At 46.6% G+C, this 71,842-nt stretch overlaps 2 protein-coding genes across 2 annotated transcripts; one reads left to right on the top strand and one right to left on the bottom strand.

The window, feature by feature from the left end:
• Positions 1-11,642: 11,642 nt before the first annotated feature.
• Positions 11,643-55,550, bottom strand: LOC115319674 (alpha-tocopherol transfer protein-like). The gene is made up of 5 exons (XM_042293600.1): positions 55,433-55,550; positions 53,451-53,690; positions 18,866-19,059; positions 15,877-15,987; positions 11,643-11,879 (listed from the first exon to the last, which is right to left on the bottom strand). Exons 1-5 carry the CDS (start codon positions 55,548-55,550, stop codon positions 11,676-11,678), a joined length of 867 nt encoding a protein of 288 aa, XP_042149534.1. The 3' UTR covers positions 11,643-11,675.
• A 5,651-nt stretch (positions 55,551-61,201) lies between these two features.
• LOC121837785 lies at positions 61,202-62,909 on the top strand. Its single transcript, XM_042293594.1, has 2 exons — positions 61,202-61,901; positions 62,494-62,909. Exons 1-2 carry the CDS (start codon positions 61,202-61,204, stop codon positions 62,907-62,909), a joined length of 1,116 nt encoding a protein of 371 aa, XP_042149528.1.
• The last annotated feature ends 8,933 nt before the right edge of the window (positions 62,910-71,842 follow it).

The following is a 71,842-nucleotide window of genomic DNA, read 5'->3' as shown; positions in this document are numbered from 1 at the left end:
AAAGGATGACGTATGTCTCACGTGATGCGCGCTCCGCGGAAATAAGGGGCGGATTTCTCCTCCGTGTGGATACCCCGTTAATGACTCCATTGTTTGGCAAACGATGGAGGTTATGGATATTGGTCGGTATGAGTGGATGTCAGGCTTGAGGGGGCACCGTGTCCCTTTTCGAGAGCCGTTACTGATGCAACTTTCCAGGATTTAGGAAGAGAGCTGCGGGTGAGAAAATCTTTGAAGAGGTGAGTGAGGACGGAAGAGATACGGCGAGTACAGGATTTAAGCAATGCGGGGTGGAGGCTGTCTGGTCCAGGGCGTTGAGAGGAGTAGACACGGGCAATTGCTTCGTAGGTTTCACTTCGAAGAATGACTATGGTAGAAAGTGTGGTTGCTGGTGTGGCCTCGACTGGCAGAGTTGTGGGTTGAGTGGGACAAAGGTTAGGCGCCGTAGGGTCGACTAATGCTGCAGTTTGAGAAACGTGGTTAGAGAAAAGCTCTGCTATGCCATTAAGAATGGAGTAGGGACCGCCATGATGTGTGAATGCTGGCGCATGGAACATTTTTCGTTGATAGTAAAAACATGCCCAAGAGTTTTGGCTGGCGGGTTGCTTTTGCTGCTAGTTGCTGTAGGTAATTTTTATGGGAGATGTGGAAGAAATGCTTGACTGCGGTATGTGCTTGGTGGGCTTGGTTAAGATGAGTGGAGAGTTTTTTTGCACTTTTTTGAATAGCCAGTGTTTACGTCTGATTAAGGCTACAATCTCCTTTGTCATCCATGGAAGGCTGCCGCGCCTCCTGTTGATCCTTAAGGTGAGCACATTTGTGCTGAATTGCTGATATGTTGAGCGAGAGGTCGTAGGCCTCGTCAGCCGATGGGTGATCAAACATGATGGACCAGGTAGCGAGGTGGATGAGCTGATTGAGATGAGGGGAATTGTTTTTTAGAACTGCTGGAACTTCTTGACTTGATGACCTCGCTTAGGAACTGAGCAATGAATATTAGTGAGGAGACCATTGTGATCACTGCCTGGTAGTCTGGATTTCACTGTGCAGCGGTAGGATAAGGTGGGATTATTGGTGCGGGCGAGGTCGAGGAATGTAGGATGGAGCGTCACAAAGTTGGGTGAGGCCAGCAGTTTCCAGTACGTCTAACAGCATGCCATCGAGTGGATCATATGAACAGTGCAGAGAACCTGCTGGGGTCGATCCGCTCTAGGCTCTCTTGGAGGAGGGCGTACGATTGTTAACGGAGGGAGGGTGGTCAATAGGTAGACACCAGAAGAATTAAGCTTTCCATGTTTGCAAAAGATCTCGACGAAGATGGCTTCTAGACCCGGAGGGGTGAGGCTGTCGAGTCGTTGGCAAGGCAGGTGTTTGAGCACGGCGAGGACGGACGTCGCCGCCCCCAGTCGAGGGACGGTCTTGTTGGAATACAGAGAATTGTGTGAGATCGATTAATTTCCCATTAATTGCCCACCGAAGACAGGCGTCCAGCCATGTCCCGCACACAGCAAATATAGCATTCGGGAAAGATTACTTGAGGGCTTTAAAGTTAGGTAGCTTGTTCTTTAGGAAACAAACGTTGGAAAACCAAGCGTAATTGGAGTCTGCAGACTCCAATCGCACTTTTTGCACGACAACTACGCCAAACGCGGAGTGGTCGTGCGAACGGTGAACGCTGCCTATGTTGTCGCTCGCCGGAGGCGGGTCGGAGAGCTGCTTGGTAGGGCTGGGGATGATGGTGGGGTACGCAGGGGCTCCGTGCTGCTTAGAGGATAGAAAGAGGTCACCGGCCAGGTGTGGTAGCTGACACGCCGCACAGAGCCACTCAGTTGATAATGAGAGGCGCCTATACAACGCGAGAGATACATCTTAGTATTTCTGGCAGAACCACAAATCACAAACGTCGCATTGGAGAGCGGCGACATTGTCGAACAGAGACCGGGAACAACGGGGGCAGGTGGGACGTGGGCCGAAGTTTGGGGGTACCACCAGTGGTCAGCAATAACAGGATTAGGTGAGGTTTATGGCGAGGGTGACGAGTAAAGAATGCTCAGCCAGGAGGTCGCTTCCACGGACGGCGATGTCCGATGGTGATGCTACAGTCAGAAAGTGGCATTCTAGGTGCTTATGGTTTGTCGATGATAAATGATATTTCTGTCAAAGGGCCAGAAGCCCCATTAGGCAGATCAGGAGACGGAGAGTTGTAAACGCCCGCCGTCATCGAACCTTTAGCCTCTAAACATTGTGCTGAAGAAATTGACTGGCTAGATCCAATATACCTCATAGAAAACTGACCAAGTGTGTTGAACATTCATCTTGGGGGAAAAGGACGGGCCGGTCAATTGCACCTCCAAACACAGCTTTATTCTTAGCCATATTAGCCTGTAATTCCTGTTAAGAGGGAGCGCTCCTCCAAGCCCCATTGAGAATACACGCGAGATTCCGCCTTTTTACAAAAATTATCATTTAATAACCGTTCCTCCGATTTTTTCAGAATCTTTTGCAATAAAAAGATTGCTTCTTCTTCCAACTATTCCTCGGAGCGTATTGTTCATAAAAAATTTTATTATATTTTATATTAAATCGAAAAATTGGTCGAAATTGGCTTTTTTCACATGTTTACGTTAGAACGCGTTTTTAAAAACCTGTAAATTTTGAGCTACAAATGTGTCTCGAGGAATATGTGCAGCATTTAACACGGAATCCAGTTATATTATAAGTATAGCTTAAGTACACACGTTCTGTAACTACATCGAAAAAACTGAACCAAGGATGTTGTGGCTTGTTTTCCTCGCTTGGACGGTCGCGACTGGTTCGACGAGCGCCGCGTGACGGCGCCATGGTTCCTCCACGCACGCTGCTCCGATTTTGTATTACTCCGCGGCGCATGCGCCTTTAGAAACGCGCTGGTGGTTTTGGTTTTCGAAATTGGTGTGAGGCGGATAGCTGTGCGTGTTTTTATAACTAGAAAGGCCGTTCTCGCAGCTATGCGTCCAAAGAGGTATAAATATGGCAGGCGAAGGGTGTCGAAGTCTCAATTAGAGTTTGCACGTAAGCGACCCTTTGCGGAAACTACAGATGGTAAGGTTTTAGGTGAGGTTGAGTCATCGTGTCGTAGCGCTCGTGATTAAATTTGTGGGAGCAATCCAGACAATGCTGGTGCTGCGACTGCCGAAGGCTCGCCGTTCGCTCTTCTTGGCGAACAGGTAGGACCTGCAGGGGAACCAGGCGGTTCTTCAGAACAAATAGGCTTCTTTGTGGATGGAGATGTGATCGAACCTTCAGAACACGTGCAAGCATCCACGTCCATCTTGGAGGGTCGTCGCGTTGTTGACATCTGTCATTTGTTTCGATCGGTACAAGGAGCTTGCGACCATGCTTCATATTCTTGCTCGTTCGCAGACATGGCGTTCGTGTTCGAACAGAGATGCGGACTGCACGGTTCCTTCACGGTCGTTTGAAGATGTGCAACAATTTAAAAAGGCTCTAATTGAGTCTGAGTTGCCTCCTGACACAGCGGAAGCAAAGTCCCGCATGGACGTGAACACTGCCGCGGTCTCGGGAATAATTTCCGTTGGTTGCGGGTTATCGAAATTGGCAGAGCTTTTAAGTAAAATCTCGGTACAGCGAACACCACTTCCACAAACATTTCAGGTTAACAAACTTCTAAAAAATCCCGTGGTGACTGCCTATGGTTGTAATTCAAAATTATTTCACTACAACGTATTTCAGAATAACGAACATTTCAGAATATCGAGCACTATATTTAGCTCCGCGTCATGCTATCAACACCTGAGTACTACGAACTCATATTCTGAAGTGCGGGAATGGGCCTTTTCCGCAAATGTTGGGCGCCATCTATCAGCAGACAGGAGAGACGTTTTTCATGGCCTGTCTTGCTTCCGGTTCTGCCCGCTCCAAGCTATGTTGGCTGTCTGAACGCGGTCGGTAAACGCGCTCATAATTTGTTTTTCCTCTACCCAACGCAATCGACGAGTACATTTGTTTTAAATGAATGCGTTAAAAATGTACAAACGGACGACTTCGTCCGTTTGTACATTTTTTGGAATGAATGGACGACGGATTTCGCCAGACTGCCCGTTATGACTGACGGCACAGTTGAAGCTCTCTTCAACCAATGAGAAAGTACAAACGGTTATATTAAACGAGGAGTTATGTTAGTTGCCAAACTGGCAGTAAATGCAGAAAATATTCGAGACCAAGTTACAGTTCAGGCAAAATTTTTATTTTTTTTAATTGCGACTTGTTTAATTTGGTCGAAAATTTTAATTGGCAAAGAGTATTCTCATAAATATGAAGGCTCACCCTGAGCGTCCGAAAAACTCGGCGCCTGCACGTACCAGTGTCGAATTTTTATCAAAGGCGTATTTTAGTTGTGAATTTCACCTTGTGAAATTTAGAAGTGTTGCTCCCTTCCAGTAAATTCGAGACCAACAAACTTGCCACGGTCAACGGCGGACGCGTTCGGGGACTACTAAGTCGTTTGCGAGCGCCGCTTACACTGGCAATTTTGCTTGTCTCGTTTTTTACTGGAAGGGAGAACCACTTTGAAATTTCAGAAGGTAAATTTCGTTACTAAAATATTTTTCTAACAAGTATCTAAGATGTATACGTGCAGCCGCCGATTTCTGAGCAAGCCTCGGCAATGATGTCACCCCACTTCAGGCTACAGCTGTGTAACTGTAGGTCCAGAAGAAAAAAAACACGAAATCGGCCACACCTGCCTGTCTTGAGTCTTACACCTGTAGAAAATGTTGCAAACTAATTTTTTTACTTGATACATACATGAAGAGAACACAACAAGTCGACTATTTCCTCTTTCTTATTTAACCACGAAACTAGCAGATGCGGTCGTGGTAGTAAAACAGCAGCTCCCATTTCTCTTTCCGGGTATGTATGTACATAGCAACAAACTGTGCAGCATAGACCGTTTACCTCAATGCTTTATAAATATTTGAAAACTGAGGCCGATTTAAATATTTACAACAACCAAAAAGCAGACAGGCAGTTTGTGTAACAACGCGAGGCCGTCACTTCAGCAAGCAAAAACGTTCGCCAGTCAAACGCACCATCACAGAAACGCCAACTCCGAGGCGCTCGCTCTACGTGGCACATAAGCGAGACGACATCATACCTAATCAATATGCGGACTTGTATTTCCACATCAACAACAACAAATAAACATGAACCTTCCTCGAAGTGGCAACTGCGAACACGGGAGGGCTTTAAAGGCAGCCTTTAGGAACCGTTCACATTCTTTCGCCGGATCGCCCGAATCCACAGCTGCCGCTTCGACGGGTGCAGGCTAGTAGAAACAAACCTCGAGAAACATAAACCGCGACAACGTCTCGTTGCTGCAGCCGACAACGGAACAACGTTGCGGCATGTCGGAGCACTTGGAAACGCGCGACCACCGATGCCTCCCGCAGTCCCGAGCCGGACGCACCACGCCACCAAAAATGGCGGACTGCTGTCTGCTGCTGCTGCGCATGCGCCGTAGAAACTCTGGAAAAAGCCCATTTTAAGGTTTCAGTGAATCTGATACGGCAGCCGGAGCTATGCCGGGGCGGCAGGCTAGCAGACGACTGGCTAGCAGACGACGACAGGGGAGGAAGTGGCCGAGTGGGCCAACACGTCTCAGCTCGGAGCGTGGAGTGAAAGCCTGCGCTGGAGACCTCCTGGGTTCGATCCCCGCCGCCCCCGCCCGTTTCGATCTGGATGAGTTTCGTACCGGCACGCGTTCGTGTGATCACTACTGCTTGATGCACGTTAAAAATCCCAGGTTAGCGGTTGTACTGCACTGGCTAAATTTCTCATCCACAGCTAGGAGACCGATTACCCGTTGAGGCGCATCTCCATCAAGGCTATATAAACATAAAGAGTAAACCATTTTTTTTTTGCCAGTGGCATTTGTTGGCGGTGGCCCTGGCTCTACGGAGCTCGGTTTTTTTTTTGTTGGCCTTCTACTTTCCGTGAATCTGTCTAATGCGGCAGCGTGGGAAACCGACCGGGTGGTACTCGCCATTAAGCCAGCGCCCAGATTTTTATGTCTAAGAGCGAAGCGTGTTGGCATTTCAGTCAATAAACACTTCATTATCCGGACCCAAGGAGCCTTCTTTGTGTTTCTAAGTGGTACCCCCCACAAAGGGGAAGCCCACAAACTTCAGGCTCCTGAATACTGGAAACAGCGGCTGGGAGGGCTCTCTTCCTCATCACCATCTGTCTTAGTCAGGGCTGTCTCAGAAACCCCATTCCAGTCATTAGTCAGAAAGGAAGTTTCTGGGCTACCGCTGACACATAGTAATTTCCGGCATCTATGAGACACTTGAGAAGGAACGCCTTATGCAGTTGCAACCTGCGAACCAGGTTGCAAACTGTGAGGACGACTTATATCAAGCAGCTGCTTTGTACGAGTGGTCTCTCAGCATTTGGCATTCAAACTGTGGAGCAGTTATGACAATTGGAACTTCAGGCTACTCTATACTAGAACTGTTTCCATCAGCACGACAACCACAGCTGCTTGTCATGCCAGTAGACCTCGTTCTGAAGTCACCGGAAGAAAACAACAATCACCAGTTGCTGCCATCATGTTGTGTTAGCCAGTGGTCAAGAACAAAGTTTTTTCTCTTGAACTTGGACACAGTGTTTTTCAATTAGTTTTCTCAAAGCCCCTTTGACACGCAATGGCACAGATAACCTAGCTCAGTGAACACCCTACCTGTTAGTAGTGTTTCCAGTTTGTGCTAAATCATGAAAAGAGCCCTTGCAGCAAAAGGTAGTGCTGTGAAAAATTTAATTTTTAATTCCTCATTCCGGAGATTCCCATCTGTTGGAGTTTGGATAGGAGCAAGCTGTGGTCTGCGCTGTTAAAAGCCTTTCTGAAGTCTAACTGGACGATCTCGCACGGAGTTCAGTTGTCGAGGCTGGTGCTGAGTGCATGGGTGAAAGCTGCAAGGGCCGATTCGCAGCTCCTGCCTGGCGGGAAACGTATTGGTGGGGGCTCCATTGTTTGGCAAACGACGGATGTTATGGAGATTGGTCAGTATGAGTGGATGCTAGACTTGAGGGGGCACCGTGTCCCTTTTTGAGAGGCTTTACTGATGCAACTTTCCCGGATTTAGGAACAGAGCTGCGGGAGAGAAAATCGTTGAAGAGGCGAGTGACAATGGGGGAGATACGGCCAGCACAGGATTTAAGCAATGCGGGGTGGAGGCTGTCTGGTCCAGAGCGTTGAGAGGAGTTGACACAGGCAAGGGTTTTGTAGGTTTCACTTTGAGGAATGACTATGAAAGAGAGTGGTTGCTGGTGTGGCCTTGACTGGCAGAGTTGTGGGTTGGGTGGGACAAAGGTTAGGTGCATTAGGGTCAAGTAATGCTGCAGCGTGAGGAAAGTGGTAAGAGAAGAGCTCTGCTATGTCGTCAAGATTAGAATAGGGCCTGCCGTGATGCGTGAAGACCGTCGCATGGAAAAACTTTTTTTTATAGTGAAAACATGCCCAAGAGTTCGGGCTGGCAGGTTGCTTTTGCTCCTAGTTGCTGTAGGTAATCATTATGGGAGATATGGATGAGATGCTTGACTTCGGGACGTGCCTGGTGGGCTTGGTTGAGATGAGTGGGATTTAGAGGAGCTTTCTTGAATAGCCAGTGTTTACGTCTGATTAAGACTACAATCTCCTTTGTCATCCATGGAAGGCTGCCGTGCCTCCTGTTGATCCTTAGGGTGAACACATTTGTGCTGAATTGCTGATATGTTGAGCGAGAGGTCGTCGGCCTCGTCAGCCGATGGGTGATCAAACACGATGAACCAGGGAGAGAGGTGGATGAGCTGATTGAGATGAGGGGAATCGGTTTTATAGAACTGCTGGAACTTCTTGGCTTGATGACCTCGCTTAGGGGCTGAGGAATGGATATTGGTTAGGAGAGCACTGCGATCACTGCCTGGTAGGCTTTATTTCACTGTGCAGCGGTAGGATAAGGTGGGATTATTGGTGCGGACGAGGTCGAGGAATGTAGCGTTGCTGTTTTGAGAAACGTAGAATGAGGAGTCATAGGTTTGGGCGAGGCCAGCAGTTTCCAATAGTCGAACAGCATGTCATCGAGTGGATCAGATGAACAGTGCTGAGAACTTGATGGGGTCGACACGCTGTAGGCTCTCTTGGAGGAGGGCGTATGATTGTTCACGGAGGGAGGGTGGGCAGTAGATAGACACCAGAACAAGTTCTCCGTGTTTGCAAAATACCTCGACGAAGATGGCTTTTAGACCAGGGGGGGTGAGGTGGTCGAGACGTTGGCAGGGCAGGTGTTTTGGCATGGCGAGGACGGACGCCTTTGCCCCAAGGAGGGACGGTCTTGTTGTAATAAAGAGAATTGTGCGAGATTGATTAATTGCCCATTAATTACCCACCGAAGACAGGCGTCCAGCCATGTCTCGCACACAGCGAATATTGTATTCGGAAAAGATTACTTCAGTGCTTTAAAGTCAGGAAGGTTGTTCTTTAGGAAGCAAACGTTGGAAAACCAAACGTGATTGGAGTCTGTAGACTCAGATCACGCACTTTTCGCACGACAACTATGCCAAACGCGGAGTTGTCGTGCGAACGGTGAACGCTGCCGATGTTGTCGCTCGCCGGAGGCGGGTCGGAGAACTACCGGCGATGATGGTGGGGTACGCAGGGGCTCCGTGCTGCTTAGGGGAAGGAAAGAGGTCATCGGCCAGGGGTGGGAACTGGCACGTCGCAGAGAGCCACTCAGTTGATAATGAGGAGAGGCGTCTATACAAAGCGAGAGATACATCTTCACATTTCTGATGGAACCACAAATCACAAACGTCGCATTGGAGGGTGTCGACATTGTCGAAACCAGACCGGGAACAGCAGGGGCAGGTGGGACGTGAGCCGGAGTTTGAAGGTACACCCGTGAGCGATATAAAGGTGAACAGCCGTCTTTTTGTTTTTGACGCTTTTGCAAGTTTTGGAACAAGCTCTGTTCCAGAAGAGGGCTAGAACGCAAAGTTTAGACCCCAAACCACGTACCATTTGAGACGTTGAGAGTTAATATAGCTTTAGGGAGCCGTAAAACAGGCAAGAATCCAGGTAAGGTGTTTACCTTCATATTGCCGGCGGGTGTGCATCACCAGTGATCAGCAATAGCAGGATTAGGTGAGGTTGTTGGCGAGGGCGACGAGTGAAGAATGCTCAGCCAGGAGGTTGCTTCCATGGACGAAAATATTCAAGGTGATGCTGCAGTCCGAAAGTGGCATTCTAGGTGCTTACGGTTTGTCAATGATAGCTGATATTTCTATCGAAGGGCCAGTAGCCCTGTTAGGCAGATCAGTAGACGGAGAGTTGTAAAGGCGCGCTGTCATGAAACCTAACAGCTAAACATTGTTGTCAAATGCACCTCCAAACACAGCTTTATTTTTACCACATTAGCGTGTAGTTACTGTTAAAGCAACTGGTTTGTAATCGCACTCGTTATGTAAAACAGTGTCGCGTCTCTGCAGGTTTTTTTTTTTTTTTTTTTTGCATGGTGTATGAATAGCTGTTTTGAACTACCTTGACCTCTACCTGTTTACAATATGTTTGTTGATCTTAGGTTTATCATTTTTTATGCTTGAAGGCTAACATTCTGTTCAATAATACCCGTCAGCAACCGCATCATTGCATGTGCTGTTTGTAACGTTTTCGTATAAATTGTACTATGTAGAGCGAAAATAAACATTTGCCTGCTTGAAATAACTCTTGTTTGAATAAATTACCTGTGATTGTCGTCCAGTGGTGCGCACGTCACAATAAAGCGAAAACGCAACGCGAGCGGACGCGAGAAGCGGGTAAACAAAATGCCATGGGGGCCGCCATCTTGAAAAGCAAAACAATAAAAACGAAACATAAAATGTAGTTAGTTACCCCATCCGTGGTGAGAGGGCGCTTTCACGAGTCAAAAATAATTGTTTGAGGAACTTTCGCTTTTTTTGAAATAATTGGTTATCAATATAATTTATATTGTGTGAGTAATATGTAATGAGTTTAGTTTTACAATGTACTTTTATTCACACAAGGCCTCCGATCACGTGATTAGCGATTACCACAGGCTTATTCTACATTGGGCAAACTGTGTATGATAAACTGTGGTTTCGCTACTGTTAGGGTGACCACCTTCCTGCTAGCGAAATGCGGGACAGGCAGGGGGGGCGGGGGGTGGTTTAGAGGAAATTTATGAACACGCACACCACAAACAGAGGCCCTGTTAGCACATTTAATATCCTGTGCTGTTTATACACCTGCAAATTGCATTGCAGCAATTAAGCTAAAATAATTTTCGCCCCCAGTGTTATATTTTTTATGCCAAATATGTTATTAAATCTGTCGAAGTTGAAAGCATAAAAATCACCTCCAGCAGCACTCAATGCATCAAATGAAATTAACAAACAGTAAATCTTTTTCGGGTTACTGTTTCTTGTCAGCGCTTACTTTTATGAACATGGTCCTAGACAAATTTTTAACAATATGTTCTTTTTCTTTTTGCCTTGTGTGGCTGTCTTACTAAAAAAAGAAATCCACAGCAACCCTTTCGCGTTAAAACAGCGATATGAAAATAATGGCAATAAACGACCACTTTTCTTTTACAATATTTTGCCACTGAGGGGAGAGGCACAACGGCGCATGCATGTCGTCCTCCTGCAAGAACGACGATTGCTTCCCGCAATGCTAGGATAGAAAATGGTGTACCATTGCGATTCACACGATTACCAGTGACCTCCGCGCTTCCCCGTGCCCCGTTGTTCGGCAGCACCATAAGTTGCAGAGTGAATTTTACTACAGTGTGAAATGCGGGACATTTTGAAGATTTGGGAATTTCTCGCGGGACGCGGGACACGAGCCTTCAATGCGGGACAGTCCCGCGAGTTGCGGGACGGGTGGTCACCCTAGCTACTGTAGTTCCGTCAGTTCCGTGCCGCGTGAGTCCCGCAATCCGGAGACGGCCATCCCCCAGTGTAAGTGGCGCTGCTGGCACTGCTCCGGAACTTCGCTGTTTCTAGCGGCTTCGTTTACTCGTTTGATAAAATTAGTGATAAAACGTTAATGCAACCGAAATGTTCTGCACGTTTAGACTAGAAGACGGGATTATGCAGGCGGCCTTCGCTGCCGCTGTAGCTCAATCAAATCAACAGCTATTTATTAAACAACTGCGCGACCTGCTCGAAAAACGAAACCGAAAGAAGATGAGTCGGGAGGGCGAAAGCTTTCTCCCGTCTGCCTGGAGAAGGAGAAAAACGTTTCGTTCCTCCCCTTTTCTCGTGTCCGATTGGGGGCGCGTCGGTAGAAAGGAGGAAGACGCGCCGTTGCTACTTTTTTCCTCCATTTTTTCTTAGAGTGTAGATGTTGGCACCTTGGTGTCATTTTCTCACCAAGCACGCGACAATGACTGAAAGAAGAGAGACTGGAAAAAATCGATCTGCTCTTGCCCTTGGTTTGATGAGACAATGACATTGTCGTGTGACGACAAAAAATAACCAGTGCGTATATTCTTACGGAAATCATCGTCGGTTTAGACTCGCCTCTTTATTGTCTTCTTAGTGCCTTTTGGCCAGTGTTCCCTTTAGTTATCAGAAAAAGTGGCGGGTGCCCTGCAATATAGTGGACAATTCTATCCCGTTTACTTCGGCGATCTCGTTCCTTTTTTCTTTGTTTTGAGATATCCGTAGCCATTGTTTTGAACGAACGACGGTTCCTGAGCATCCACGAGGCTCCAAAAGGCTTCGAAGTCTATGGCGGGACCGCTGCCTCCGTACTCTTCCGGCAGCGTATCAGCGGGCAGTTCCTTGTGCAGACCTTCAAAGTTCATTCCGTGGAGGTGGATCTGCGTAAGAAAAATAATTGTTTACCGAATAGCACGCTCGCATTGTGTACTGCATGTCAAGATTAGTATTACCGCCGAATCGACGATTTCTCGGAGAAGCGTGAATTTCGTTGCCTCAGTACGTCGACCTTTAGCATGATTCCCAACGCAAAGCATTCTAAAATAACTGTTGACAACCACTAAACCAATGCCAAAGAATCATGGTAGTGAACATAATATTTTAAATACACTGTGTTATGCATTCACCCTATAGGTAAGTGAACAAAGCATTAGTTATTCATGTATTTTGTTTTCTAGTTAATGAAAGCGAAATGCATTTTACGAAGTAGTCTGACACTTGACTAGAATAATTAGATATAGCAAAAAACCATTCAATAATCGTCATTATTCGCGACGCATATGATGCCGCGACGCCTCCGCATCAGCATTCGTGCAACCGCACGTTCATTAAAACGACCCTTTTCTATTAAAACTCGTTCTCTCAAATCTGAAAGTTATTGCAACAAAACTCAATATATTAGGTTGCCTTCAACACGGTGTAATGACATGGCTGCGAGAACATTTGAGAAAAGTGGATATGTTCGTCTCGACCTAGCATCAAGTCACGCACGCTGTTCCGAGTGTATATATACAAGGTGTTTTTTTTTTTTTTTAAGCTTAACAGATTTGTTTAAAGCCGCTTGTGGAGGTTAGTTATACAGCCAGGGGGACATACTATAGGGGGCTAATCGTAACGATCAGTCGGCTAATTAATTTAAGTTCGTTAATTAATTTTTAATTAATGAAAATAGACATATGGTTTCAATTATAAACTTGCTCAGCGTCATCGAAAACCATTGAATCAGTAATTTTCAGAAAGACTTTGAGCGCGTGAGAAGCGTAGTAGTGCATTAAAGTTACCACTTGTGGAGCAGGTACAAAGCTAGGGGTTGCGATAAGGCGCCCGCGCGATTTTTCCGTCCCTACCGCGGGCTAGCATGGAATAGGATGTGTCGAATGTGTGCTTTCCAACGACTACCTCCAGGAGGTTATTTTTAATGTATCGACGTTTATCGAAGCTAGACATGTGCCATGGGACAAAGAAGTATTGCCAATGGCAATGGCACCAACACCAAATCCAGCTGAATAATTATTAATTCATATAAGCACGTTTTATTTTTCTTTATCTAGCATACGTTTACACCCGGATATTATTTATTTATGTTTATGAATAGGAAACGCTCCGAAATTAAGCTCCACATTTCGGAGACTTTGGAATCAAACAAAAATGAAGTCCTATAAACTCCGAATTTTCGGAGGAAAATGAACTCCGAAAAACACCCTCCGAATCTCACGAAAAATAAACTCCGAAAACACAGAATCCTAGTTATAACTAGGGCTCCGTGTTTTCGGAGTTTATTTTTCGTGACGCTCGGAGGGTGTTTTGCGGAGCTTATTTTTTAGCGAAAATTCCGTGTTTATCGCAGTTTATTTTTCGTAAATCCCCAATTCCCTGAAATTCGGAGATTAATTTCGCAGTGTTTCCTATTGGCATGCGTATGAAACGTATCCCAGATAAAAAAAAAATAAAGCGCGCTTGTAGCAATTAAGATTTCTTTAGTTAAATTTGGCGGTGGTGTCATTGGCAATACTAATTTGTCCCACGACAAAAGTCGCACAGAAGTGTGGCTTCGTTAAACGTCGATACATTAAAATCAATAAACTGCCGGAGGTAGCCGCGAGGAAGCTCGTAGTCATCCCATCAATCTATCCCGCGGCCACGCGAGGTGGAGTGGTTAAAGGGATTGTCCGTTCGAATCCGGAAGTACTTAAGTTTTTGCGCTCGTTACGTCAAGGGAGCCTTCATGTAGACAATCATCATTTTTATTTTGATATATGATCTCCCCTTATTAACGAAAACTTTCATGAGCGGATGTACGAAACTGCATCCCGAATTTCGATGATCCGTAGCCGCTGCATGACGTCACAAAACGCAAAGGTTTGTCAGATGGTCGCGATAACAAGCGGTGGTCGATGGATGTCTTGTATTTTGTTTCGAATTATAGTCTTCTAGACTGTACCCTACAGAAATTCGGTTCTTCTAATGCAGTTCCCAAGCCTGTGCAGAAAGATTCACGCCTTTTAGCAGGATATCACTCGAAAACAGCCATAAGCTTTGAACAAAATTATGGCGTTTCGCGCAAACACAACTGCGACGGCCACCGATCGAACTGGGAGCGCTATCAAAGCAAAGGAATCAGATTTTGCCTCTGAAGCGGCATGCGGAGGTACATGAAGCGGCATCTGGGTACACATATCGAATCGGCAGATCCCCTGGGTCGGTGGTGAGGCTGCGGGTCGCTCCCTCGGGAGCGATGTCCGCGGGTCGAAGACAAACGGCGAATCGTTCAAATGCATGTCGTCACTTGGATGAGCTTGGCGAATCGTAGCCACGCTCCATTTTCACCCGCGGGTCAAACAGAATCTGACTGCACGCGTGCTAAATACAACTTTTAACATCGTTTCCAGATGGCCTAGCTGTTGGTTTCGATTTCGCTGCATAATCAAACCGATTGATCCGATTCGGGCGAGGAGTGGGTGAACGTAGTTGAATATCGTTGACAGAGCATCACACCTCAGCTTACGAGCCCTCTGTCCGGTTAGAGCTCAGCTCGTAGCTCTCTTCTGTGAGGTGATTGCTGCATAAGCGGGATCTCGATCTTGACGGGAACTCAGTCCCTACGCACGGCGACGATCCATTTTGCTCGTCTTTGCACATCTCGCGGAGAAGTGTGGAACGTCACGTTTCGTCTGTTTAACTTTGACTTCTATTCCGTCGTATTTTTAAGAGTATTATCTGTGTTTCTAGCGTTATTGTGTATAGCAAGGGTTCCGTGTTTTCGAATAAAGTTACCCCAATAATGGACGTCCGAAAAGGTTCGGGCGTTTACGATCTTTGACACCACTTAGGCTTTGCTGGATTTTCGCGGCTGCTACGCCACTGTGCTTCATGACTAATAATCTTACTATCAATTTCGCTTATTATATTGGAATTGTGAAGCTGTTTGCTCCTTAGCAGTTCCAAACGACGCTATGGTTATTACCGCAGGTGCGCCAAAAATAGATTTCCACATTTTAAAACTATTCTCCACGAGCATTCTCTCTTCAAGCCGGAAAATAGATGTCTTTTCCGCCCGACGTGGTTGGTGAACAGTCGTTCTATTTTTATTCCGTAAGTTCTTGACACGTGTCTGTGGGCACTTCTTTGGTACGCAGAAAACTTTGACAGTAGTGCGAATGGAGTAATTTTGTTACTAGACTCATTTATGGTGTTTTTCAAACGTTATTTTTTAGCAACACCCAGCCTCATTTGCTTTTGCTTCGTACGTTGAGATTATCCTAAACAACAGCAAATATTGGCCAAAAAGGCAGTTCTAGTAGGCAATATTACATGCGTATCCTGGTGTTTATACATATTTTTCGTCGAAAGAAGCAAACCCGAATCATTCAAATTTTATTCACATTTAGATAACGAAACAGTTATCTAAATTGAAGCTTGCGTTGATGAAGTATGGTCTTTATTATGAAGAGCACGTTTCCAAACCAGGAAAAGTGCTGAATTTTGCGTCTTTTAACACGTCATTAAAAACACGTAAAAAATATTATTTTTTTTACCTGAGTTTATATTGCATTAGTCGCAGTACTGTTTCTCTCAGGCACAGCGCAGAGGAGAAGTAATGACACCTCTCGGCCAAGCTTATAACTAATCAAAAACAACGGATAGGAGATAGATGAGGACGCAGTTTTTCCAAACTTACTAATTATAACTTGTGCGTAGCACTGTACATCGGGTTAGATCTGAGCAAGTTGAGCCATGATTAGAAATAGAGCGAGTTAAACGTTCAGTTGGCTCTATTTTTTCCTATTTATAGTTATTCCAGGATTGCTGGTAAATGCACACAATCTACAGGCTATTAAACGTTTCTTATGTTTAGTTTGTAACACTCGAAGGACTCACCCTTTCGGCGTACTTCCTGCTGATAAGATGCCTAATGATTGACATCAAGATTTCGTACACAAATGACTGCCTGATCACATGGATGGCTTTCAGCCGGAATGGCAGACACTTCTGTAATGAGTGAAAAGCAATTTAGAGATTCTGCTTTGGTGACAAAATACATGTACGTAGAATACATACAAGTTTTTTTGTACCTGGAATCAAATAAATTTGCTAGATTTGGCAGGTCAAACATCGGCCGAAATACTTAGCGTATCGTATTCACTTCACTGGTGGTGGAATACGAATGTACATTATGCGCTTACAACCTCGCGCCGGTGAAGGGGAGTGGAAAGTTGAGGAATATATGCTGCTTTACAATATATTATAAAGAGAGCACTGTGTCCAAGTTTATATAAGTACAAAATTTATTCAAATATAACAACCCCGTTTCGTCGCTGATGTGGTCACTTTCTCAGCAACTATTAAAATAAGTAGGAGGCAACAAAGCTCATGAAGTATCCAGTCATAACTCTACTCTTGACGTGAACATCTAGCCATATCATGAAACAAACGAAACACCCAGGTCTGCGGATGAAACTAGGCGTTGTGTGGGATCGGAACATTTTTTTAGATGGGCCAGGAAATACTGCTTCAAGATTCGTCTTTATGTTTGATAGCCTAAAACTAGGAATAAAGTTTCCCAGGGGATTTAATAATCTAAATGGTATGCACTAGAATGGCAAAAAAAAAAAAAAAAAAAAAAACATAAATGTTTCAGCGGCATCTTAATGCTAAAGAGCAACTGACCATGAATTCAGCACTGAATAGTAACTCTGCTGGTCGAGGAATACTAATACCGAAAGCTTGATACGGAGCCCACTCTATAAAAGCCGTGGTAGTTTTATCTTGAACCGGCAAGCCCGATTTTGTTCCTTGGATTCACCTGATAAGGTATGTCCCGTCTAATCATGAGTGCGAGACAAATCAGAATTTTCAAAATCGACCTGCGCTCACGGAGTCCAAACACCTTTCCAGGAAGCAGGTTTACGTTTATGGTTTCGCCCAAGCATAAGGAGCCTTCTTCCGCTCAAGCGTCTATGGCACGATGTCTCCTACCATTACACTCCCCTCTACGCGTAGGACCCAAACCTTGCCTTTCAACTTCCACGTGATCTTCCCCGGAGAACATAAGCAGTCATACATCGCCTCCGGCTCGGTATCCATTATACACAGTCTTTCCTTCACCGCATCGGGCAAGAGAACATCGGAGTGTCCAGCGTGTGAATGTGATGCAACCACTGCTCACATAATGTGCGACTGTCATACGACGCGGAAAGAGGAGAACCCAAGAGTGCATTGTTGCAACTTGACAGCTGACCTTTTTTCTATCACGGAAGTGCTTGGCACCCCGGAAAGTTCTCAGAATGCAGCGAGGACCACAAAAGCTTTTCTGCGTTTCCTAAAAGAAATGTGGCTGAACTTCTGACTCTAAGTGACACACATACTTCACTTGTGATATGTTTTATACCTTATGCTAGCGTGTTACTATTTTTTAGACGTTTTAAATGTTTTTTATTCTCCTATTTTTTTCATTCTCTTTCAATTCCCCAAACCCACTCCCCAGAACAGAGTAGCCTACCAGGACTGTTAACCTAAGTTAACCTCTGCTCTTCCTCTTCTGACCCTATCTCTCTTTCTCAGGCGTATTGAGAAATGGGGTGCATACTGTTAACAGTTGAAATATTATTTAGACAATATTTTGGGGCAAATTAGCTTGCTCTCATTAACATATATTTACGCACTCGAAAGAAATATTATGTATGGTCGTAACAATTTTGTTTTTATTTGGAATTACATGTATACCCGATTTTTCAAGACCCCATCGCCATCACTATACCATGGACATCTATCAAACGGCGGGCAAAGAACTTCATTGACAGTAATGCTGCTCATTTACCCACAGAAATACTTTTTTTTTTATTCTAGTAATTCACTCTGTGTTATTCGTCGTTACTTACTCAGAGCTCCCGGCTGCTTCTTGTCAGAACGCCATGTTTATTTAAAATGCTTCGTCTTTCTTCTCTATACTCTGTAATAATGTCATCAATGCGGCGACAAAAAGAGGAAGAAAATCAGACTACTAACGGAGAGAAAAGAAGAAGAGGGGGAAGGAGGAGATTGAGGGCGGAGATCGGACGCATTCGGAAAAGCTTGGCTCCGGAATACACCGGCGAAGCTGTCGTACATAGGAGTCTGCCGACCTGTCCTCACCGTCAACTCTGAACGGCAAGCCTGGCTCAAGAGCAACCCGGCAGAGCCATCCCAACAACCGGTTGACTGGTCACCATCGGTACACCGGCAGCTGGAGCCAAACGAGACCGGCCTCTACCACCAGCGTAAACCAGTGCCAACCTCGGCGAGTCGAACTTTGGATGTACGCCCTTTTCTTTTATTTATTTGCTAATAAGTTTCCTCTTTTTTTTCTTTGCGGGGATTTGGGAAGTAGAACAGTAACTGGGCGCAAATATATTTCTTTGATATCAAAAATCAGACGGACCTCTCAGTTTCCTTTCTTTTTACCATAAAGAACCTGACATACTCAAAGCCCAACAGCACACACTCATCCTACAAAATCTACTGATTTGTGTTCATTCCGGCTGAAAGTGAAATATCACTCCCGCTACAAATGAAAAAAAGCACAACTAAGTCAGATAACATCAGAATTGCATAATAAATGCGGTCCTATACCAGCCATGGTATCAAATCGCTCAGCGGACTAATAAGGAAAGACATAGCCATGACGAGTAACCTGACCTCTGTTCCTTGTTAGCGGACTATTTGTGCAACGTGAAGGAAGAGTGACCGCGGTAATGAGGGTACTGAACAAGCTTCTGATGTGTTTTTGACGTGTCTCACCATAATCAGGATTCAGTAGTTCAATCACTGTCAACTCAGGATAATGGGCAATAGAAGTTTGATAGTCATAGCATCAAATATTAGAACTCACCAGCATAAATTCTGTACATTGCTTCAACAAACCAATGTTGATCGACAGAAGTTTACTAATGCTGAGCCCTTGATCGTCGACAAGCACAGAAATGCCAATGGTTTGTGACGAAGGGTCCGCTGCCAGGAACTCCAGAGCCAGATGAAACGCCTGATGAGCTTCCCTGACAGTAGCAAGGCTCGGAATCCAGGCACCTGGAATGTTGAAGAAAAATAAGTAGAATCTAACGCTGAGCCGGATCAGTCATGGCAAAGCAAACACTTCTTTTACAGCGGTAGCGGTTATGGGCTTCCAACATTTTGAACATCAGACACTAGAAACAAAACGTTAACACCACAAACACGCAGGTCCCAACAGAAAGCTGTGTATGCGTTGTTAACATTTTGTTCCTAGTTTCGGGAGTTGAAGATCTCAAAAGTTCACAAGCTCGCCGGCGTCTTTCCTGTTACTGTTGTTATGGGCTCTTTCTACCACTGGAAATGGCATCTGTTCTCGTTTCAATAAGGCGCAGGCCGTCCGTCGTCGATATTGTCAAACACTTGATCCTGGGTCCGCGCGTGTGAAGCAGGAGCGTTACCACAGAGCTACGCCAAAATTGTATTGTCCCTTTTGACAAGTACCAATAAATTACAATAATAGAATCGCGTGCACGACAAAATTATGCGCGTGCGTAAAGTTTAAAATTCCTTCACGTCAGCAAGAACGTCTATAGAACTGGCAGCCAATCAGGCAAACAGTACAGTGTGGTGCATACAGCTTTTAGTGCGCGGATAGATTCTATAAAATACAATCGCACGGGGAGCGTGTCCACATCACTATGTCTAATATCTATCCTGTTTTGTCAAATTGAATGTAGGCAGGAGCATGAAGAAATCAATTGGGATTTCATTATCTTTTTTAACAAAGCGAAACCAAATACCAAAGGGTGCTAAGGAGAAGTCCTTTTTAAGGGTTCGCTGAAAAGCATTCCGAAATTAAAAGGCATCTCAGCAGTCTGAAAATACGTGCTATATACTCTCTGGTCTCTGTCAGACACCAGAGAGTAAGATATTAAAGAGGTGACTTTGTTTTCTTTTTCTGATCAAGCCAATGTTTCTCAGGAAGAGTATTCTTGTGAAGCTTAAAATAAGATCTTAATAGAAAATCGGCATTGTCATAGTTTTAACTCTAGACAAAACGTCTTGCCCTGGGCCTGCATGAAACAATGAACAGTACACCGGTACCGAGAAAAAATGTTCAATAATATCACGCGTTAAGCGCTTTCGCGTGACACTCCCCAGATATTACACAGCCAACACGAACACATTGAAAATGAAACTCATCCCTTACTTCACAAAGAAAACTACCGATTCTAATTTTCTCGCGGCAACATAAAGAAACAACAAACGATGGTCTTTCATCCGAAAGCGGTGTGGAATACAGGAGGAAGAAACAAATTCGACTGATCTCTTAAAAACATAAAACGTGAAACAGCTTGTTTAAAAAACTCACGCGATAATGACAGTCCTCCTGTGCTGAAGCGGGGAAACAGATTATCGCGGCATACTCTTTCCAATCCAGGCGTCCAGATGAACACAGCGAAGACAAGATGCAACTTGTGTACATTTACTCTAGCACACGCCAAAACTTGAAAATACATGTAGTTAAAAAAAAAAATACCACGAACAGAGGTCCGCAAAAAAGAAAACATTTTTACCATTTTATTTACTAGCCTTCTCATGCTTTTACTGAACAACTATCGCCCAATATTGATTTAAACTTTTAGAGTGCTGCAGAGGAACCTCAAGATACTTGGTCAGCGTCGACCAAAATACTATATCTTCAAAAACGTCGGTTTTCGTGGCCCAGGTTCCATGTCTAAAGGCCACAGCACTTTTGCTGATTAACGGCCGCACCCGTCGGTTCACATTAGGTTTTGATCTCCCTAACTGGTGCTACAATACTTTTTTTATCCTTAGAAAAGATGGTCATATCGTCTGCATAGGAGAGCAACCTGACTTTTACGCTTTGGCGCGAAAACCCATTAATGATGCTATTTCCAAATGCATTCCTGCAAACGGGTTACAAGTAAATTAAAAAAAAACAATGGTGATAGAGGGCAACAATGTTTGACTGAGGACTTGACAACGATTCGCTTTGATAGTTTTTCGTTAATTATGAGTTGTGCGGTCCGCCCATTCTACGCCATTTAAACGAAACTAAAGATAGTTTCGCCTACATCATGTTCTAGTATTTTCTAATGTGTCTAATGTTGCACACGATCAAATGCCTTCTGTTTGATCTGGAGTATGGAAATCTGGTCGAGGTCCTCATCGCCCAGCTATTCCTTTCATCCAGCAGGTCTGGTGTTCCCCTACAATTTTGCTTATTCCATCTTCCAACCGCCGGGCTAAACCTTTCCTCGGCACCTTATAGTCAACGTTGCCAAGTGTAATGGGCTTATAGTTTATAATATTTCTTAACTTTTATTCATCACCGACGCTAGGAAAAAGCACCGTATACGTATTTAAAGGGGGACCAGCAGAAATATTCTTCCGCCTGGCGGAAAGTCCTCCTCGCCCTCTTTCTTTCCCTTGCTCTCCTGTATTGTAGCACGGCGAGGCGAGGGGAAAGGTCCCCTTTTGCGCCGGCTTCTTTTGAGAGGATAAGCCGAGAAAATCCCCATTCTGAGCGACGGGCGATCGGGGTGGCAGCAGCGACCTCGGGACTTATGGGTATCTTCAGCTCCTATCGCGTAATCTGCCCTATTTTCTGGCGCTCGCCAAGCCTAGCCCCTCGGGTGTAGGTTTTACTCGCTTCTGGTCAAGAGATCCAACGAGTCAAAAGATCCAACGGGTCAAAAGGTCCAACAATGAATCTTTTGACTCGTTGGTTCTTTTGACTAGCCAGACACGAGTCAAAAGATCCATCCAATGTGGGTCAAGAGGTCCAACGAGTCAGGAGATCCACGGCGAGCAGGGATGGGCAGTATTTCAAATACAAGTATTTGAAATACGTATTTAAAATACTTTGTGTATTTTGCATTTGTATTTAATTACAAATTGGGTAATGTATTTGACGTGTGTATTTAAATACTAAAACGTGGGTACTTCAAATACAATTGTAATTAGATACAATTTTGAGGGCGAAAATACATCCCTCAAATTTATTGTAACCACTCATTTTGCTCAACCTAAGACGTGTCCAAAGCTGCTCTTTCTTCATCTCAACGCCAACGGCAACAAAAGGCCAAGAAACTCTTCATCTCTTCATACACCAGTCCTGCGGCAGTTCGCGTCTCGCTCACCGCGGGCGCCCTGGCGCGCCGGGCGCCCGCAGCACTTGCCTGTATTACGTTAAATAAATGTTATCGCCAAAGTTACAATTCATGTTTTTATGCATGTGGTTGTAAGATATAGTGTCCATCTTTTTTCGGCCATGGGGCTTTTTTCTTTTTCTCCTCCGGCTTTATATTAAAGGCACTGTCCAGAGCAGGAAGAAAACTGCGTTCTGCACCGAATGCAGTGTCTCTCAAGCACAAGCGTTTAGTGACTTTGTGATTACGGTGCTAGTCCAGGATAAGAATAGTGACGAAATTGACGTTCACAGGCAGACTGGCTAAATAAGGGCCTGTGACAGTTTGTGTTGCTTTCCAGCCTGATTTCCATTCATATTTTTGCCTGCAACCTTCTAAATGCGCGGGTCGTCAGATTTTCGTAACTGGTCCGAGTTGCAACAATAAAAAATTATCTAGCTAGTGCTGCGCGTCTTGGTCGTCTCGGTTCTTTGTTGGTCTATACCAATATGTAATCGACAAAAAAAGCTGCTTGAAGCTTTGTACTTTTTTTCACCTATTACGTCCAAGCTGATTACATTTTTTTAAAAATTATATTTATGTTGTCACGGGTGGTGACCAATAAACAAGAAATGAACAGGAAGAAATATACGTTAAATGTGGCGAACTTGTGCCAAAATAAAAGGGTACAAAAGATAATTAACAGAGCGTCGCGGGCGTCGTAGTCGGCGTAGCAGCAGAGTCGAACGCTGGGGCGAAACTGACTCCGGCTTGCCACGCGGAGCCGGTTTTGTACACGCGTTGGCTTCTGGAGCTTTCGACGTAGAAGGTTCGACGCGTGGAACATTCTAAACTCCAATCAGCTAGACGGTTCTCGAATTCACCAGAACATCACATTTCAGTGTCAACAAAATGCGTAGCCACGGCCAGGAATCGAACTCTGGTCCTTCGCGTGGGAGGCAAGCGCGATAACCGTTAGGCTACGGCCGCGCTGACTACTTGGCGCGCGCCATTACTCCCCCCTTAAAAAAGTGCATCGCCCCGATGCAACACAAAACAAAACAAAGCACATAAAAAGAACGGCGAACTAAAGAGTTATTTGAAACACATAAGATCCACAGTCCTATCGAGCGTAGTACGGCTTCAGGCGCACGACGTGGACGACTTCAGGTCGTGGTGGGCGGCGTGATGATGCTCTTGTTCCGTCGGGCATCACCTCGTAGTTCAGCTCGCCGAGGCGACGAAGTACCTTGTATGGTCCAAAGTACCGTTTCAGCAGTTTCTCACTGAGGCCGCGGCGACGGATGGGCGTCCACACCCACACCCTGTCTCCGGGCTGGAAGTGAACGTCCCTGCGACGAAGGTTGTAGCGGCCCGCGTCGACGCGTTGCTGGTCTTGAATCATGAGTCGGGCGAGCTGGCGGACTTCTTCGGCGCGTTGAGCAAACACCTGGGCGTCGTCACTCTGATTGTCAGATGGCTCGTGGGGCAGCATTGCGCCCAGCATGGTTGTTACCTTCCGACCATGTACCAGCTGGAAAGGGGTGAATCCAGTGGTCTCAGGAACCGCCGTAATGTCGGCGAACGTGACGTAGGGCAGCACCTCGTCCCACGTCTTGTGCTCAACGTCGACGTACATAGAGATCATGTCGGCGATCGTCTTGTTCAGTCTCTCCGTCAGCCCGTTGGTCTGCGGGTGGTACGCAGTTGTACGACGGTGGCTGGTGTGACTGAGTCGGAGGATTTCTTGGGTCAGCTGTGCCATGAACGATGATCCGCGATCAGTAATCAAAACTTCTGGAGCGCCGTGCCGGAGGACGATGGACTCGATGAAAAACTTGGCGACTTCAACAGCCGTGCCTGCTGGAAGGGCTTTCGTCTCGGCGTACCGTGTGAGATAATCGGTGGCGACGATAATCCAGCGGTTTCCCGACGTTGACGGCGGGAAAGGGCCAAGTAAATCCATTCCGATCTGCTGGAACGGCATAGACGGGGGAGAAATCGGATGCAGAAGTCCTGACGGCTTCGTCGGCGGTTTCTTGCGTCGCTGACACTCGTGGCATGATCGAATATATAGGTGAACAGTCTTCGGTAGCCTCGGCCAGTAGTACTTTTTTCGAATCCTGGAGTGCGTCCTGCTGTAGCCAAGGTGTCCAGCCGTTGGGTTGTCATGGCATCCTTGGAATATTTCATCTCGAAGGCTGGCAGGAACAACCAACAGCTATGCTGTGTTGTTGTTGACGAAGTTCTCCTTGTACAGCACCCCTTGCCGCATGGAGAATGTATGCAGGATTTTTAAGAAAACACGGGGATCCGAACTCGCTTGTCCCTCTAAGTGCTCGATGAGCGCTCGCAGTTCACGGTCGTCTCGTTGGAGTGCTGCCATGTCGCTGACGTCCAAAGCGCCGAGGAAACACTCATCGTCGTCGTCTTCGATACAGGCAGGTCCGGCCTCGACAGGAGTTCTTGACAGGCAGTCGGCGTCATTGTGCTTCCGGTCGGACTTGTACAGAACGGTCATGTCGAACTACTGCAGTCGTAGGCTCCACCGGGCGAGGCGTCCGGAGGGGTCTTTCAGATTCGCCAGCCAGCAGAGTGAGTGGTGGTCCGTGACCACGCGAAAAGGACTTCCATACAGATATGGGCAAAACTTTGCTATTGCCCAGACGACAGCAAGGCACTCCTTTTCAGTTGTTGAGTAGTTCCTCTCCGCCTTAGACAGCATCCGAATCGCGTATGCGATGACTCGCTCTGCCCCGTCCTGCCTTTGAACTAGCACTGCGCCAAGTCCGGTGTTACTGGCGTCCGTGCGGATCTCTGTATCAGCAAACTGGTCGAAATGGCCAAGAATCGGGGGCGTCTGGAGTCTTCGTTTCAGCTCATCGAATGACCGCTGGTGTTCGTCTGTCCATTCGAACTTTACGGCGTCCTTCGTGAGGTGCGTCAGCGGTGCGGACAGCTTGGCGAAGTCCCGAACAAATCGTCTGTAGTAGGCACAAAGTCCGAGGAATCTTCTCACGGCCTTCTTGTCAGACGGCGGCGTAAATGCAGCTACGGCGCGGGTATTCTCGGGGTCCGGGAGAACACCTTTGTTGCTCACGATGTGGCCAAGGAACTTAAGTTCACCATAGGCGAATCGACACTTTGTCGGCTTGAGTGACAGGCCGGCGGTCTTGATGGCTTGAAGCACGGCTCGAAGTCGTTTCAGGTGCTCGTCAAAATCTCGTGAGAATACCACGACGTCGTTGAGGTAGACGAGGCAGCTCTGCCATTTCAGACCTGCCAGCACGGTGTCCATGACAGGCTGGAAGGTGGCTGGCGCTGTACAAAGCCCGAACGGCATCACTTTGAATTCGTACAGTCCGTCGGGAGTGACGAAGGCAGCTTTCTCCCGGTCGCGTTCGTCGACTTCAATCTGCCAGTAGCCACTCTTCAGATCCATGGACGAAAAATATCGGGAGTGGCGCAGTCGGTCTAACGTATCGTCGATGCGGGGGAGCGGATAGACGTCCTTCTTCGTCACAGCGTTCAGTCGACGATAGTCCACGCAGAACCGCAGGGATCCGTCCTTCTTCTTTACAAGGACGACTGGGGACGCCCATGGACTTCTTGAGGGTTGAATGATGTCGTCGTCGAGCATTTCTTGGACTTGATCCTGAATCACCTTCCTTTCCTTTAAGGAGACTCGATACGGCGACTGATGGACAGGGAGCGCGTCGTCGTTTGTAATAACACGATGTTTCACCATTGGTGTTTGGCGAACTTTCGACGACGTGGCAAAACAGTCACTGTATTCGGCGAGGAGATCAACCAGTTGCCGGCGTTTAGGAGCTGGGAGCTCGGGTTTGATGTCGATAGGCGGCGGCGGCGTGCTGTTTTGTTGTGACGACGAGGTTTCTTCGGAGACTGCGGTGACCAGGGCTGGCGCCTGAAACTCCTCATTGTGGCCCACAGTGGTACCCTTCGTTAGGTGCTGCGGCTCCTCTCGGAAGTTTGTCACAAGAACAGTTGCACGTCCTTCTTGGAGATCCGTTACGCCTCGTGCGACGCCAATTCCTTTCTCAAGGAGCAGTTCGACGCTGCCTTCCAGAAGAGCTTCACCGTGCATGGCTGAGTCGGTTATGACGGTGACGAAAACACACGACCGCGGAGGTAAGTTCACATGGTCGGCGATAACTCGGATCGTGGTTGACGTCGTGTCGGTCTCCACCGGCGGTAAAACAGGCTTTCGCAGCGTCAGCTGGTTTGCCCCGAGGTCGATGACGGCGTCATACTCGCAGAGAAAGTCCATTCCGAGGATAACGTCCCTCGAACAGTCTTGCAGAACGGCGAACTTCACAGGGCACGTCTCACCGTCGATCTTGACGCGAGCAGTGCATTTCCCGACTGGTGTGATGAGGTGCCCTCCGGCGGTTCGTATTTGTGGTCCATCCCACGGCGTGATGACTTTTCGAAGGCGGCGGGAGAGTCTCCGACTCAAGACCGAGTAGTCTGCTCCGGTGTCCACGAGTGCTGATGCGTCGTGGCCGTCAATGACGACGTTTAGGTTATTGGACACCGCTGCAGGGGCGTGGTTTCGGTCTCTGGTACCGTTCGAGTGGGGGCCCTCCGACGTTCGTGGAGGGTCTTGGCGTCGGTCGTCTTCGGCAACTCCACCTCCAGCGGTTGCCGCGACTAGTTTCCCCGGCGTGGAGAGAGGGGCGACAGGCTTTCACGTCGGGGTCGGTGCATCGGCGAAGCTGGACGTCGTGGCGAAGGTGACCGGAACTCTCGGCGGTACGCAGGCTCGGGAGACTGAGGTCGTCGCAGGTACTCGTCGATTTCCCGAGGCCGTTCACCATAACGGGGTCGCGGGTCGTTCGGGTGGAACCCGCGCAGCCCGAGTCGACGGTATGGGCATCGGCGGTAGGTGTGGTCTGCTTCCCCGCAGTGGAAGCACAGAGGGCGTCGGTCGGGCGTTCGCCACACATCGGTCTTCCGGGGTGCACGGGGCTTCTGACTGGCGTACTGGAGCTGGTCGTCGCGGCGTCGGTCGTGCTGCGGCGCAGGAGAGTGGCGTCGGAGCGGCGCAACATAGGCTTGAGGAGGAGGCGGTTGCCGACGGGCCACTGCGGCGTAAGTCAACGTGGGCTCCTCGGTGGCTGCCATGGCGACGGGAGCCTCTGGTTGGATGGCTCTCTGAACTTCTTCCCGCACAACCTCGGCGATGGAGAGCGTCGCTGGTCTGTTTGCAGCTGGCAGCAACCGGCGGATTTCCTCCCGGACGACCTCCCGGATGATTTCGCGGATGTCCGTACCAGGAGCGTTTTCGCCGCTAAGCAAAGCGGTTGCAGTGACGCTTGGATGCCGCTGGTAGTGGGAAGCGCGCGCTTGGAGGGCGCGCTCGATGTTTGTTGCCTCGGTGACGAAGGCGTCGACGGTTGCCGGCGGGTTGCGGACGCCTCCGAAAATGTCGTCTCTCACCCCGCGCATGAGAATTCGTAGTTTCTTCTCTTCGGTAGCCCGAGGGTCGGCGCGGGCACTCAGGCGCAAAATGTCTTCTACGAAGCCGGTGACGCTCTCGTTGGGGCCCTGGGTTCTGGTTCGCAGTAGGTCCTCGGCTCTCTCTCGGCGGTGGTGGTTGCTGAACGTAGCCTTGAGATCGGTCTTGAAAATGTCCCACGACGTCAAAGAGGACTCATGATTCTCGTACCAGTGCTTGGCGGTACCCTCAAGCGAAAAATAGACGTTGTGCAGGCGCTGCCCGTCGGTCCATGCAGCAATTGTGGCGGGCAACGCGTTCATACTGGTCAATCCAGTCTTCGACGTCTTCGTAGTCTTCGTATTGCTCGCCGTGGAATGGAGCAGCCGTGCGCGGTGCGACGGGCAGATAAACGACGGCTGGAGCAGCCGGGGTCTCTGACTGGTTGGCCATCCTCGTCCTCCTGGTTTGCCTGGTCCTGGGTGGCAAGGGTCCTGATTCCGGGGGTAGGCCAAGATTCCGGCGACTTAATCGGATCTCGGTCTGGTCTTCGTTGGGTTCTGGGGGGCTTGTGTTCGGACTTGCACTGCGGGAACTCGGAGGGGAGCGCTGCACGGGCATGCGGTTACCCCGCACCTCCACCAAAACGTCATGGGTGGTGACCAATAAACAAGAAATGAACAGGAAGAAATAAACGTTTAATGTGGCGAACTTGTGCCAAAATAAGAGGGTACAAATGATAATAAAAGAGCGTCGCGGGCGTCGAAGTCGGCGTAGCAGCAGAGTCGAACGCTGGGGCGAAACTGACTCCGGCTTGCCACGCGGAGCCGCTTTTGTACACGCGTTGGCTTCTGGAGCATTCGACGTAGAAGGTTCGACGCGTAGAACATTCTAAACTCGAATCAGCTAGACGGTTCTCGAATTCACCAGAACATCACATTACAGTGTCAACAAAATGCGTAGCCGCGGCCAGGAATCGAACTCTGGTCCTTCGCGTGGGAGGCAAGCGCGATAACCGTTAGGCTACGGCCGCGCTGCCTACTTGGCGCGCGGCAATATTACCTTACTAGAGCCTCGCACACTAACTCCAGAGTGTGCGATGCAAAATTAAAATGAGATACCCAGAAACCCGTTGCAGGTGCCCTGAAGTCGCTGACGCAAATTTTGAGGAATGTATTTGGAAAAGTATTTGGAGGAGACCAAATGCATTTGGTTGTATTTGTATCTTGTACTTAAACGCTTTTTTGGAAATGTAATTAGATTTGTAATTAAATACATTTTTGACGAAGTATTTTGTATTTGCATTTTCGATACATATTTGCATGTATTTTGCCCATCCCTGACGGCGAGTAAAGAGATCCAACGAGTCACAAGGTCCAACGAGTCAGAAGGTCCAGTAATGAATCTTTCGACGCGTTGTATCTCTTGACTCGGCAGACGCGAGTCAAAAGATCCAATTCGGGTCAAGAGGGCCAATTACTCGAGAACTGCCGTGTCATATTGCAAGGGGGTCGCGAAAAGCTTCTCACCAGCCCTCCCCTAGTGCAAGGGGAGGCGTTGAACATTAAAAATCAGAAAACAATTTTTACTAAGTGCCGTAGTTTTTGTTGAAAAAAAAATGTGAGACAAACTTAAGTTTGACGCGCCGCTCAAATCCGCACCGTTTTCCGGTTCGCCGCCGGAAAATGGGCCTGAAGGGGTATCCGGAGACCGGTTTTGTGTCGCTGGCTTTGGAAAGTGGGGAGGGAGCGCTTTTCTTTGCTTCGGGTAGATGCGTCACTAAAACTTTGCGTGACACAAGTCAAGAATATGAGTCTTTTGACGCGTCTTATAACGTTTTCACGACAACATTAAAAAAAATTTATCCTCAAATTGAGCAGGTACTTATTGAACTTGCTAACTCTTTCACTCAGTTCACGTCACACGCGTATTTTCTTGGCCGGCACAAGCGGCTGCAGGCAGAAAGGGAAATATTCCCCTTTCTTCTTCGCGATTTCTCCGCGGCTAGGGGAGGGCCGGAGGGGATCATTTTGCTGCGGTGTCGCTGAACCTGACTTTTTTTTCCGTAAAGCAATATTGTCCGCGAAGACGAAGCAGAACGAGCATAGAACCGCGGCGAGAGGACCTGCTTTCAAAAAACCTTTGTCTTTAGGTGACTTCGATTTTCCTGGTGTCACGTATAATTAGCGGGCTAGCAAGCAAGCAATGGACCAATTGCCAACATCTAAACAAAAAATGCAGGCAAAATAACGATCTGAGTTGCGACGTGTGTAAACAAAGTTATCCAGGATCTAAGAGATAGTATAGGGCGAGCTGTTTACAGCGAAGCTTTTTATGGCTAGGGTACTGTGGATTTTTCGTGTGCGTAACCAAAAACTTTACGCTCGCACCGCCGCACGCGCACGCCTTCCCCGTATCAAAGATTCGAAGTAAATAAGTAAAATAAAGTGTTGACGAATGCGCGTGCAAGATACCATTTGTTTTAGGTTTTTGCTTTAGAACAGTTACTGCTGCAGACGACGGCACGTGCGGCGCCTGGAACACCACTCCGTGCATTCTCCTTGATGCTTGGGTAATTTAGCAGTAGGAAGTATTCACTGGGCGGCCATAGTTGTGTGCGCGACTGCTGAGCGCGTGCTGATGGCGAGCTTCTCGGTTCTTTTGCAACGTGCATTCCACACCATCAGGATTGCCGGTCTTAGCAGCCTATTAAAGTGGGCTCGTTCTGAGCGTGCGCTCTAGACAGCACTCACAAATATGGCGCCCAGAGAACACTCCTTATAGGTCTATTCAGTACATGTTATCAATAGATAATAACGGCTTATCAAAGATGTGCCGTTGTGCAACCTGCGGGGCGGCGGAGCAAACCTCACCGGAGAAAAGCTCACCGGAGAAAAGCTCACCGACAAACTATCCGATGCTGAGAAAAGCTCACCTACGTATCTAAGAATCGAGCGTCGACTCAAGTGAAATACGCTCACTTAACTGAAGTACGCAGTGATGGTTTATGCGCATGCGGTCATTCTGCACTTTTTTTTTTCTTTATTTGTTTGGCGGGTTTTTTCCGCCCAGGGGGCAGAGATAAAGGCGTGAAGCCTGACAAAGTCTCTGCCCCCCCAACAGTTCAACAGTAAACAGTACAATGAATATAATCAGCAAAAAGTATACTCAGTAGAAATTAAAAAAAAAAGCACAGTGGAACAGGTATTTTAACATTCAACATTGTGACTTGTAAAAAATTAAAAAAAACGGCACAATCAAACAACCAGCAAAAACGTGTTACACAGCAAGCATGATTCGAGGCGTATAACACATGTAACGTCGTATGACACAGAAGCATCATATCACTAATATAAAAAAAAAGAATAAAACGTTAGAAGAAGGTTACAGCCTAAAATAGGGCTGATGGCAGCAATTTAGTCTAGAAATGAATAATGATCGAATATATGCCAAGAGCCATATTTGTAGTCAAATATAAATACATAATAAAAATAACAGCTTAGCCTACATATCACACAAGTGAGAAGCTCATACCACTCCCCACGAGAAAGCTTCGGCACTGTTTTTTGAAGGCATAAAATGTTTTATTATAATCTATAGTCATGTCTGTTCTGTTTAGCATCTTAGTTATCTGATATGACAAAGCAGTGCGGCCATAATTGGTTCTTATTGAAGGCATCCTTCGTTTTGGGTCTCGTAGTTGGTACGGACCTAAACTCGATTTTGGTGTGGAGTATATTTTATGTTTGTGAATCCATTGTAAGAGTTTAAAATAGTATATTTGGTCTGCCTGAAGCATATTATATTTGATGAATAGAGGTTGGGTTCTTATGTTTCTAATATCTGTTTTATAATTTTCGCACATGCGAAGAATCCTCTTCTGCAAGGTGATAAGTTTGACATAGTTCGAATTGATCGTCGTCCCCCAAACTAAGATACCGTAACTGATTTTAGAGTAGACCAAAGAATAGTACAACGTCTGTTTTAGCCAAGTGGGCAGCAAGTTTCGTATTTTATATATACTTCCCGTAACACGAGATAATTCACCTTTGAGTTTATTCACGTGAGTGTTCCATGAAAGGTCCTCGGTAAATTATACACCAAGGAATTTTTGTTCCGACACTTTCTCAAGCACAGTGTCTTCAAATTTTAAGCTTATGGGGCTGCAGTCGAGTTTATTTATTGGCTTAAAAATAATATACTTAGTTTTGATTGTATTTAGTTTTAAAGAATTTGTTTGTAACCAGTTGGATAGCTTCAATAGATAGACATTTGCAGCATTTTCTAGGCATTTTTTCGTCACTCCAGAAAAGAATACGTTGGTATCGTCTGCATACATTATAAGGTCGGGGGAACCGGATATAGTCGTTATATTATTAACATATATAAGAAAAAGAAGTGGACCTAAAATTGACCCCTGAGGGACACCATGCTGTATTTTAAGTCGATTTGACGATTCGCCGTTTATTAGTACATATTGGTAACGATCCGCAAGATACGTTTAAATTAATTTTAGAGCTACTCCGCGCACACCGTAAATTTCAAGCTTTCTAAGTAAAATATTGTGCTGCACAGTATCAAAAGCTTTACTTAAATCTAAGAAGAGACCAAGAGTAAATAATTTGTTCTCAGTATTTTCTACTATTTTATCCTTTATGTTAAGAAGCGCTAGCTCCGCCAATTTTTGCTTTTGAAAGCCGTATTTGGACTTCGTTATTATATTATGCTTCTCAAAAAAACATGTTAATTTATCAGCAATGACACGCTCAAATACTTTAGAAAAAACTGGAAGAACTGAGATAGGTCTGTAGTTATTAATGTTTGTCTTACCCCCTCCTTTATACACTGGAGTGACCCTGGCTATTTTTAGCTCGTCAAGGAAATCACCGGACTGAAGCATCTTATTTACTATATTCGATAGAACTGGACTAATTATGGTCACAGTGTACTTAATAGGTAGGGTTTTTATTTCATCTACTCCAGCGGCGACGTCATTTTTTAGGTTTCTGATTATTTTATCAATTTCAAATGGTGTCGTTGGAGTGAGCATAATCGACCCAATTTGGTTTCCCGCGTCAATACAGTCATCTATGTTGGAAGCCCTCCCAGTGTACGCACCCATGCTAATAAAATGTCTATTCATTTCATCGCCAAGTTCTTTCCCAGTGACACGTTTATTATCTAATAGTATTTCTTTCAGATTACATCGTGCCTGTTCCCTGTTCGGGAGTTTGTTTACTGTGTCCCACACTTTTCTATGGTCATTGTGTATGCGTAGAAGTTCTTTTTGATAGTATTCGCATTTTGCTTTTTTTAGGTCGGCATTAAGTTTGTTTCTGCATTTCTTGAACTCGATAAGCAGCCGCGGATCACGATGCTGAATGAAGGCATGATACTTGGCATTTTTTTGCCTTATTCTTCCATACAGGTCTCTAGTCATCCAAGGCTTTCTCAATTTTTTACATTTCACTCTACGTTCCTGAAGAGGGAAAGCTGCATTATAGTACTGTCTGACTTTCATCAGGAATATTCTATAGGCATTTCTAGGATTGCACTCAGCATAAACGTCATCCCACGTTTCCTCTTCCATAAGGCAGCCGAAAGTTCTTAGCGTTTCCTCATTAATGGTGCGATGCCAAAACGTCTCTATGTCTTTGTTATTTTCTCTAGCAGAGGAGGACTCTAGGCAAAAGATTGGAAGATGGTCACTAATATCACACATGATTGCACCTGCTGTAATATGACGAGTATCGGTATTTGTTATGCATACGTCAAGGTACGTGGCAGTGTCTGCAGTTATTCTAGTGGGCAATGTTATCAAATTGCTGCAAGCATACTGGTTGACAATATCACGAAAATCTTGAGCGTGAAGGTCATCTGAAATTGTGTCTATATTTATGTCGCCGAGAATAAAGAATGGCACAGATAGCGATCCCAGGAAAGACAGTGCATCATCAAGAAAGGTCATGAATTCAAATATATTACCCGAAGGTGGCCTGTATAAAGCGAGAACAACAGTATTTGATAGTTTAACACACAAGCTTTCAATGTTCGCATCAATTTTGAACAAGTCATCTACAACCTCATGCTGTAGTTTATCTTTAATATAAATAGCGATACCCCCACCCCTTTTCTTAGCTCTGCCCATGATTTCGCACTTATAACCGTCCATGATTGGCGCCATGTCCTCTTTTGTCAGCCAGGTTTCCGTAAGTGCTATTACATTAAAGTGCACATTCAACGAATGCAAAAATATTTCTAGGTTATCAACTTTATTCTTTATGCTTCTTACATTTAAATGAATTGCTGAAATTTGGCGTTTACCTTCTTTGTACTTTTTATTGAACGCATTGTAGTCATAATAATAACAATCGGGTAGGGCAGTTTCCAATATTGAAGTGTCGTGTGCACTCCAAAGTACTAGCTTATAGTTTAATTCACAATTTTCGCCACATCAAACATGCCAGCGATTCGGACTGCGTTGGCATGTTCATCCTTTCGCGCAAACACTTTTCCCCCAGATGACCACACAAATTTCCACCCAACAAATTTCTTTTGGGCGATTGCAGCTCCCAGTAGCTTTTTTTTTTTGCACCCGTTAAATGCTCATTCACATATATGGGGCTGGGGCTTCCGCCATAGTCAAGGTCTTTTGTTGTCAGTCTTTGTTTTTTGCTTTTCTGCAAGACCGCATCGCGTTTGGACCGTCGCACGAAGCGGACGATTATGTTTTTTTCTGTTGTTCTGAATGTGGGTACGCCATGGCACACATCAATCTCAGAACCTGAGATTGGTTCGTTCAGAAGCGTCCCTATTCTTTGAACTATGTCGTATGCATCACCTTCCTCTGGTACGCCCTTTATCTCGAGGTTGTTGGACCGCTGATACTGTTCTAGTTCTTCGATTTTAGCATTTAGCTTACGGTTTTCAGCGATCAATTCTTCATTTTTTTGGGATACGTTCTGGACCTCTTTCCGAAGTTCCTTTATTTCGTTTTTAATCTCGGTGACTCCGTCGCAGGTGTCATTACAGTATTTGACACTCTCTTTTAAAGCTCGAAAGTCCGCTCTCACCTCTCGTCTTAGCTCATCGATAGTTTTCCCAATGTCTTTTACTTCTTTAAGGCCCGTTCACACACATGCGTCCGTAGCGACCGGAACGACCGGAACAACCGAAACGACCGTTCCAAGGGTCTGCAACCGTCAGTTGCCATAGCGACGGAGGGACGCACGCGCGTGTCGTTCGCGACGCAAGGAGTTGGAGCGAGCCCAACTTTCCCCGATGCGTTCGAAACAACCAAAACAACCGACCAATCACGACGTGCCCGCCTCGTCGCATCGTTCTGACAAGATGGCGGCGGAGGCGAGGTACGCGGGTGAGGTCTGCTCCGAGGAGGACCTCATCAATGAAGTAGAAAAGTACCCGTGGCTGTGGAACGCCCGCCGCCTGGACTACAAGGACGCAGTTAAGCGTGCCAACTCCTGGCACGCCATTGGAATCGCTGTCGGTGAGTACTGTCTCAGTACAGAACGCCGGTTTCAAAGCGCCAAAAGGACGGAGAGAGGAAGCAAACAGTTGCGTTTTTCCCCGTGTCCTCGATTTTTCGGCGCTTTAATATTGCCTGTGACATGTTAAAAGGTCATATTTACCCACCGTACTGCTTATCTGTATCCCGATTCACTGTGTTTGTCCGAGCGGCGTATTGTCGAGACTCGGACGAGCTCGCGCGGGGCCGTCGGCCGCGGCCTGTTCGTGCTCGCAGAGTGCTGCTCGCCGTCGGCAGATTCTCATTATGTAATGTGTCCTGGGTTTTTATGACCCTCCACCCCGAAGAAAAGCAATAAATAAATGCGGCGTGCAAGTATACCAATATGCGTTCCGTTTTCACAAACTCGTTAAAAAAGAAGAAATCGCATGCACACACTACCATTCCTTGAAGAAAACGCGGGTAAAAGTACTCGTCGGGTAAACAATGAGAGCACACGCCGAGGAAAAACAAACGCACGAGCGTGCAAATCTCGCGAACACTCAATCATCAGCCGCAAGTTATTTTTCGGCAAGCAACTGATGATGCGGCATTCGCGCTGTCAGTCGCTATTCTGGATGCATCAACTTCTGCTTGGCGTCCAGACGTGACGAGAAAGCATGTAGGCAGATCGAACCACTTCAGACATAATTTTGCTTATTGCAGCGGTGGTAGTTACAAGTAGATTAGGATTCGGAGTACCATTTGTGTTTTAAAATTCGCAGAGTGAAGTAAACGCTTCCAGTAAATCAGATATCAGCATGGTGGACACAGTACGTCGGTACTAAGCTTCACAACGTATGTGAAACCTAGTTTAATTAGGATTGCTATCATACAATGACTATTTCCTGCCAAAAAATGACATTCCTTTTTCTCAGCATTTGCTTTCTCCATTGCAGGCAGAGACTCGGACGCCTGCATTCAGGCATGGCGGGCACTACGTGCCAAGTTCGCCCGCGAACTCAAAAAAAAAACCAGCAGCCGGAGTGGAGCTGGAAGAGATGATGAGAGGGAGCCGACATGGCCCCTCTACAAGCTGCTCAGTTTTTTGCAGGGCCAGATCCAGCACCGACGGTATTATGCTAGATCTTTTACTGTAACCAGTGCTTCTGATTCTTAGTATGAATGCTTCACATTTTCGGTTTCTTTTACCAGACCCAAAGCGCCCGCCAGTACGAGTGGGCCGTCGTCATCAGCTGCTGCTGGCCCTGCGGCTCAGCCAACCGGGGCCAGGGTTACCCCCAGAGGCAAGTTTCCTTACATATTAAAAATGACGAGCTTTTCTTAGCTGAGAAGCTGTGCTTCATAAAACCTCTGCAGTCTAGTGACATGGTGGCTAAATGATGAAACTGTTTCAGGACTTCCATGATGTCATTTGTGAAATTTAAATAGTTCTAAATGAGTTCCTAACTTTTTGTACAACAAATATATTGTTAATAACAGTAACTGCATGCTTGGATATTTAAGACGTAACTTTTCTCTAGCTCCATCATCGTTAAAATTACTACTTTATAAAACACTGGTGCGACCAAAGCTTGAATATGCATGCTCGGTCTGGGATCCCGGTGCAGAAAGCCTCATATTAGCGCTCGAAGCCATCCAAAAGCGGTCAGCATGTTTTATATTATCAAACTACCATCGTACATCAAGCGTCACATCCATGAAAGCTAGTCTCTCACTGCCCCTTCTTTCCACTTGTCGCACTATCTCTCCACTTGTCGCACTATCTCCCGTCTCTGTTTATTTCATAAAATTTACTATGCCAATTCACTCTCGAAAGAGCAACTAATCAGTGCCCCCATATACGTATCATCTCGCCTCGATTACTGCTGCAAAGTTGGTATACCCACTTCCATCTCAAATATTTTTTCAAATCTTTCATCCCAAAAACATCTCGTGAATGGAACGGCCTTCCCTCACCCATTGCGACCTTTGGCGATTTTGTTCTCTTTAAAGAAGCACTAACAAGTTACTATTCATGATCTGTGCCGGACTAACCATTTTTAGCGTTTTTGTACTTCCGTTGCCCACCCCCACTGTAATGCTTCGGCCCTGAGGGTATAATAAATAAATAAAAAGAATAAATAAATCAGTTGTTCTTGGTGCGACTATTGATATTTGCATTATGTACGTGCAGTGATACCCATTATGCACCTAACCCCCTATCCAGTTTATTGCATTGGTTATGAACATAAAGGGGGCAATGCCTGCATTCATAACACATCTTTATGTCAAAAGCACCATATAATTTCAGGTCATTAAAAATACCATCAGGATGGTTTAAAAATGTGCTATGTGTCTGACAGAAAATATATCACATGCGTGCAAAACCTTTTATTTCTTCTGCACTATACAGGTGAGGGGCGGCTTGTCCCCTAATCACTCTGCCGGAGTTATCGGTTACAGCGACACTCATGCTTTGTTTTTTACGTGCGCAGACCTGCTCATGGAGGCCTACTCCACCGAGGTCGAGGACATTGATGAAGCCACGGAGCCAGACAACGGCATGGAGTGCACCAACGTAATGTTTTAGCTGCTCACAATTCTTTCTTGATAATTCCCAACATGTTTCCATGGACATGTGCAATTTGAGACACTTCAGCCTCTGACAATGTGAATGCCGACAGAGCCGCTGATATCTGGCATGGGGCGCTTTATATTCCATTGCAACACAACACCAGGAGACGGAGCCCTTTCTTATTAGTACAGTGAATGGTAGGGAGGAGGAGAGCAGACCCCAGCGTTTGCTGTGGCAATGTGGAAAGAGGGGAGGGTTCCGTCTCCTGCTCTTGAGTTGCAACGGACTATAGTCTGTTACAACTCTCATGGACTAGTCAACTCTTGCACACAGGGGTGAAGCATTAGAAGTAGAAGAAGAATACGTAGTGTTAAATTGACACAACCATTTTTCAGCTGGACGTGACCCAATGTTGCTATGCCACGGCATTTACTGTATTTACTCGAATGAGAGTCGCACTGTTTATGAAGAAAACGTGAGGGTTCGCTTTTCCGCAGAGCACAAAGATTGCCAATCACCGCGAACGACAGCATGATTCCAGCTGTTTACAGGACAGAGATAATGTTTTTGTGCGAAGATACCATCTGTGACGATTGCATTTGTATGGAGAATCGTGTTCTGTATCTGGTTATTCGCTATGTTATTTATGCGCAATGCAATTATTGGCTGTATATGTGTTCTGTGGGAAAGTAAGCGCAAGGTCCTTATTCATAAATAGTGCGGCTATTACTAGAGTAAATACGGTATGCTGCTTTTTGTTCCGTATGCGGTGTTCCTGGCTATTGCTGTGGTGAATTGTTTTTTATTTCTTCTTTGAAAGCACTCAAATAATATTTTCAGCGTTCCAATGGATGCGACAAATGTGGCAGTCAACATTTGGCTTTGATGATGCGTTGCTAAATACAGTACAACTTCACTTGAGTGAACTTCAAGGAAATAGTTCACTTAACTGAAAGAAACTGAATATATTTACGAGAATATGGAACAGCATAGGGTACAGCATACATCGAGTCAAAAGTGTGAGATGCAATTTATGGAGTCACATACATCAATATATACAAAGTGCATAACAGCTACGTTGCTGACTTTCTCATCTTGAAGAAAAAAAAACAACTTAATTTTCATTTGCATTGGCACTCTTAAAGTGCATGAAGTAACAAAGCAGTCCAGATACTCTGTTTTTTTTTGCACTTCCTCTGTCACAGCTTGTTGCTGTGACAATGCCATACCTGCAGGGCATCATCCACTGGCTCGAAATATCTTGTGCAGAGTCGTTTCCTGTTGGGATTGAATGCAGTTTCTCTTTCAAGCTTCAACTTTTGCTTCACTATCGTTTACAATGTTCATGGTGGAATCCTATAGTCCTTCGCAACGTCTACTTCCCTTTGACCGTTGTCCAGACACTGAAGGATTTTGAGCTTGTCTGATAGAGGCAATTGCTTTCACTTCGTTGTACTGATTATGAAAGTGGGCACACGAACTGCCGTCCTGCCGTTGTTACCCAAAGCTAAGATGGCCGAACGGAACCAATGACAAAGAAGAACAGACGCACCACATGGTTCGTTTTCGTCTACCGCACCGCCACTTTGCCTCGGCAGTGTTGTAAACGCCAGCGATGATACAGTGCAGTGCTGATACACCAGCACTGCAGAGCACAAAACTTCGTTGAACTGATTGCAAAAATAATCCTTGGTCCACCGATAAAGTTTGTTGGGCTGAAATATGAGCTTTTCCGAAATTCGTTAATTCCTTTAACTGAAACATTTTTGCATAGAATGCATAGGAAAATGCCCGGGGATTATTTTAAAGTTTGTTATTCTAAAATATTTGTTCAACCGACGTTCGCTTAAGTGAGAGCTTACTGTGCTAAACTCTGCTTCCTTAACCTTGAATTAGGTTGAAGGCTTTTTTACAGTTTTCATTACTCGTACCACATGCAGTGGTGGAACGGTTGCGCCATTTTCGCCAAACTGCGTCAGAACGAAAACCATGCTACATGCTGCTCCAAAGGTTGTATTTGTGCACAATTCGTGCCATGTCTGCGCTGAAAGGGAGCTGTTCTCAAAAAGGAAACTGAAAGTGTCTGGCACGTGGCATTCTTGGCGATGCCACTGAAACTTAAGAAAGCACAGTATTATGTGTGATGAGTAGGGCTGCACAAATGTTCTAATTATCAAGTACTAGTTTCACATCATACGCTATTTGATATTGGCTTCAAAATTTACTGCAATATTCATACTTTTCGAAGTATTGATCATCGACACGGAGTGCGGCAGCCGTGAACGCTCGATGAGCTCACACCCTTCCTCTAGTTCACGGCCACTCAAGCCACGACCTACAATGTCATGAAGGAGGTTATTTTTTGCTTGTTTGTGTAATTCTAATTTGCCTATAACTTTTTAGAATAAAACGGAATTCGAGAAAAGAAAAGTGTCATTAGGCTACTACGATCAGTGTACTCAGGTCCGGTGCAAATGAAAAACCAGTCAAAAAGTTGTTGCGGGGCCCCTTTAACGAAACTGTCCCGACCTGGTCCTTTCTATAGGACACAACGCTGGATGACCTGGCTCCGTCAGCAACATGCGAGGTGCTGCTGCAGCTGGAACGAGACCATCAGCCGCCACGCCCTTCACAGCTGGAACCAGCCTCCGCTGGTACCAGCTGTGAAGGTCTCTCTCCACTGCAGCAGCCAGCTCCAGACCAGCAGCCTCCTCCAGCACAGCAGCCCGCTCCTGCTGAGCCAGCACCCCACCCGCCGGCTCGGAGGCGCGCAAGGAGGACAGGGCCTCCTCAGCCACTAGATAGTTCTGCCCTGCTAAATCTCATCGCAGAATCAACAAGGCAGATGGCGAATGCGCCTCTGCAACAGCAGTTGGACGTGACGGACCCGTTAATGGCATTTACAGTCCACCTGTGCCACGAGCTACGGCGCGTGCACCCTGATGAGCTCAGCGATACCAAATTTAACTTGCTCAAATTAGTCCACGAATCCCAGAAGAGACGCCGTGATCACCTAAACGACGAGTAAAATGTAAAATTCCGTCTACCTCTTATCACATCAGAATAGGATCTATTGTAATTGGCAAGGGCATATGAAAAAGTAAGGTGCACCATCGACTACCGTATAAACCGGAATATAGGTAAATTTTTTTTTGAAAATGGACATGAAAAAGTTGATCCTCGTTTTATATAACGGTCATTAGTGGAAAAATGAAAGCCGTTTACAACTCCCTGTAATGCCGAATTAGAGCGCAGCTCTTGAGGAGGAGGAGGAGGAGGGAAGGGTACTGGGGGTCATGTGTTCTCGGGGGGGGGGGGGGGGGGGGTCATGTGGCCCCCAGAGAAATGATTCCTCTAGATTTTGTGGGAAAATTTTTCCGCTAGATATAGCAGGGAAATTTTTCTGCTAAATTTAGCGGGGAAATTTTTCCGCTACATTTAGCGGCGAAAGTTTTCCACTAGATTTAGCAGAGACAAAAGCGGGCGGCGTGCAGCAAGGTAAAGAAAACTTCATTTTGTGGAAGGAATGCGGTGTACCTCGAATTGAAAACAAAGGTGGCAAATTTTATTCGATGTCTGAGCGCCAGATTGCCACCTGTAACGTCAAAGTGCATTCCTACGAAAGCTGTCAAGGTCGCTCGTGTTTCCGGGCTCTCAAGGTCGCAATTCAAAGGGACGGCATCGTCCCTTTGTATTGCTTCAGTGAACTCGTCGTCGGACGAAGGTTTTGAAGCATCTGAGTTGTAGCGTTCGTACACTTCCTGTTTTATTGCGTGCAAAGCAATTAAATTAATGCCGTGTTTCCTCGTCCTTCCGTATACTTGGCCGGTTTTGTTACCAAGGTAACGTTGCATTTTCTTGCCATAAAAGCTTTTCTTTTTTCACTTTTTGCAACTTGTAAATTAGGGAGTCGACTTATATTCCGGTTCAACCTATATTCCACTTTATACGGTAGGTGCAGAATTGAGGGAATTTTTTATATGCGCATGGACAAGTTAGTTATATTTCAAGATGCATTTACAGTCCTTAGGTGATTATTTAAAATAATGAACATTACTTTTAAATTAGTATACATTATGTGAACATATTTTTATTTTAGTGCTTTAAAAAAATGTATGTTACTTTTTTGTTATGCCCTTGTAGTTTTCATTTAAATGTGATAAATAGGTGATGTCCTGCTTTTTGCTGCAACTTTGTCTTTACAAATTCTTTTCTGGCTATTTTATTGCCATGCATCACCCATTTAAAGTCAGTGTTCTCATTGCCATTCAGCCGCTGATGGTGTGTATATAATCTTTTCGACTCTGACATTTTATTCTAGACATCACTTGTGTTGTATTTGGAGAAATTTATATTTTTTATACTCTTCACTACTTAGCATGTCCTGAAGATTTCATTTATTATTCATGACAACATTTGCTTTTTCTTTCGGACACGGGTGTGTCGTAAAAACTGTGATCCGAAGACTTGTCCTTTTGGAGCACAGTGCAGTGAATTTTTTTTTTTATGGAGTTGTGTGTTGCCGCACAGCGCAATGAAATATTACTGCCGTGATCTGAAAAGCCTTCCTTTTGAGGCGCAATGCAGCTAAGTTCCTGTTTTTTTTAGGGGCCGTCTTGTTGCAGCACAGTGCAATGAACTATTACTACTGTGATCTCAGAAGCCGTCCTTTTGAGGCGCAATGCAGCTAAGTTACTGTTTTTTGAGGAGCCGTCTTGTTGCGGCACAGTGCAATGAACTATTACTACTGTGATCTCAGAAGCCGTCCTTTTGAGGCGCAATGCAGCTAAGTACCTGTTTTTTTTAGGGGCCGTCTTGTTGCGGCACAGTGCAATGAACTATTACTACTGTGATCTCAGAAGTTGTCCTTTTGAGGCGCAATGCAGCTAAGTTACTGTTTTTTGAGGGGCCGTCTCGTTGCGGCACAGTGCAATGAACTTTTACTACTGTGATCTCAGAAGCCGTCCTTTTGAGGCGCAATGCAGCTAAGTACCTGTTTTTTTGAGTGGCCGTCTTGTTGCGGCACAGTGCAATGAACTATTACTACTGTGATCTCAGAAGCTGTCCTTTTGAGGCGCAATGCAGCTAAGTTACTGTTTTTTTGAGGGGCCGTCTCGTTGCGGCACAGTGCAACGAACTTTTACTACTGTGATCTCAGAAGCCGTCCTTTTGAGGCGCAATGCAGCTAAGTACCTGTTTTTTTGAGGGGCCGTCTTGTTGCGGCACAGTGCAATGAACTATTACTACTGTGATCTCAGAAGCCGTCCTTTTGAGGCGCAATGCAGCTAAGTTACTGTTTTTTTGAGGAGCCGTCTTGTTGCGGCACAGTGCAATGAACTATTACTACTGTGATCTCAGAAGCCATCCTTTTGAGGCGCAATGCAGCTAAGTACCTGTTTTTTTGAGGGGCCGTCTTGTTGCGGCACAGTGCAATGAACTATTACTACTGTGATCTCAGAAGCCATTCTTTTGAGGCGCAATGCAGCTAAGTTACTGTTTTTTGAGGGGCCGTCTCGTTGCGGCACAGTGCAATGAACTTTTACTACTGTTATCTCAGAAGCCGTCCTTTTGAGGCGCAATGCAGCTAAGTACCTGTTCTTTTGAGGGGCCGTCTTGTTGCGGCACAGTGCAATGAACTATTACTACTGTGATCTCAGAAGCCATCCTTTTGAGGCGCAATGCAGCTAAGTACCTGTTTTTTTGAGGGGCCGTCTTGTTGCGGCACAGTGCAATGAACTATTACTACTGTGATCTCAGAAGCCGTCCTTTTGAGGCGCAATGCAGCTAAGTACCTGTTTTTTTGAGGGGCCGTCTTGTTGCGGCACAGTGCAATGAACTATTACTACTGTGATCTCAGAAGCCATACTTTTGAGGCGCAATGCAGCTAAGTACCTGTTTTTTCGAGGGGCCGTCTTGTTGCGGCACAGTGCAATGAACTATTACTACTGTGATCTCAGAAGCCGTCCTTTTGAGGTGCAATGCAGCTAAGTACCTGTTTTTTTGAGGGGCCGTCTTGTTGCGGCACAGTGCAATGAACTATTACTACTGTGATCTCAGAAGCCGTACTTTTGAGGCGCAATGCAGCTAAGTACCTGTTTTTTTGAGGGGCCGTCTTGTTGCGGCACAGTGCAATGAACTATTACTACTGTGATCTCAGAAGCCGTCCTTTTGAGGCGCAATGCAGCTAAGTACCTGTTTTTTTGAGGGGCCGTCTTGTTGCGGCACAGTGCAATGAACTATTACTACTGTGATCTCAGAAGCCGTCCTTTTGAGGCACAATGCAGCTAAGTTCCTTTTTTTTTTTTTGAGGGGCCGTCTTGTTGCGGCACAGTGCAATGAACTATTACTGCCGTGATCTGAGAAGCCGTCCTTTTGAGGCGCAATGCAGCTAAGTTACTGTTTTTTGAGGGGTCGTCATGCCATCATGTCGTGGCACAGTGCAATGAACTATTACTGCAGTGATCTGAGAAGCCGTCCTTTTGAGGCGCAATGCAGCTAAGTTCCTGTTTTTGAGGGGTCGTCATGCCGTCATGTCGTGGCACAGTGCAATGAACTATTGCTGCCGTGATCTGAGAAGCCGTCCTTTTGAGGCGCAATGCAGCTAAGTTACTGTTTCTTGAGGGGCCGTCTTGTTGCGGCACAGTGCAATGAACTATTACTACTGTGATCTCAGAAGCCGTCCTTTTGAGGCGCAATGCAGCAAAGTTGCTGTTTTTTTGTTTTTTTTTGAGTCCTGTTGTGGCACAGTGCAATGAAATGCTACTACTGTGATCTGAGAAGCCGCCCTTTTGAAGCACAGAACAGCAAAGTTACTATTTTGTTGTCACAAGTTGTGCCGTCGTATCGCGAAAAAGTGCAAAGCAGCATTACTTTTTTTATGTCGGGAGCAGTCGTTTTAAGGCAGTGCAACGAAGCTATTGTGATTTCGGGAGCCGTCATTTTGAGGCACTATGTAATAAAGTGTTACTATTGTGATGTGAGATGATGAATCAACATTCAAGTCAGTAATTGGATCTGGATACATGGGGGACACCTTTTTTTTGTTTGCATATGCTTTATTCTTTCTAATATTCATAATCTTTGATGGCCAAAACAAACAGAAGACTTTTGCTTTATCATCTGCACAAAAACACACACAAAAAGCTACTCCACATGAAAAGACCCAGCAAATGTTGAGTAGTTTCTCATCAGTTCTTCATGTGCGTAAATGTTTTGCACATGCTTAAATTGAACAACCACAGAACAAGATTCCCAGCCATCAAAAAGCTCAATTGGCTCAACTTCCAGTCAAGCAGACGCTATGGAATGCGGTGGTACCCTGGGTACATTCAGCGGCTTAGTCTTACCAAACCACTGCCATGTCGTCGTAAAAAAAAAAAAAAAAAACTCTAGCAAAGCAAGGAAAAAACAAAAACATTCCATAGTTGAACTGCTCGTTAAATTAGCTAAAACCATGGCAGAACGATAGTTATCCTGCCAAATTTATGCCCAAAAGAAGTACAACATTGAAAAATGCATTCAAGGTGCTTGGCCCCCCTTTCTCTAGCGTCTGTTCAACGAAAATAATTCTAAAAAAGGAACTATGTAGCGGAAACAAAATATTAAAATAACCTCTTTAAAGGAGCTGTGCAACGATTTAAATGTTGAAAGACTTAACATCGGCTTTTGATATTGTTCACCTTGTCACAAATGACAGAAAACACACCTCCTTTCATTGAAATGTTGCGATTCCGCCGCGTAGCAGCGAGGCAAAACTTAGAATATTCCCCGACCTGCAGCCGTGAGCGGTGGCCATGAGAAGCACGCGGTGTGACGTCAATGGGGAATCTTGTAGAAAGATTGCAAGTTGTGTGAATACCTGCTCGATAGAAGGTAACTTTCCTTTAAATCTTGTCGTTCCAACATATATATAAATGCGTCAAAAACCTGGTATCATTGACAAAACTTTTATTATACGGAGTTTTAGTGGCGCCATCTATCCCAGGTCCACAAAACCGTCGGAGCTCTCTGCTACCCCGAACAGAAGCCAAAGGGGGAGGGGGACAGGGCCGGACGGGCTATGGCCAGACCCGGATGAGACTTTCCTCCTTTCACCATGTTGTCTGCGCGGCACCCGCCAGCACGTCGTCACGCTGTCGCGAGCGAATGAGTTCTCGCTGCTCACTGATGGCTCTTAAGAGAGAACTTTCCGGAACTTTCCGGAACCCCGCGCCCTACCCCCTCAACATCACTGCGCACATGACCCGGAAGACAACGTACGAGTTGAGAGGCGGCAAAAACCTGGATCTTTTTCATTTTTGTAAATAAAAGCTAGGGTATCCAGGCAAAATCTGTTTTCTGTAGTTCACTTCAGAAGTGTCAGGCATCAACTTCCGCAATAATTTAAGCAAAGTCCTGAAATTGTTGCACAGCTCCTTTAAGTGGGTTATTGCACCTAGTTCTCAGGCATGCAGCCTCTGAATACCACCTTGTACTGCCAAGGTACTTCGCCATGTGAGGAGCAGAAGTATCTAGTGAACTTCTCCCTCACTGCTTTGTTGCTATCTGATGCATTGTTTGAGCCAAGACGGGTCACATCAGAAAGTGCACTCCCGTCAGCGGCATCAGCCCTCCACTGACCGTTGGTTATGGCTCCCAACGCTTCCTCTCGGTCAGCATAGCCAGCAGGGCAGTAGCGACGTTCCCCCTGCTCGCTTTCATCGCACACCCTTAAGTAGTTGTGCAGGTTGACGCATGCCCAGACAATGGCATCCAGGGTCTCCTCAGACCCCTGGATTGGTTGTCTGAAGATGCGCCAACGTGCAACTAGGATGCCGAAAGCATTTTCAATGACCCTCCTCGACCTGGAAAGTCTGTAGTTGAACACCCTTGGCTTCAACTTCAGATCTTTCCGAGGGTAAGGGCGCATCAGGTTAGTGAGCAGGGGGAAGGCCTCATCTGCTACAAAGACGAAAGGCAGTTTGGTTGATGTCCGGGGCATACGTCCAGCCGGCGGGAGACCAAGTCCTCCAGACAGTATGGACTGCCCCATTTCAGAGTTTCTGAAGATGCATCCATCACTATACCGCCCTGGTTGCCCAACGTCTACCAGCGTAAACTTGTAGGTGGCGTCGCAGCCTGCAAGTAAGACGATGCTGTGGAACCCCTTGTAGTTGAAAGTGTCGGAGCCTGCACCAGGTGGAGCTTGGATGGCCACATGCTTGCCGTCCAAGGCTCCGACACAGTTCGGGAAATTCCACAGCCTTTCGAACTCCCCTGCAAGTCGCTCCCACTGGGCAGTGTTGGGGGCCTGCAGAGCAGTTGATCAAGTACTCTTAGCTAATCTCATTTAAGTTCCAACATACCCCACAACACTAATTAGACCTGCAACTTCTAAAGCCTTGTTTTCGATTCTTGCAGGAGCAAAAACGAAAGAGTACACGTGTCAGAGAATGGAAAGGGCAGTGCTTAACGAAAAATAAATTTAGGAACTGTAAAAAAAGCGTTTATACATGCATGTCTTGTTTGTTGTCCAGACAAAAGAGGCTTTATAATTTATCTGGTGTAGATGCGTTGTCTATGCAGAATAGAAAATAGCAGTGAGAAGAAAATGCATACTCGGAGGGGTTTGTATCGTTGCATCAAAACTGCTTCCGTGGACAACTTTGCGTCGACTCGCATTTCATAAGCACATTTCCTCGACAGTTTTACGTTTCGTGAACACCTTCGCATCGCCTCCTATTTCTTGAACACGTTTCGTCGAAACTGGAAGGATTTTTTTAGCTGCACCGGTGCGGAGAAGTGTATGGTGGTGTACTTGCGGTCCTATGTCAATACACATACCGGATGTTCACCGCCCTGCACTTTTCTGAATCGGTGCAGCTAAAAAGAATGAACGCACTGCGATATTTCGTAAGCAACTTGTTGTTTTGCACTTTGCAGTGCAAAACAACAAGGAAGGAAGGACGAGGTAGACAGGAAGGGTGCTAACTGACAACTGACATTTAATACAGCCCGCCAGCTTATCCTATTGCATTGAATACATTTCGTAGACACTGCAACATTTCGTAGATACTCTCTTTGCGGGCCACATGGGTCCTGCGACGTTTTGTTGACATGATAATTTGCTTCCCAGGTAGCCTCGCTTCACTCGTTGCCATACTTGGGCCCACAATCAGATTCTGGTGGCCGTGGGACATGGCAACATTCACAGCTAGGACCACCCACGGTAGAAGACGGGCTTCCAAACGAAGGGTGCTGCATGTGGGCACCCCTTACTTTGCTTCGGTATGCTCGGGGAATAGAAATATAATGTCAGGCTTGCACCGAGCTTCATTGGAACCACCTGGTGTTCGTCAAGCTAGGTTAGCATACTGGGAAAAGGCTTAAGCAAACATCACCGAAATGATATAAAATGTCATAAGGTCTGGTCACTGAAATGTACATAAACTCGTTAAAATTAAACAATTTGTCGTAAGAGATAGTGGTGTCGGCAGAATTATTGCCACCATACTCACAGGGCGGTATAGTGGTTCCAACACCTTGTGGAGAGCCAGGCACGTCTCCCTGATAATTACAGATGTTGTCGACCGGCCGATTCGGTAGCCCATCGAGCATATGAGCTGCGAGGACCCATGAGCAAGGTATCTAAAAGAAGTTTAATAGAGGGTGGTTTTAATGAAGAAACAATTGGGTTTCAGTATTTCACTCTTTCAAACTTGTAGAGTTGACTGAGCTCATAAATCAAATTCAATGAAGGTCAAGGTCCTCCAAGCCATAAACCTCTAAAAACTTTGGGCGACATAGTAGGTTCTTCAGAAATCATGGTGTCGAGGCTCTCGGTACTTGTCTGTAAATATGTCCATACAAATGTATTTGTTAGCATGACTGTTTCGGTTCCACACCTGGACCGTGACTGCAGTTTCTTGAACCTCCATTTTATGATTTTGCACTTTCAATTCTGAAAAGTCTGGGTACCTACCTCCCAATTTAAAGGTCGGAAAATATAGCGATGTTGCAAGCCCATAAAGTTTGCAACATTACTAGTTTCAATAGTCCTTATTTCCTGCCTGGTCCTGTCAGGGCATTGGTCTTGATGCACTAAGAATATCATATGGGAGATATTCACACAATGTCAAAAAACTCAAGGCACTCGCCTCATCTGCTAACTTTTATTGATTGCCGGTATGCGTGAAATCTGCAACACCAGCGTTTTTATTCGGGCAATGTCATACAAGTGCCTCCTCGTGACGTTTTTGTGCAATGGTGCGTTTTCCCACTGGTGTGATGACAGCAAAACCCATTCACAAAATTTCAAACAAACAAAACTTGACTAGCCAGCATCATGTTCACAGGGAGATGACATTGGTACATTTATACCGCATGTACAAGAATGTGTTGTGAACGTCGACACCTGGCAGCGTACCTACACGTGCGGCATTCTCAATTATCTTGTTTTGCGGACAAGTTTTGTGACTCGAAAAAAGCTTAAGTTGTAGCAGTCCTTTAACGGCCACAATTGTATTATCCGCGGCTGGTTAGGTGAGCCACAAGGAAAGCGAGTTCATTCAGACACTGTCATCATTGCAATGCAGGTAAATATTTGACTACTGATGGCATGGATTCTACAGCTGATTTGCTTCATTTCTTATGCAGATCAGTCGTCCTCAAAGCATAGCAAAGCATGATGTGAAATGAAGTGTTTTCCACACACATTATAATGATTTCTTGAGCCGTTCACATCTTTGCGGTTCACCCGGCGAAACCACTCCATTCGTCTTCGCTTCGGTTGTATTGCATTGTATTATGATAACTTTCAGTATCAAGAAATACCTAACTCAAGCAACATTTTGATCAACGGGCATCCATTTTGTGCGTTTGTTGGATTCAAACACGACGCAGTTGAATATTCTGGCTCGCAATGTGCGTTCCCATATTGAGACACAAAATAAAATGAATGGCCAGAAAAGCATAATTCCCGTACAGACATACGCTGGTTAATAAATTAATAATCTGAGTTTGGTGGCACTGATTGACTCAATATCCGGCCAGTTCAACACAACAATGCACGTCCACCGAGCTGCCTGGCGACCACGAACATGGCGCCAAGACACTACCACCCTGTGGCAGAGCTCGTTCAAATACCTTATTTTCATTACAAGATCTCTACCGACGAAAAGAGATGACTAAAAAAATGTCTGATTTTTGGCTGTGAGTGAAGCAGAAAAGTACCGTAAAATACCGGGCAAGCACCCACTTAAAATATAGAAATAATTGCGAGAGAATGTGGAATGGGCAGATGCACGGTATTCTATGGTATGTACTATGTTGAACTAATAGGACACTTCTTTTAGTAAGTATGTTCACACAAATGAACTGACAGTGGCTGAAGGAATGCAAGACTATTAGCTATTTTCTTTTTTGTTAATCAAGGAAGCTCTCAAAGGTGAAGTTTAATGTTGCGTTCATAGTAGTCATAAAATCACTCAAATTTCCGGATTGTCAACGACAACCTTTCAGCCGGGGGAATCGGCTTTCGCCAAGAGGTCAGCTGCTTCTGTAGAAGAGGCCCAACCAGGGAGAGCAGGTGGTCAAATCTGCAGATGATACAGTTTACAAAATCAACACCTACGCCTTTAAATTTTTACGTTAAAGCAAAACCTCCAAGAGCATATGCGCCGATTTTGCCAGCTCTTTTTACAGTCAACCTCGTTAATTATGCTAATATTTGCATCTTTACGTCCTACTTTACGATGAAATCACTGGTTGGATGCTAGCAAATTAAGTCATCACAACTGTGTTCTCCAAATCTACAAGGTCACTTTGTTAATTCGGAACACGGCTCCGCAGAACTAATATTGATTTAAATTAACATATTTCGGAAGTTGCCGGTTCTAGAGGTCTTGGTGATGCACGTCTGTGCACAACACGAGCGCCGACATGGGCCGCTTCTTTAAAAACCTGCCATGATCGCTCGCGAGTTCGTAGATCGCGAACATATTTTCATGTCGAAGCGCTGAAACCAGGAATACCGAAAATGGTCCATTCCGGCGGCAATCTCGAGTTTGGTAATCGACGGGTCTTTGAAGACATTGCTTATCGCTCAATAATAATAATATAACAATAAAATATTTATTACGGCTGAGGACAGCCGCGACGCCGCAGAGAGGTAATCGGGTAAAAACTGAGGTATGTACGTACCTCTGGCGTGTCATCCGGAAGTATGCGAAGAAATCGCGTCCGTCGTCGAGACGCAGGTCACGGACCAGATGGTGAAACTCACCGAAGGTCTCCCGCGATCGCAACAGGAACCGAACCCATTCCCGAGGAGGACGCGTTGTTTGGCTGAGCAGCAGTTGCGCTGCAGCCGTCGACCGCGCCACCAAAGCCCAATTTGTCCCCCTGCCCGCGCGGGCAATGTACCTGCGCACGCACTCCAAAAACACGCAAAGCAGAAGCTCGTGCAGCGGAAGAGCCGACGGCGGTGAGATACCCGACGAGCGCGCGTCCATGCCACCGTCCGCCATTTTAGCAAGGAAGACTTGGTTTATTGCTATTGGCTGAGGGCAAAAGCTGTGGCAGGTTTTCTATTGGCTGTTCACGGCGAGCGGCATGAGTCGGTTCCATGTGTGTGTACACGCAGCACGCACTGGTTGCAAAAGTCGTACCGGTTGCAGCGGTCGCTGTGGACGCAGCTGCATGCAACCGACGTGTGTGAACGGGCCTTTAGTCATGTCAGCGACCCGACGTCACCGTACTTCACACACTCAAAACAGACAAAAAAGACAATCGGTGCTGTGTTCGGCAGCAGTGCAAAGATACGTTTTAGGCTTATATAAAAAAATAAGTGCTTCTCACTTGCAGAGATACAGATGATTAGTGCGCTGTTTCCTTGACGCGCACTGCTGCCGAACTGAAGACCAGGGTGGCGTGTTGGCTTCTTTTATAAATGATCTTGCCGTGAGTTGCGCTGTTGTCGCTGCGTCTCTTGGCCCATGGCAGCGTGAGTGACTAATGATGATGTGGTGATCTTCGATGATTTGAATCCACGAGTAGCCGGCAAACTGCAGAGATACAGATGATTATTACGCTGTTTCCTTGACGCGCACTGCTGCCGAACTGAAGACCAGGCTGGCGTGTTGGCTTCTTTTACAGATGATCTTGCCGTGAGTTGCGCTGTTGTCGCTGCGTCTCTTGGCCCATGGCAGCGTGAGTGACTAATGATGATGTGGTGATCTTCGATGATTTGAATCCACGAGTAGCCGGCAAACTGCAGAGATACAGATGATTAGTACGCTGTTTCTTTGACGCGCACTGCTGCCGAACTCACTAGCAGAATATATATTTTTTTAAATATTATAACATCGTGTAACACGTTAGATGTTGCCCGACGAAAATAAAATAAATAATACCGATAGGGCTAATTAAGAAAAAAAGAAACAGAACAGATGTCGATAGAACGCTAATTGAAATGTTGGCGCCTGTCCGTGTCGTACGTGTCTCTTTTTTCGTCCTGTTTGTTCGCGCCTTTTAACCTTTTAATCTGGATAGTGAGGAGGATCTTCTGCAAGGCAGAAGATCCTCCTCACCTTGCGGGCGGAGGAAACAGGCAATGTGGACAGGGTAGAAGCGGGAGAGGGGGAATCGGGAGAAAAGTGGAAAGCGCGAAGTGTACGTCGGCCTTTAAGGACGCGACAGCCAGTCGGCTTATCCGGGTCCTTGGGTTCGGGCGCAGCACTTGGTACAAGTCTTGACGGTGGCACCGTCTTCATCAGTGTTGCGGAGTTGCCACTCCGGAGTTGGAATAATTCAGAAATTAACATTTTGTAATAAAAAAAAATTGTCTCGAACCATTTTGAACTGGTTACCGTTATATTTTTTTTGCGGTTCAGTTTCTGTTCAGTTCCAAGATGGCGGCGAAGATTTCGGTTCGGTTTAGTTCCGGTTTGGCTAAAAATAACTGTTCGGTTCCGGTTTTTGGTTTGATTCGGCTCCGGTTCGACAATCTAGGCTCACTGATTTGGTTTTCACGCCGCTACCAATACGGCGTACGCAGTTCTCGGCACGCTACTAGATGGCGCTCTACATTTCGCATATCGTTAGAGAGGCTGTAGTGAGGTTGGGCGCAACTCAAAACCTGGAGAGCATTTGCAATTTAATGGCGGCACCTGAGGGAGAGGATTCGAGAAAGGATATGCGCCAGTGTTGCCTGCACGAGAGCAGGCGCCCGCTCTGTTGCAACTCTGTTGCTCCATTCGCCTTTCCTCCTCTCGCCTCCCATTGCAAGCAACGAGCGCCTTGGCGTAGCCTCCCTCACTTCCTTCTCGCTCCGAGAATTGCAAACGTCGAGCGGAGAAAACACAGTTGCCAGACAAGCAGCAACGTCCAAGATGGCGGAATTTACCAGTTTTCGCGTTAAAAAAATACTTAACCTATCGGAACAAAACTGGTGGCTATGGAAAAGTAATCATTTATACCTTGCGTAAATTATTCAACCGCCTTAATGGACTTTTATGACCCGAGTTAGGAAAAAAAACGACCCTTTGCCCCATAGACTCCCAGCAAAATTTAGCAATTAAATGGCGTCCATGTCCCGTGATCGCCGATCTAGCAGTTGCACCCACCCTCACTTGAGCCTCCCTACATATAGTCTATTGCTCCTATGCAAAGTTTAACCTGTATCGGCCAGTTTCGTTGTAAAATCATACACACATTCTAAGTTACTTTTTCCCGGAACCTGTGAACAACAACTGTTTCTCCCACCTCTGACCGTATAGCGTTAAAGTACATGGGGTAATGCAAGCCAATAGGATTTATTCCGTTTCTCACCTGATCTAATCAACAGGACTCGCCGTCCGTGAACATCTAAATTTGGCAGCACCATGAATATACGTCTGGAAGCGGGCTTGGCGTTTGAAGGTAGGAAATTATCGTAGATGCAAGGGTATGCCGCACGGTTTTTGTAATAATACTTGAGAGTCGCCAGTACTGCTTCGATATTGTATTTCCTTACGCGGACGTGCCGTAGAAGGAACACACTGTCTCGCCTTGCATTGAGCTCTGGTTCTTCTGCAGAGGACAGTGTAGAGAAAGACAGTTACAATGTGACGACGACAGCATAATTTGCACATTGCTTTGAACAAAATCCTAACGCTTTACACGTTCAAGCACCTTCTTGCCGTTGCTGCCGAGCCGCATTTGTAGGCATCAACATACCCCTGCTTATTAAATCAAAGGATAGGAAAACTTAGACTTTGTCTGCGGTTTCCCGTTAACTTTTTTTTTTTTTTTTTTTTTTTTTGTCGCGTAGCAGTGAATATTAGCGTTAGCCGAAGATCGCGTTTCCCCAGGACCGTGGGATGAAAATCTATTGCGGAGGAAAATAACAAACTTATACCAAACATGCTGTTGTAGAATTATCTTTTCTGGGTGGCTTTATCTGAAGATAGGTGCCTGGTAGACATATAATCGTATTTTATAACTATTTTTGTGTTTGTTATGTACGCAGGCGATGGTATAAATTGTTTGGTTGGATGACGCAATCAATTTAGTTGTAAGTCAGCGCCAGTCCTGTCGTACGTGTGCCTTTTTTGTCCCTGTCCAGTTAGCGCTATTTTAATCATGTATAATACGAACCAACTGGCCGAATCAAAAGTCGTGTTATAAAAAAAACCCATTATGTTTGCAAGTATAGCAAACATACTTGAAACATAATGATGAAGTTTTAATTGTTTTAATGCCAAGTTCTACTTTATTCTGGACGAACCGGTTGTTGAAATTTTATATTTACTTATTTTCTGTAAACGCAATTTTTATTATACTTATTTCACTGTGAACACTATTTTATTATACTTCACTGTTAACGTATTTTACTGACAGTAGTAGTCTTTACTGACCGTTGGTTGACTTATGTCAGTGACTTTTCAGTTATTTTCACTTTTAACATCAAAATGTGAGATATATTTCACTGTTAACAAACAATTTGCACGACATTCACATGTCGTGCGTTGTTTAGCCCCTTATAGGTTTGTGGAAAAGCGTGACGACGTGATCGACGTGAGGTTGAAGAAATCTACCTTCATGAATTAAATACCTTAAGAATTAGAAACACAAACTGCTCCCTTTTCAACAAGGGTCTCATTTTAGGTAACTGAAGTGATTATTTTTACCAAAACTATGAAACTGAAAAACACAAAAAAATTACCCTTGGCAGTCGATATTCCGTTTGGTAAGCCTTAAGTAGGTCTGGTACAGGAATCGGAATTTCGCTTAGTACATAACAAAAAAAAAATGCTAAAATTTAAAAATCCCCCACAGCATCCATCAAAATTAATTTGAGTACTGAGTGTGGTCACAAATAGACTGATCTCACAAAGCGTTCGGAGCATGTGTGACGCCGCCATCACTTTAATTTACAGGAGGCTGGCTGCTGTGCACGAGGCGACGAGCCTTCTCGTGCTCTACACGCATACAGAGAGCTCCAGCGAGGTCGTCCCACGTGTAAAAATACGGAAGTTCTCTCGATGCACTGCGGCAGCGGTGGCGTAGTCAAACTGGCTGGTGAGATCGGTCTATTATATGTCTGCTTAAACATTATACAAAAGACAGTATGCATAGAGATTCAAACGCGAGTCAAAGCGAAATCCGTGCTTCGAATGCCGTATGGCAATGCGTTCAAGGAGAAAACTTGGCACACGGCATTCGAACCACGGATACTGCGGTGACTCGTGTTTGCAGACTGTCTTTTGTCGGATGTGTGAGCAGTGTGACCCCGGCTTAACACAGGCACGAATCTGTTTAGTTGCACCTACCATCGAGCAACTGATTGAGCCTTGTCAACGCGTCTGCCCGGCCTTGGTCCGTCTCGCCCAGCTCTTCACAGACGATCCGCTGGAGCTCGGCCGGTAGATCCTCGTCACTTGTGTGCATTGTCTCACCACCGACTTCCAGCTTGATGGCTGTCATTGACAGGGAAAAGAAAGACTTTAGAAAAGCAGTACCGCGCACAGGGAACCGTTTGAGTGCAGCACCAGTGCAGCATGCTAATGGCTTCGCGTGTGGAAACACAATGCGAAATTTATCTGTTCAGTCGGTGGTTCAGACGGATCTCGTGGAGTTGGCGGCGTGACATTGAAGACTGTTTGAGTTCCGACGGCAGCTGAGGTGGCTGCACTGGCTGCACTTTAAAGCGACGTAAACAAGGGAGAGAAGTTATCGCAAAGAGAGAGGGCATTCATTAATCGTGCACTCTTACTATTCTTTTTTTTTTTTTTTTCTTTTTTTATATAAACGTGACGGAGTTTTCCTGATAACCGTTGCGTTGTCAGGCGAAGAGCGAAGGCACTGGCTTGTCACTTTGATCACGCAGAGGAGGTTCGTGGCTGCATGCGTTTGTCTAATCGGCCGCCTCCAGCGTATGAAAGTTACAAATGTAGTACACGTTTTACCGCAAGTTCCACCGAGAGCAGCGCGCTGCGCGTGGCGTGCGCACCGCCATGTCTCTTGGCAGTTGGATTCGGGAAGCGCTGAAGCGGCGACCTTGAAGCTACCAAAGCTGCTCAAAGCAGAGATAGTGTCGCCATCTCCCGCTTGTAACTCTCCACGCTTGTAACTCTTGACACCAGTTGTCGCCGACGCGCCCAAAAAGCTACGTTTGGGGAAGGAAGCTGCGAGCATAGCCGCGAGAGCGCACGACACGAGAGCGCCGACGATGGCAGAACGCGGCTGACACGGCGACAGGAGAGCGCAGTGGCAGAAGAGCGCGCGTCACGACTGCGCTGAACAACAGCTGCAGTCGCTAAGGTGCCTTTCCCTGTGGCAGGGACGTTCTAGTATTTAATCCCTTTTTGTAGTAATTGGGATGTTATAAGAGGCATTCACTTGATCGAATGACGTTTTAGCGAACGCCCACGTTTCACCGAATGACACTTTAGCGAATAGTCGGACGCCGCGAAGTGGCGTTTTCGGGTGGGCCAAATGGGTTCACCTTTTTGTATTGAGTCGCCGCAGACTGTTGCCGCGAAGCGGCGTAAGCGCAGCGCGGCGGATGGGTTAACGCGCGCCCCAGTTATTCGCTAAAACGTCGATTCGCTCAAATGTCGCTGTTCGCTAAAACGTCATTCGCTCATGCTATATAGACCCGGGTTGTTATAAGGGATGTCGCGAACCGCTCCAGGTTCGATTTCGAAAGGTTTCGATATTCGCAAAGCGAACTGAAGTTCGATTTCGAAAATTTTTGATATTTTCGTATTGACCGAGGTTCGAATTCGAAAAATTCGCAACTTTCGATCACGGTGAAGTTTCGAATTCGAAAAGTTCGAAACTTTCGCGGTTTCTAAAATTTTGGAAATCGAATATTTCGAATATTTTTTTTACTTCAGGTTCGATAAATTCGAAGATTTCGAAATTCTTTGGAAATAAAATTCGAAAACCTCGAACGCTTCGAATTTTTATAGGCATGAAGTTCGAAAAATCGAAGATTTCGAATTTTTTTCTGCATAAAGTTCGAAAAGTTCGAAGGTTTTGATTTTCTTTTAACGCTAAATTCGAAAAAACAAAAAAAAAACTTCGACGATTTTGAATTTCTTTCTAGTCCACGTTTTCAAAGTTCGAAGTCCGGTTTTCAAATTCCTCCACAGTTTGTTTCAAATAACGTTTTCACGACTCACTGGTTTTTAGGAAGACGAAGTGTCTTTAAGACGGTTGCACTTTTCTAGCCTCGTTCGGTTGAAACCGAATATTTATTGTTATCAGCTGCCTTAATAGCCAGAATTTGAATCAACATTGAAGAACGCTTATCCGGTCATCAACTGGCGGGTGTCCCCGCACTGGGTCTTTCCCAGTGCAAGTGAATCGACCTCGCCATGTCCCTCAAGTCATCTTCACTGCATTCGAATCACAAGGCCACCACCGAAAGGTACAGTCTGCCTTCCTCCATATGCGGTGACTCAATATCCGCATCAGAAGCTGATAACAACAGCCTGACTGGAAATCCTGCTGTGGGTCCCACTCTAGAGGATCAGGGTGCTACCACATCCCAGCGGCGGGTGATAATTCCCCCTAATGACATGGAAATGTCCGACATCGATGACGAAGGCTGGACACAAGCTAAGACATCAAAAAAGCGGAAAAAACCTAGCTCGAATTCAAGCAACAGCACGGGCACAATCCGCACAAGCACCCTAATGACAGAAGGTCTTACGGTTATCTTTGTACCAGCTGCCGAAGACACTCTTATTACGTCATTGAGCAGTCTAAAAGTATCCGATGCTCTAAACTTACTCTGCCCAGAGTGCATCATAGAAATAAGGTACAACAGACGGCTGAACCTCATAGCAGTCGATACAAGGAATGGACAGACGACGCGTGCTCTTCTAGACTGCAAGAAGCTATGTGGGATTCCAGTAAGAGCTTACGAACCACTTCCTCGGCATTACGCTGTAGGCGTAATCACAGAAGTGGACACCGCGCTGTCCGAAGCAGATGTCTGGGAGCATTTAAGATCGCCGGAAAATAGGGTAGCAAGACTTCGTCGACTTGGGCAGAGCTCAGCAATGAAGATCTCCTTCTGCGGTACAGCACTACCAAATTTTGTCTACATTGGCCTTGTGCGTCATCCCGTGACCCTGTTCAAAGAGCGCCCTATACAGTGCCGCAAATGCTGTCGCTACGGGCATCGCGAGGCATCCTGCAAAAACGCTCCTGTCTGCAACCGTTGCAGTGGCACTCATCCAGATACAGAATCCTGCACCGCACAAGAGAAGTGTGTAAACTGTGGTGAAGCCCATTCTGCCAAATCTCCATCTTGCCCAAAATGGAGGAAAGAAAGGAAAACTCGCAACTATGCTAGACATCACGCGGTAGACTTTCGCACCGCCAAAGTCGCCTTACAAGAGCCGAACGCTCCGAACCCAACAAAGGGCAGCGATGAGTTTCCTCCACTTCCCCAGATGTCTGCGGCCGGGGAAACCGGGAAGCAGGGACAGAACCAAGACACATACGCTTCTATTTCAAAGGGACAGGGAAAAGGCAAGCCAAGGGCAGGCATTACCAACAATGGGCAGAATTCAGACGAAAGACCACAAGAAACCACTTCTGAGGCCACAGTGTCTAAAGGTGCCAACCACCAACGTTCTTCGGAGAGGTCCCGTCCACCACCACCAAGAACGACACCACCAAGCCAGGGTTGGATTCCTCTTCTTAAGGCAGCAATTAACATGGCTTGCACGCTGCTAGCAACAGTGAATTAGGAATGGTCACGTTGCATACTTACATTTCTCCAAATGATACTTCCACTTGTGAGATCACTGTGAAACCGGGAGGGAACCAGTGCAGCAAGCAACTTACGCGCGTTCGTCACCAAAAACATTCATTCATACCTGAGAGGAATATAAATAACCTTCAAACTCGTTTCCCTGAGCTCTTACAGGCGAGACGGACTGCAGTGATACAAAAATCTAACATTTTTCCTCTAGAGGTACAGATATTTTCTTATTTTTTCTACTACAACAATGAAGCCCGACCCAAAGACCAATCTCGGGTATCAATCCTTCTAAAAGAAAGCTTTAACTACCAATCCACAGACATCCACGATTGGGGACACTAGTAGAAGACCTACAGCCCGCCCCCAGCCTCTCACCTGTTCCGCCCTCCAGTGGAACTGTAACGGCTTGAGAACGAGACTCCCAGAGCTACGCGACCACCTTTTACACTACGCCTACGATGCTGTGGCCCTCTAGGAACCCAGAATGCCAGCCGGCAGCATACGCATTGCGGGTCACGTAGTTTACTGCAGCAGGCCTCTGGTGGCGGGCGTGACACCGCGAGCAGCCCTCCTAGTTCGACGAAACCTACGACAGATAGAGATAGACCTCAGCGATCTTTGCAGTGAAGGAGCAGATTTTGTGGCAGTAAAATTGGAATTTGGAGACCGTTACCTGACCATCGTCTCGGCATACGTGGCCCCTAATGTACCTTGGGACGTCCATGTACTCGCGGACATTCGCGCACGGGCCAAAGGAGAGGTTATAATTGCCGGCGACTTCAATGCCCATTCACAGTCCTGGGGAGACAGAAAGGACTCTCGGCGAGGTCGAGAGCTACAGGCAATGCTAGATAGGCTCGACCTCAGAAATATTACAAGTGGGAACCCGACATTTGTACGGCCTGGAGTGACGGGAAGCGTAATTGATCTGACTTTCACGACTTGGGCCCTACGTCTCAATGCAACTCCTCAGGCAGACAGCTGGGGAAGTGATCATCTACCCATTGTCATCGGAAGGCCGCCAAAAGCTCCTCTGAAGACTTGCCGCGTCGTCGACTGGGATCGCTTCCGTACCCTGCTCGAAGAAGCGCTGGAAGAAGGACGATCCTTCAGCCCGGAAACGCTCTCCCGCGTCCTCCAAAAGGTCACCCACGAAGTCAGAGTGCCAGCAACACGTCCCAACCCCGACCTCAAATGGCTAGAACTGCGGGCAAAAAGACGTCGCGCCCAGCGACGGTCATGGGCCACTGGAGATCCGGCAGATGTACTGGCATACCGGCGACTGGATGCCAAGTTCAGGAGGCACGGTAAAAAATTAGCACGCCGACAATGGCGCCTCAAATGCACCACCTTAGACAAACCAGCCGGAGGAAGCCGGGCCTGGCGGATGGCGAGAACACCAGCAGGTCGCCCAATCCCCCAAAACCCTGTCCTTGGAATGGCCGTGGCAATGAACCTTCAACCAACAGAGATGGCCGAACTTCTCGCGGATGCATTTACTGAGGTTCCACCACTGCCGGCTGCCAGCCCGCCCCCCCAGGGTTGGAGCAAGTTCCGTCACCCAACAGCGACCCCCATGCAGCAGCCAGACGAAGACTTCACCCTGCACGAACTGCAGCACGTTCTCGATGCTCTCCCGAGACACCGTGCGGCCCCAGGCCCAGACGGAATCACCAACCAAGCATTGAGAAACGTTAACGAGTCGGCTGTCCCAGCAATGCTGACTCTAATCAATCATGTGTGGAGGACCTCTAAAATACCAGAAGCGTGGAGAGAAGCAACCACGGTACCACTACTGAAACCCGGAAAACCCCAAGACCAACTAAGCTCCTATAGGCCCATCTCATTGACATCATGCCTTGGCAAAGTGATGGAACGAATGGTGCTACGTCGCCTAGTCTACCACCTTGAGGCGGCCGGGGCTCTGCCAGACTGCTTCTCGGGGTTCCGCCACCACAGGAGCACCGCGGACGCAATTGGTGACATCACCAGCTCGCTGGAGGAGGCCAAAGCACAAGGTTGGTCGGCGATGGCCGTATTCCTAGACGTCCGCAAAGCCTTCGACGCCCTCCCGCACCGAATCATCATCTCAGCCCTGCGTCGTTTCGGGGTATGTGGACGACCTCTTAACTACATTTGCGCATTCCTCACTGAACGCACCATGTGCGTAAAGGTCGGCGGAGCACTGAGCAAGCCCCGACGAGTCGACCATGGCGTTCCCCAAGGGAGCGTTGTCAGTCCGCTCCTGTTTGCACTGGCGATTGCATCACTCCCAGCCGCAGCAAGAGTAGCCGAGGAACCAGCACTCCCGATAAGCATGGCTGTCTATGCGGACGACGTGGCGCTCTGGTCCACGGCCCCAGGCTACCGTAGGCAACGGATGGCATGCGCCCTCCAGAGAGCACTTACAAACACTGTGTACCACTTGCATCAACTGGGTCTGACAACATCGGCAGAAAAGACTGTTGCTCTATGCTACGCACCAAGGAGACCCTCAAAGTTCCAACCGACCCTGTTCATCGGAGATGTCCCGGTGAGAGTGGAGAAGACATTCACGTACCTAGGACTCACCTTGGACTGGAGGCTATCCTGGGGCCCAGCAACGCAGGTGGTGCTCCAGAGGATGCGAACGCACACAAATATCCTCCGCGCGCTTGGTGGAACTACCTGGGGCACATCGCAACAAATGCTACTACAGCTATACAAGGGTCTCATTCTGGCTCGCCCACTCTACGCCTTACCGCTCATTCGACTGAGCGGCAATCAGATCGAGAACCTAGAGAGAGCGCAACGCGTAGCTCTACGAATTTGCATCGGAGTTCCCCGTTCGGCATCGTCACGACACACTCTTACCGAAGCAGGTATGAATACCGTTGAAAACCTTCTGCAAGAACGAGCGCTCGGACATCTCATCCGAATGAGCAACTGCGACTCTACCATCACGCTCTTGATAAGCATCGCCGAACGTACGGATTCGGAACTGGGAGCGCAGCTCTGCACTTTAGGCGACATCGCGGGTACACCAGGACCGCTAGCCCCACTTCCAGCACTACACACAGATCCTCACCCTTTGAGGGTTAGTATCAGCATACCAGGGCTGCGGACCAAGAAGAGCGCAGCAGTGGTAACCGCTCGGCAGCTGACGGAAAGTCACTTGGATGCGGAGTACGATGGGCGGACACGCGTTTTTACCGATGGGTCGGTAGACCCATCTGGAGGCACAGCAACAGCAGCGGCCTTCTTTGAGGCTGCAGCCGTAGGTATACACGAGCGCCTGTCCCATCAGGCATCCTCTACTACCGCAGAGCTGGCGGCCATACGACTTGCCCTCTGGGGAATTCGGACAGGCTGCGCACGGGGGCTCAGCTGGGTAGTCCTGAGCGAACTCAAGATCGGCTCTCGGGCTACTATCGGAGCTAGAAAGGGCTACGCCTCTGGCGCGGTCAGTCGCACAAGATGCAGCCGAGCTCCGAGAGAAAGGCCACGAGATTATCTTCCAGTGGATCCCCAGTCATTGTGGTATCAGGGGAAACGAAGTCGCCGATTCCCTAGCAGCGCAGGCTCACAAAGACCCCGGATGTCCGCTCTCTACAGTTCCCCGTTTCTCAGACGCCAAGCTTCTGGTGAGACGAACCATCACACGACAGAACCCGGACCCGAGAGTGGCGGACGGCACGTTCTCAGCCCGTCTCCCACGAGGGTTGGATCGTCACACTGCCGCGGTGCTTTACCGTCTGCGGACCGGAAGCGCTTTCACACCAGCGTGGATAGGTCGCTTCAGGCCTGATCTCAACCCCAATTGCCAAACCTGCGAGGAAACTGCTGACGCCGAGCACCTCCTCCTACACTGCACCGACTACAATGACGAGCGTACTGCCCTCCATAACGCCTATTCCCGCCTCGGACTCTCCAGTGATAGCATGGAGGACCTTCTGCATCCGCGGGCAACGCGAGCTGTGACAGACATGGCACTAAAAAAACTAATAACTTACATGAAGGACACGGAACTCCTAGAAATTCTTTAGGAGACCACCTACAGTTCAACACACCAGAACAAGGCACGACTACCCAATCTACCGTTCCAGCTCATGATTACGAAATCTGCATTTCAGACACAACTTGTTCAGCCAAGACAAGAAACGTCATTCCTTCAACCGAACGTTCGTGCCGATATTATCCTTGAAGCACAGTTATCAGCCAACGCAGCTTGAAGATATTTAGCTATTCGCCCTAAGACGGCTCCACACCAAACTTCGACAGGCTTTGCGTTCTGAGGCTTGGGTCGTCCTATGACTCGACATGCCTGCGACGGCCAGGACATCCCCCTGCACCTGGCTCCCCCCCCCCCCCCCCCCCCCCCAAACCTAATCCTTTCTTTTTCACCCAATCCCCTTTCCTATCGACAGTGACATGTGCACACTAAGTGCACAAGCAACAGTCGATTTTTCCAAAAAAAAAAAAAAAAAAAAGATATAATAAACATCGCTTTCACTCACTCACTCACTGGTTTCCACAAAATCAAGTTTAGAAAAGTTAGGGTGTGATATCTAGATTCTGCGAAGTTGGTCAGGCAATTAAATGAGACGACGAGTGTCCCGGATGTGCTGGAATATTTGCCTGTGCAGAGTGACTTGAGACCATAGATCAGTAACTGGGACCGCCAGCCCGGGGCGGTCTTTAACCTGCATCACGCAGTAGTGATCACACGAACACACTGTTTTAAGAGACTCATCCAGTTCGAAACGGCCAGGGGCGAGCAGGAGGTTGAGGCTCAGAAAAACCTTGAAGCGACCTGGCAAACCACCTCGCCACCCCCTGCACGCTGCTAGTAATCCGATCGAACGCCGCCCGAGTGACGCTGGCATATAGTAAGTTAAGTTTGTAATTGTCCTGGAGGTTTATTTTCTGGGACGGAGGAATCGCCTCGCAAAAGCCGACACAACTCGAGGTTGAGGAGCGTTCTACCATACAAGCGGCGTCGGAAGAGGAAAAACGGGGGGAAAGAGGGTAGCGGGGGGGGGGGGGGGGGGGGGGGGGGGGGGCAAGGGGGGGTTCAGTTCCCTCCCCCCCCCCCCTTCCAGATATTTCGGACTGTTAAAGGAAACAATATGGGAAAGAGGGCGTGGTCGAGCTTATTTTAATCTGAAATTATTTATGCATATATATCGCTACTGTCGCTCTTCACTGCATAAAAGATCGCGTAGATAGTCATTTTTACAAACTCGTTGTCAGAAGGCACTACTCGTCACATGCTTAGTGGTTCGGAAGTTCAAAGCTATGTCTTTTCGACCTAAATACTTGTGCCAATAGTAAAAAAAGAAAAAAAAATCCAAGAATAAAAAGCTGAAAAAAAAAAAAAAAAACTATCAAGAATTCGCCGGAAGTGTTTTATTCTTGCATATTCAGAGGTTCAGAACTTCGAAACAAGTTTCTTTTACCATAATGTGTACAGGCTAAAAGAAACACGTCCCAGGAACGTGAAGCGAAAAAAAAAACGTTTTCTTTTAATGACGTGCTGAACTTGAACACTATTAGAAATCTTCTCAAATAAGTTAATTTATTCCTTAACGTGAAAAAACAATAAATACATTATTTTGTATTCTGCAGATGGCAATGATATGTACTGTATGTGGTGTTAATTTAAATGCGATACCTCAAACAACTTAGACAAAAATAGATATCAAGTTTAGGGCATAATTGCATATAGATACATGTTTGGACATTTCTTCGAAACTCACGTTGAATAACAATAATCACATCTTAAGACGGCACTTACCTAGGCTATACATAGATAATTCTTAAAAAAAAGTATAACATCTCTACCACAAATAGCTTCGGCTACAGCGCGCTTCAAATCTGGCACAAACGATAATCGTCAAAAACCCGTCGTCCTTCCTCGCTTCTTCGGGAATTTATTTCTTTAAAACTAAGCATGCCAGAACATTGAAACAAACGGCATTGTCTTTCGTAAGGAACGCAGCACCGCGTGTAAAAGTTAGAGAAAAAAATATTACGAATGTACCTCACTACTTGAATTCAAATGAAACCGTCCGCCGGTCATTCGAAGTTCGACCAACGTCGAACTTTTACCCTAAAAGTTCGAAGTTCGTCGACCTTCTGACTTTTCAGGATCCGAAAGTTCGAAGCTTTTCGAATTCTCTTGATAAATAAGTTCGAAAGTTCGATATTCATCGAATTTTTTGGTCAGTCAAGTTCGGAAGTTCGACAAGCATCGAACTTTGAGGCGCAATAAGTTCGAAAGTTCGTAAAAGATCGAATTTTTTAGCGTAATAAGTTCGACGGTTCGAAAAACGTCGAACTTCTTAGCTTAACAAGTTCGAAAATTCGACTTCTGTCGAATTTTACGATGTAAACAATTCGAAAAATCGAAATCTTTCGAACCTTTCGAACAGCATAATTCGATCATCGAAACTTCGATTCGAAAAAAGTTCGCGGCATCCCTAGTTGTTATACATTGGATTATCTCTTACGCGACAACCAGCACTGCACAATATGTAAGTGCAACTTCTTATTTCGTCATTAATCATAAGAACGAGAGGATTGATTTCCGGCGCGTTCCAAATTCGACGTTTTCCCGACGTTTGCCAGAACTAAATATCATTAAGATCTATAGTCGACGACAGGTTAAAGCGCTGGAATGGAGGTCTCCTCCACTCCACCGTTCGCTCCGCTAAAGTGGAAAGAGGTGGGAGGCGCTTTAGAAATCCTGGAAAGGCTATGAGCGTGAACACAAATACCGCAGACAATGGGTCGGCCAAGCCTTGCGAACGCGTTGTGTTCTAGCAACTCAATATCAAACCCAGATGCCTTTACATGCTGGCGCACATATTTGGAGAAAGGTGGATTGTTTATCAAATCATTCAAAAAGTACAGTGAAACCTGACATCAAAAGACAATATAGATATATATACAGATTCACTCGCCATCTAGCAAGGAAGCAAGGAATTCGCCCTCGCTAAACCGTCTCTCCGGCCTTGCTCTGTCCTTCAATTTTTTTTTTTTTTTTTTTTTTTTTGCAGTAGGTTGAATGCCCAGTGACCGATCTTGCTTCTGACGGCCATTGCCGAGTCACCAACTCGCGGCTCGCCATCCACTGCAGACGGAAGATGCGTGTATAAACATGAAACCCGACGTCCAGCACGAACGCCGCGATACCGATCGACTGCATACATAACGGTAAGAAAGAAAGCCGCTCCTGAATGTATTCGTTTACTTTGATAAAGTTTTTTTGTGTGTGTCTTTTTGATGTTGGGGTAGTAAACCGGTTCAACTCGCGGACTTGCGGATGACCTTGACTCCAGCACCGCACCTGTTGCTGTGTTATCAATGCATAAAGATGAAAGTATATTTTAACGACGTGCTTTCTTAACCAAATACCATAAAAAAAAAGCTCAGCAGCAATTAAAATTGCGTTCCTTTTCTTTTTGTATTGACAATATTTTTTTTTTCTTTTGAAACTTTAAATTTTTATTTGCGGAGACTAGACCGCTTTCAAGCTGGGCAGTCTCGTTTTGTCCGTAAGCCCTTACAGTCCCTACCGTTCAAGTGGAAAGTGATGTGTTCAACTTATGTTAATTTGTTTCTGAGGAACGTTGTGTGGGCACGAGCGTCATTTACTGCTCAAAAAGCCTCCCGACACGTCAAAAACAAAACAAAAAGAAGCGAGTCTGAAGATACTAAGGGGGGATCGGTGGCCGAAAGCACGTGGAGCGAAAGCTCGCGCTGCAGAACCCAGGATCCTGGGCTCGATCCCCGCCCTTGCCCGTCAATTTCGATCTGTATGAGCATCGTACCGGCGTGCGGTCGTATATCACTACCGCGTGGTGCACGTTAAAGACCCCATGTTAGCAGTTGTAGCGCACTGGCTAAATTGCTCATCTACAGCCGAGACACCAGACGCCCACTGAGGCAGACTAACTTCCGGCTGCATAAACAAGCAAACAACCTTTTTTTTTTCTCAAGACGCTACCCAAATAATGTTTTGCTTATGAGCCGTGTGTTCTAGAGCAAAACTATTAAGCGGACACTAAAGCGTCTATGCAGGCTCACGTGGTACGACGTCATGCGTCTCTGAATGACGTCCAGAGTGTGACGTCCTGCTTTTCTAAAAGAGGTCGTGGTGGTTGGGAGTGAATCGCTGAAAATCAAGTGTATTGGTTCACTCCTCGTGCTGTTTGAACCGCGTAATTCTTTCTTTTTTTTTTTTTTTTTTTGTTACGAACGCATTATATGCTTCATTACGCGAAAATCCGGCGTCGGCGGCGGTGTGACCAAGCGATGGAATTAAGAAAGGCCGGCGGCGCAAAGGGTCGAAACACGCCAAACATGCTCGGATTGAAGTCAAATTCCTCAGGGAGGTTCCCGTAAACAAAGTAAATTCATGACTTTGAAAAGAAAATTTGGTACATTTTAGTCTGGGTGGGAATAGAGCCCGAGCCTCCGGGGTGCGAGACCAGCACGCTTCCCGAACGCCACCGCGGCTCCACGGTTCTGGCTGACGTGTACTTACCTAGCGCGTGCGAGGGACTGTAATGCTTTCGCATTCCTGCACGTAAGCAGTCATGAAGGGCACATGCAAAAGAAAGAAAAATAAGGAGCCTAGATGCAAAAAGAATGTCATAAAGCGAACTAGAAACGAGAAAAAAAATATTTTTGAGCTATATTTACAGCGCGAAACGTTTTTGTAGTTCACACCCGTGCGGGGAGCCGCCGCTGGTCGCTAGGTGGACATTTGCGCCGCCGCCACACGCTGAGAGTGTTGCCACGCCGGAAGGGGGTGTATCTCAAAACGTCCCATTCGCATTTGAACCTTGCACGTTTCGTCCCATTCTCATTTGGTCCTTCTCGTTTGAACCTTCTCATAAGATCCGAATCGTGCTTTTCGCAACTGGGCCCATTTTCATTTTGCCCGTTATCTGAAAAAGTCCCATTCGCATTTTGACCGTGCGAATTTCGTCCCATTCTCATTTGGTCCAACTTGTTTGGACCTTCTCATAAACTTCAAAATGTATTTTTCGCAACTGGACCCATTCTCATTTCGCCCGTTCGCGCTAAGACCGAATGACACTAGTTCGGCATGCTTCTAACGTCGTTAAGCCTTCGCGGTTTCGTTGATGAGCCTTACCTTGCTTGGGCCCCCAACATACCATCATATATATGTTATGTGTAGAGGTACGCACTGAGAATCGTACAATGACGCCTGCTTCCCTTCCTCTAAGCAAACGAGAAAAAAAGTGATGAACAATTAATTTTGTAAACTTCGTTTGAACAGAAATAGCATACATAACAGCAGTGGTTCTCAACCATTGATGTTTCGCGGACGCCTTGTAGAAAGGCGGAGATGATGGAGGACCCCGGTCGGGGTGAAGGGAATAGAAAGGTATAGGCTATCATGATAATGATTTAATAAATGAATATAACTAAGTGCTAGTGTGAAGTAGACTTATCTCATTGACATACACACGAGAGTACTCACCCGAAAATTAGAACGTTTCTTCTCAACGTGAAGAAAGACAACTAATATTGCCGTGCCTGACTGATGAGACAGGGCTTCGCGGACCCCTAGGATGCCTTCGCAGACCCCCATTTGAGGACCACTGCATTATAGAAGTGGTGGCATTGTCCCAAGTCGAGAGACCCGAAAAAACGTGACATTTCGGACTATGATCTGGCTGCGATAAATAGTTGGTCTGTTTTATTGTCAGCTATCAGCTTTTCAGGACGATCTCGACGCACTGCTAAAGTCCTTAAGAGAGAGAGTATGCCCGTAGCGTGGTACACACACACACGCACGTACAAAATATATCAATTACCCCCCAAAAAAGATTTTAGTACGAAAAGAGTCAATTGCGACGGGTCAAAGCGAGATATTTTTGAGAATGGCTGTTTTGAAAAGGGCCAGGTGAGAAGGGCGAAACGAGAACGGCCCAAATGAGGAGGGTTGGAATGCGAAAGATGAAACGGGAAAGGGCCAAGTGCGACGGATCAAAGCGAGAAGAACTTTCTGAGAATGTTTTGTTAAGGGCCAAGTGAGAAGGGCAAAACGAGAACGGACTCAAATGATAACCACCCGCCGGAAGGAAACCCTCCGGCGTGCCGTTGCCGTCAATGGGCCTTTTCCGGAGTTTCCACGGCGCATGCTTAATAGCAGCAGACAGTAGTCCGCCATTTTTGGTGGCGTGGTGCGTCCGGCTCGGGACTGCGGGAGGCAGCGATAATCGCGCGTTTCGAAGTTCTCCGACGTGCCCCAACGCTGTTCCGTTGTCGGCTGTAGCAACGAGAGCAAGCGTTGTCGCGGTTTAGGTTTCTTTAGGTTTCTTTCTACTAGCTTGCACCCGACGAAGCGGCAGCTGTGAATTCGGGCGATCCGGCGAAACAATATGGACGGCTCCTAAAGGCTGCCTTTACAGCACTCCCGTGCTTGCAGTTACCACTTCGAGGAGGGTTCAAGATTTTGTTCCTTCATTTGTTATTCATGTGGAAATACAAGTCGGCAGATTGATTAGATATGATGTCATCTCGCTTATGTGCCACGCAGAGCGAGCGCCTCGGAGTTCACGTTTCTGTGATGGTGCGTTAGACTGGAGCAAGTTTTTGCTTACTAAAGTGACGGTCTCGCGTTGCTACGCGAACTGCCTGTCTACTTTTTGGTTGCTGTAAACATTGTAATCGCCCACAATTTCCAAATATTTATAAAGCATTGAGGCAAAGTGTCTACGCTGCACAGTTTGTTGCTATGTGCATACCCGGAAAGAGAAATGGGAGCAGCTGTTTCACTACCACGACCGCATCTGCTGGTCTTCTGGTTAAATACGAAAGAGGAAACAATCGACTTGACCTGATCTCTTCATGTATGTATCAAGCAAAAAGCTCTACGGGCGCAAGACTCAAAATAGACAGGTGTGGCCGATTTCGTGTTCTTTTATTCAGGACCTACAGTCACTCACAGCTACAGCCTGAAATGGGGTAACACCATTACCGAGTCTCGCTCAAAAATCGGCGGCTGCACGTTGTGGGAATTACGTAAGGAAGGAAGATCACGCACCTTTCACGTCCGGAGATCGGTCCGGTGCTCAAAGGGGAAATCCGCTACCCGTCCCATCGCGCGGCCGACGGCTACCAGCGAGGGCGGTCGCCGCGCCGGGTTCGGCCAACGCCATGCTAACAAAGATGATCCCGGTATCCAACAGCGTTTATTGAGTACCAGGGGTCCCCAACAAGACACTGCGGTCAAGAGAGCCGCCGCGGGCACAGTGTGCCCGCATCGCCCGCCGACCTGAGAGCCAAAGGGGTAATGGCGAGCGAAGTCATCGCCGGTCGGGCGAGCTCACGCCGCTACCCGTCGTCGCAGGAGTTCGGGGCCAGGGCTCTCGGCAGACGGACGTCCACAGGTTGTGGGGACGCCGACTGTCAGAGTCAGGGGAATCGCTATAGCGTGGAGTCATCGCCGGTCGGACGAGCTCGCGCCGCGACTCGACCCGCTGCCCGGAGTCCAATCCAGGACTCCTCGACCACACGGCCGTTCACTCGGAGGGCAGGCACGACTCTCCTTCTTCGCGATGTCGCTGTTCCCCCGAAACCGGGGAGACGCGCGGAGGAGTGCGAGGGAGTAGGACAGTATGGTGACGTATTCTCCCCGACATGATACGGAGCGACTGGGCTCAAAGTCAGACGGCTTCGCCCGGAACGTCCTCGGCTTACGCCTTCTCGGGGGAGGGAAATGAGTGGCTCCCACAACGTATACATCTTAGATATTTATTAAAAATGTAAGTTAGCTGGGAATTTAACATTGTGAAATTTCAGAGTGTTACTTCCTTCCGGTAAAAAACGAGACCATCAAACTTGCCAGAGTCAGCTGTGCTCACGAACGAATTAGTGGTTTTCGAACGCGTCCGCCGTTGACACGGGCAAACTTGTTTGTCTCCTTTTTCACAGGAATGAAGCTACGCCTTGAAATGTCACAAGGTGAAATCTACCACTTAATTACACCCTTGATGAAAATTTGAGATTGGTACTTGGAGGAGTTCTTCGGGCGATTTCAGGGTGAGCCTTCACATTTATGAGAATACATCTTTGTCAATAAACCTTTTTGAGCAGGTTAGACATATAGCTCGCAATTAAAAACAAAAAAAAAAAACTTGCCTTAACTGTAACTTGTTTTCGAATATTTTCTGAATTTACTACCGGTACTGCAGATAACGTGAATCCTAGTTTAATGTAACCGTTTGTACTTTATCATTTGTCAAACAGAGCTTCAACTCTGTCATCAGTCATTCGAAAAATAATCTACAAACGTACAAAGTCGTCCGTAGTCAACACATTATTTGAAAAAAATAAAGTGTACTCGTCGATCGCGTTGAATAGTGAAAAACAAACGCTGAGCGCGTTTACCGCCCGCGGTCGGACAGCCAACATAGCTTAGAGCGGGCAGAAGCGGAATTAAGCAAGGCAGGCCACCAAAAACGTTTCTCCTGCGCGGTGATAGATGGCGCCCAACAGGTCTATCGCGTGGTGCTTGCGCTCTTTCGAAAGCTTCCTCTGGTCTCTAAAAGTTACTTAGTAACCTTCATTTCTTGTTGCACTTCAAACGAAGATGAATAAGTAACTTCTAGAGATCATAGGAAGCTTCCGAAAGAGCGCAAGCATCACGTGATATATAGCGGCCACTTTTCCGCTGGCGCCCGCGGGCGACAACTACAAATTTGTTTCGCGTCGTAAATATAGCTCTCAAAAATTTTCTTGCTCGTTGTAAGTTCGTTTTATGACTTCCTCTTCACATCCAGGCTGTTTAAAAAAAAAAAAGAAAACGTTTGTTTTTTTTGCATCTGTCCGTGAAATATTTTTTGTTAGTTTGTTTGCGAGCCATCTTACGTAATGCTTTCTTACGCTCGACTTTTGGTACTGAATAGTTTGTCCTCTTGATCAGTGTATTATTTGA

This window comes from Ixodes scapularis, unplaced genomic scaffold, assembly GCF_016920785.2.
Source record: "Ixodes scapularis isolate PalLabHiFi unplaced genomic scaffold, ASM1692078v2 PGA_scaffold0__279_contigs__length_252992795, whole genome shotgun sequence".
In the NCBI taxonomy this organism is placed as follows: domain Eukaryota; kingdom Metazoa; phylum Arthropoda; class Arachnida; order Ixodida; family Ixodidae; genus Ixodes; species Ixodes scapularis.
Note: the sequence above shows the minus strand (reverse complement) of the source record. Positions and strands in the feature narration are given on the sequence as shown.

What these genes read in the sequence shown, in the direction of transcription:
- LOC115319674 (XM_042293600.1), bottom strand. Translation starts at nt 55,550, where the DNA reads ATGCACACAAGTGACGAGGATCTACCGGCCGAGCTCCAGCGGATCGTC. An exon ending in GCTCAATCAGTTGCTCGATG is followed by an intron (nt 53,691 to 55,432) that starts GTAGGTGCAACT and finishes TGTCCTCTGCAG; the next exon opens with AAGAACCAGAGCTCAATGCA. An exon ending in AGTCCTGTTGATTAGATCAG is followed by an intron (nt 19,060 to 53,450) that starts GTGAGAAACGGA and finishes TCAACATTCCAG; the next exon opens with GTGCCTGGATTCCGAGCCTT.
- LOC121837785 (XM_042293594.1), top strand. Translation starts at nt 61,202, where the DNA reads ATGGCTGTCTATGCGGACGACGTGGCGCTCTGGTCCACGGCCCCAGGC. An exon ending in CACTTTAGGCGACATCGCGG is followed by an intron (nt 61,902 to 62,493) that starts GTACACCAGGAC and finishes CCCGTTTCTCAG; the next exon opens with ACGCCAAGCTTCTGGTGAGA.